This window comes from Polypterus senegalus, chromosome 8, assembly GCF_016835505.1.
Source record: "Polypterus senegalus isolate Bchr_013 chromosome 8, ASM1683550v1, whole genome shotgun sequence".
Lineage (NCBI taxonomy): Eukaryota > Metazoa > Chordata > Cladistia > Polypteriformes > Polypteridae > Polypterus > Polypterus senegalus.
This window is the reverse complement of record NC_053161.1, coordinates 44,694,173-44,755,534: the sequence shown is the minus strand read 5'-3', so window position 1 is coordinate 44,755,534 and position 61,362 is coordinate 44,694,173. Positions and strand designations below refer to the sequence as shown.

The 61,362-nt window shown below is 38.1% G+C and overlaps 1 long non-coding RNA gene across 1 annotated transcript; it reads right to left on the bottom strand.

Annotated features, from left to right (window-relative positions):
- Positions 1 to 13,289: 13,289 nt before the first annotated feature.
- LOC120533597 lies at positions 13,290 to 41,433 on the bottom strand. The gene is made up of 3 exons (XR_005634563.1): positions 41,352 to 41,433; positions 38,899 to 38,984; positions 13,290 to 13,720 (listed from the first exon to the last, which is right to left on the bottom strand). It is a non-coding gene; the product is annotated as an uncharacterized LOC120533597 (long non-coding RNA).
- Positions 41,434 to 61,362: the final 19,929 nt, after the last annotated feature.

Here is a 61,362-nt window from a genome sequence, read left to right as displayed (position 1 = left end):
TGTAGAAAATAATAAGTTAAGCTTTTTCTTTTCAATTGGCAGTTTTACCTTGAAAAAGTAGCACAGTTTACCCCAAAGTAGATAAATTTACTTAGTGGAATTAGACATCTCCTCAGTAATTCCACCTTTTATGTTCTCCTTCAGAGATCAAGTTGCTCTTTGTTGCCATTCACACTCACTGTGCCTAATCCGTAAAACATTTGTTTACCTAATCTGAGTGTTGTCTCATTGTCCCCTCATTTACACACAAATATATATATTGTAGATGGGAGAAAGGATACAGGTGGTGTCCCAAGAATTGTTTGGGTGCCAGCAGGGTCACCCCTTTTAATCTATATTAATAAAAGGCAAAGCCCTCACTGACTCACCCACTCACTCACTGACTCACTCACTCATCACTAATTCTCCAACTTCCTGTGTAGGTAGAAGGGTGAAATTTGTCAGGCTTATTCCTTACAGCTTACTTACAAAATTTAAGCAGGTTTCATTTTGAAATTGTACATGTAACAGTCATAACTGTCGATAACAGTCAACAACGTCCACCATGTTGAACTTTCTTATTCATTCATTCTTCACGAAATTAGGTAGGCGGCTTCCCTGTGCTAACCGAAACCAATGTACGTACTTATTTCGGTGGTATGACGTCACTGTCAGCCGCCATATTGAACTTTCCAACGGCACTAATTCTACAACTTCCCGTGTAGGTAGAAGGCTGAAATTTGTCAGGTTCATTCCTTACAGCTTACTTTTCTAAAGTTAAGCATGTTTCATTTCGAAATTCTACGTGTAACGGTCATAATGGTCAACAACATCCGCCATGTTGAACTTTCTTATTCATGGCCCCATCTTCACGAAATTTGGTAGGCGGCTTCCCTGCGCTAATCGAAACCGATGTACTTACTTATTTCGGTGGTATGACGTCACTGTCAGCCGCCATATTGAACTTTCCAACGTCAATAATTCTCCAACTTCCCGTGTAGGTAGAAGGCTGAAATTTGGTACTTATTTTGGTGGTATAATGCCACTGCCGGCTGCCATATTGAACTTTTCAACGGTCTTTGTTACTTATGGGCCCATCTTCAAGAAATTTGGTACGCGGGTTCCCTACACTAACTGAATCCTACTTACGTAGATATATACGTTCATAGCCTGCAGCACCGTGTGAGGCGGCGTTGGGTCCCCCATCCCAACGCCTCCCATGTTGTTGGCTGCATGCCTATATAAGGCCATCCATCGCTCCAGTCTCTACATTCCCTTCCTTGCTTCGCCACGGGATTCAGGTCTCCCTGCTGATAACTACAGCCTTTTTATTTAATCCACGGCTTCTCCGCTGTTTTATTGTTCATTTATTACGATTATAGTTATTGTGTAGGTATTTTAGACATACTTTACATTGTTCAGGTACCCATTTCCTTTATCATTTAAACCGTACCACCATTAACATGTCTATTGAGGTGATCACCATTGATCAAAGAACTGTCACTTACCGAGTGGTTTCCATGTCCGGAGATGGCACCTACCTTTTCCATTCTCTTTGTTACATATTGCACGGCCATATCAGGCTCACTCTTGATATCCGGAGGAACATTGTGTCTTATGTATTGAATGACTGGGACAGGTTCAAGGTGTGGACTGATGACGGTACAGGAGATAATTATACTACACAGGAGCACTATAAGAGTGCAATGCTTAAAGCCCTTCACCTATGGATCTGCATGTGAGTTGATGGCTGCCGCTGAATTGTTCGGTTGTCGCTTTCAAGTGTACCGAAATGGCCAAATATTTTACACCTTTCGACAACCGCCAATGCCTCTTAAACATGTTAGATTGACAGGTGACGATTTCAGTAGTGGACACTTTGATGTTTATAAATGTTTAAAGTCTCAAAAGCTGGATGTGAAGTTATCGATGAAACCGGTTGTATACTTACAACGCTTGACAGATGCCAAATCTCTCTTCAACACAAATCTTACAAATACTGTCGTAATTGAAACAAACCATGAAACTCAAACCGATTATGACAGCAGCAATCCAAGCTGTGAGATTTGAAACACGATTACTTTTCACATGGCCAACTGTACTTTGCATGCTCAAGAGTAAGCTCAGCGCACAGCTTGGTCATATTATAACCGAAGGGCCGAACAAACAATGTGGTATACAAAGAGCTCCTTAACAAATAATTATTGGTATATTTTCCCTCATTTTAAAAAGGTTTAATTTTCTTCTTAATAAAAATTTTAAGGCAGTACTTCGCCGCTGCGAAGCGCAGGTATCTTGCTAGTTTTAAATAAATGCAAAACAAAAGTAGGTGCACAAGGACACAAAACAGAAATAGGAACAATCTAGCCTTCCCATCTTTCTCTAAGGTTGATAACTCTTAAGAACAGGTCATTAACAGGGACCTCTGTTTTTGTAAGTTCAGGCCCAAATGAGACATCAACATCCAGAGGTGACAGACCTTTACTGCCCTTCAGCTGGAAGGAAAGGGGTCAATTGTCCTAAAGGGACATCTTCTCATTGCTGCAGTGGAGAAAAAGATGAGACTGTTAATGATAGCACTCGCACTTGTCCTTTTCCTCCGACGTGCATGCATGACAATATCTGTTGTAAAGAAATAAATCGACAAAACAAACATAAAGATTTGGGGAAACTTTCCCCATATAATGTTTTGGTGCTTTGAATCAAAATATGAAAGTAATGGTCTTTTTGGAAAGATTACAGTTGACAGTTCCATCAGCAATTGTGGCTTGAAGTGATCTCATCATAGTGAAGACAGAATAACATGTCGCCTGGTTGGGATGGAAGTGGAAAAGAAAGGCTATTCTTCCGTTGTTCTGTAAAAAGAGTGCTTGTTTCCAACACCCTGTCTCTTATACTTTCATTCCCATTTGGACCCTTTGGCAGCCTCCCAAGTGCACATGTGTGACAATGTATATATATATATTTATATATTGTGACATGTGAGTCACTGTCTTGCACCCTATAACAAGAGGCTGTGTCTCAGTACTTTAGCAAAACCAGCTTTATTCAACTTAAAACAGGAACAGCAGGATTATTTATTGCAGCGGGAGCTACCACTCTCCTAAACACCGAAACAGCAAATGGGCACAGTTGGGGCCAGGTCAGTGGCCAAGTTATACTATTCCCTGCATTTATAATGTCCCTTGCATCACCCATTGGCTACAGGTGTGTGTAGCGCGATCTCAATCGATCATAGTTGTTTCTGCGGCGCTCTGCTGCTGCGCTGCAAACCTATGGTTGCCTCAGCAACAGACAAGAAGTCCTCCACGGATGCGACAGGCGCGCTTTGCTGTGCTGTCCCATTGGGGGTGTCCTAAAAGAGCTCAGAAACCTCACAATACATATCATTTAGCTGCATTTTCTTTTAGCACAGCTTCTGGTAGCGTGACATGAATCTAAAGTTGTTAGCACATCTACCTCAAAACCATGTTCCTTTTTACTCTGTGTACTCTGATTTTCCATTTATATCCAAAGGATGTAAATGTTACGTTACTTTCCAATTTCTAAACCCTTATGAGGGAGTGGGAGGTGTGTGTGTGTGTGAGGCCTCTTTAGTGTGGGTTCCCGTCTTGTGCATGAAGATGCCAGAATGGAATCCAGCCCCCACAATAATAAATAATTTTTTTAACCAAAATATTCTTGTTTCTTTATAACCATCCATCCATCCATTCATTATCCAACTCGCTATATCCTAACCACAGGGTCACGGGGGTCTGCTCGAGCCAATCCCAGCTAACATAGGGCGCAAGGCAGGAAACAAACCCTGGGCAGGGCGCCAGCCCACCGCAGGTTTCTCTATAACCATACATTAAAATTGTTCTTCTGTACTTAACTGTTTCAAGCTATTTCATTTCTGAAAGCTGTTTTAGCACTAGACATCTGTCTTTAATAAAGAGTGTTGTTATATGGTGTGGCCACAAGGGGGGCATATCAACTCCCCAAACATGACACAAACAAACATGGACACAAGTTCAGCACATCACATGTTTTTTTACTCATTGGGAAATGTGGTGGGCTCCTTTTATTCCTGCACCTGGAAGTACTTCTGGTGGCCCATTAGCGCAGTCCTGAAGCACTTCTGGGTGAGGCGGAAGCCTGACAAATTAGGGTTCTTCAGTCACTCCAGCGCTCCCTGGTGGCACAGACAGAAACCAACAGGGCTGTGCTTAATTCTGACTATAATGAACCCTGTGGGAATCCAAGGCAGCACTGCACCCATGGGGTTCTGTCATCTAGCATTCCAGGGGAGATAATGCCCTGTATGTGTTCTCTCCCATGGTCCTTCCATTGTATAGGAGTCCCGACTGGAGCCCCCGCCCTCCACCACAATTGGTATAAGCATAAATATATCAGGGTGACATAATTTAACTAATAACAATCAGGATAAATAATTAATACTTACAATTAATTGACTACTCCGGGAGCCAGAGTCAGGATGTGGAGGACAAAGCTTGCCAGGAGGAGTGGAGGCAGAAGAAAAAAAAGGGAGAAAGAAAGAAGAAAAGTGAGTACCATGCTAATGCTTTGGAACTGTGGGGTGTAGGTGGGAAACAGGGGAAGGTGTTAACCATGAGGAAAAAGGAAAAAAAATAGCTTGTGTGTGTTGAACTTGTGTCCTGCATCTGTCTTTGTCAGGCTAGAGTGGCAGGAGCACCCTCTGGAGGCCACAATATGGATTTTTTAACCATAATTTCTTAATGTTTCCTCCTCCATTGTTTTGTTTTCATGAAGAATGTGGACATACAAGCAATCCTCTTTTTTTCCCTCTAATTAGTCTCTGGTATATCTACATTTCCCAAACAGTCAGTATTTTGGTCTGGATTTCGACTTTGAGCATAGAACTACCACAGTAGATATCCTGCCATTTGTGAAGTAGCATTTATTCAGGGAGTCCATTTTAGTTTATATATCATCTCTAATCACCTTATAGAATGCATTATTTTAAACGCAAAGTAAAAAATTTTTCAAGGAACTTCTGATCCACTTTTTTCTCCATAAATTGCGTTCCAGTTCTCTGTTATCAAAAATAGTCTTTTGCTATTCAGAAATCTGCAGGTGGCTCTTTATCTTTACCTCCTTGAGGCTATGAGTGGGCCTTCCTACATTTGCATCTTGTTTTCTCTTCATTTTAGTTGTTTATGTTTAATACATACTTCATTATATCATATTAATATGATGAAGTGTTGAAGTGAAGACAAATTATATTAAACAAAGGTTAATAATGAAATGATTTTTTGAAGAGACAAGCTTTATCAAATCTGCCCCATAAAGCAAAAGAGCTCAAACTCCACATTGCTTTTTTTAAACACCTGCAATATTTATTTATATCACAGAAAACTACTAAAAACAACAGCTTTAACTCTGTCTGAGACATTCAGTACTTTTAGCCAAGTCAGTATGTAGCAGAATTTAACAGACATGGTACTGGGGCCTTCTTCATGACTTTGGCATATGTATTTACTAGTAAATTGAAAGGGACGATGTCCATCGATATAATGATCTACTCGATTCTGAATTCTGAATGTGTAGGCACCATGTGCTTTTAAAAGTAACTTAGTTACATTAATAATAATAATAATTCTTTGCATTTATATAGCAGTTTTCTCACTAAACAGAGCGCTTATCAACTGCAAGCTAAGAGCCTTTCTCAAGGGCCCAACAGGGCAGAGTCCCTTTAGGGATTTACGGGATTCGAACCGGCAGCCTTCCAATTGCCAGTGCAGATCCCTAGCCTCAGAGCCATTACTTACAAAAAAAGTTACCAAATGTGTCATATATTTACTTGTTATAAAATGTTAGGTGTTAACAATTTTTTTCTTCCTTTGTTTGAAAACCTGTACATTTGACTGGTCATCTCTTGATATTAAATCCTAAAGGTCTTAAAGGAACCATCATGAAAAGAAGGAAACAAAATCATATACTGTATATTTAAACTTTAGAGAACCTTAAACAATGAGGCATCCAAAAGATTCATCCATCCATCCATTATCCAACACGCTGTAACTAGAGGGTCACGAGGGTCTGCTGGAGCCAATCCCAGCCAATACAGGGCGTAAGGGAAGAAACAAACCCTGGGCAGGGAGCACACACACACACACTCACACGCACACACACACACCCACACACCAAGGACAATTTAGACATCCAAAAGATGTAAAAGAATATTTTTTCTATACCCACAGCAAATATTACCGTGTGAGGCTATATTTACTTGAACTTACAGTATATTCAATATTTACTGAATAGGAATAAGGTAAAGATGATGTCTCAAATCAAGTACAATATTAGAACATTAATAACGCATTTTATTTATATAGCGCCTTTCCCATGCTCCCAATAAAACTATAGTGTTGAAAACAGGCCATTCAGCCCAACAAGTTGATCCACCCCTTCACCTAGATTGCCCTAATTAACATCAATTTGAAATTTGAAGGTCCCTATAATCCTACATTCTGCCACACTACCTGCTAATTTGTTCCAAGTGTCTAGGGTTCTTCATGTGAAGAAAAACTTTCTAACATAGGTGCGAAATCTGCTCTTAAGTATCCAACCATTTCGCCGTGTTCTTGTTAAAAATTTGCTTGAAGAATGATTCAAGAATGGTTGAATAAGTTGAATGAATGATTGGCTATAACTATTAAATTAAATGAAATTTATTAAAATGCCTAACATCTAGATATTGAGTGTAGAACACAGAGCATATCAATTTTTGTTAAAGCAATCTGTAAACTTTTAATATCTGTTAGTTTCTTTGCTCATCTAATGTTTTTATTGGGAGACTGTTGACAGTAGTTTTTCTTTAAGATGTGTGCATGATGTATATAATTGGAAAACAATTTCAGCAGTTTATGGCCCTTAGAAGAACGATTTGTATCAAGGACCCCAACTCACTCCATCTGCTGGCACCAGCAAACACCTCTTCTAACCATGCTTTGGTCTCCTCGTTCTTTTCCAGTCACACCCCTTTATCTGCTGTTCCATCACCCACAGCTTCACCCCACTACAAATGCTAACTTGTGTGTTTTCCCACAGTTTCTACAATAGTAAGGTTCATACTAAGCACTTTGATTTGTTATTGAAACGATATTGCAGAATTCAAGCAGTAGTAGAGAGAGATATTATGTGTACCAATAAAACCTACATTTTTACACCCAAGAAAAGTATTCTTTATTATTAACTACTTAACTTTATCACTTTTTAAAGCAATTTGGTCTTGATAGTATTCCTTCAAGGAACTGCTTTTAATAGTCAAACTGTGCCATCTGGTGGTTATAGATCTTATTTTCCATAATTGGACTAAAACAACACAACTAAAAGTGAAACAAATCTTCAATACACTAAATCTTCAACAAATAAAGGAGTATTAAATAGTTAAAGAGACTGGAAAAGGTTCAAATTAAATGTATGTCTTTTTAGGATTTATATTTATATACGTTTTGCAAATTTTGAGATGAAACAGTAATAATTATAATATTTCAGGCCTTTGAGCATGTTGCAGAATAGTATGTCATTTGTCCATTGTTTGTAAACGATATATAAAATGAAAGCAATGCATTGTAGTAGGGAGAGTGTTTACTGCCTAATCAGTTGGAAATATAGTATTCAGGAGCCATGCAGAACTTCCATCAAATTACAGTTAACCCGAACATTTTTTAAGATAAGATAGGTACTTAATTTTTGTGGTTTTAATTACTTGATGATCTGGGAAACTAGTTAGAATGAAAAATAAAAAAGAAATAGAAATAAATTAAACCACCAAACTATTGTAACAATAGAAAGATATTAATGACAGGTTCATTGTTTAAAGACCAAATGTAGAAAGCAGCCTGTAGACAATTCACTTTATCTCAGACCTGCAGCTCAGATCCTATCAGATAAAGCTCACACAAGATTTACAATGGGCAATGGTATTTACCTAGTACTCTCAAACTGGCAAACATTAACACAAGTCAAACATAAAGGAATATGTAACAATTGCTTATTTCTACTAAGGTAACAGTTACCAACATGGCAATATATAAAACCAGAAAAACACCCTCTTATAATATTGTGCAAACTGCAATATACAGAATATCTAAGATTAGAGGTTGTTGTTTAAGACCCCTGTGCCTTATGTGTCTTGGAGGATGTCTGCTGTTAGCTGGGTATGGGATTGAGTAAGGAAGTGCTTACTGCTAATTATTAACTATTGAACCTAATTCTTGGTTCCAGAGGCTATAGTACAGGGGTGTCTTTCTCCATGCACACCAATGAGGTGTCTGTTATACTGTCGCCTGTTCATTGGTTTTACTTTCTTGAATTGCTTTTGGTATGTCCTAACTACTGCACACCAGGACCACCACACACGACCTGCCATTTTGGAGATGCTTTGACCCAGTCATGGAGTCATCACAATCTGGCCCTTGTCAATTTGCTCAGATCAATATTTTTGCTAATTTTTCCCGTTTCCAACACATCAACCTCAAGAACTGAAAACCTCAAACTGTTCCACTCCATTCAAACTATTGTGGTGCTGAGGTGTCACCCAGTGCACGGCGGCACTTGGGTCCAGCAGTTCACTTGGCTGCCTAATATATCCCACTCTTTGACAGGTGCCTTTGTAATAAGATAATCAGTGATATTTACTTCACCTGTCACTGGTTTCAATGTTGTGGCTGATCAGTGAAAATCCATAAGGGGGAGTCTAATGAAAACCTTGAAAATGACAAAAATTCTAAACACCGTACCACTGTCATGTAAATTGGCAGTACAGACAAGCTACAGTACATGATGTCAAATTAGTATTATAAAGGTGGCAGTCCCACTGACTAAAAGAGAAGCTGCATTCTGTCATCCACTTTTTGAGTAGTAAAGGGAGGAAACCTATTAAACTTCATTGACAAATGATGGTTCAGTACAGTGATGCATGTTTCTTACTCCAGCAAGTGTACAAAAGGAGTAGGAAGTTAAGAAATGGTATGAGTTCTTTAACAGATTGTCCTCAGCCAGGTCATACTCACAGACTAGTGACAAACAAGAGTCGACCGCAGGAAGCTGAATACATACAGTAGTAATGGAACATTGTCGAGTGGCAGTGAATGAAATAACCGCATTTCTGAACTTCAGCCATGGTTCAGCTCACCACATCCTCCATTAAGTGTTCCACTTCCACAAAATGTCTGCAAGGTGGGTGCCACACCAGCTGATTGCAGAGATGAAACTACATAAGACCTTGCCTACCAGTGATTACCACATCTTTGAACCACTCAAAGGCACGATAGGCAGAAAGTCTTTCAAATCAGATGAAGATGTGCAGTGGGTGGTGCAGGGGTGGCAGCGAACAAGACCAAAAGACTTTTTTTATAAAGGAATCCATGCACTTTCTAAGCATTTGAGGACTTGTCTCAAACAGCATGGAGATTATATAGAAAAAATGATGCAGATGTATGATACCTTTGCTGCAATAAATTATGAAAAAACTATATATACAGTATCTTACATTTTTGTAAATATTTTATTATATCTTTTCATGGGACAGCACTGAAGATATGACACTTTGATACAATGTAAAGTAGTCAGTGTACAGCTTATATAAAAGTGTAAATTTGCTGTTCCCTCAAAATAACACACAGCCATTAATGTCTAAAACCCTGGCAACAAAAATGAGTACACCCCTAAGTGAAAAATGTCCAAATTGTGCCCAAAGTGTCAATATTTTGTGTGGCCACCATTATTTTCCAGCACTGCCTTAACTCTGTTGGGCATGGAGTTCACTAAAGCTTAATGAGTTGCCACTGGAATCCTCTTTCACTCCTCCATGACGACATCACAGAGCTGGTGGAGGTTAGAGACCTTGCACTCCTCCACGGTCCATTTGAGGATGCCCCGCAGATGCTCAATAGGGTTTAGGTCTGGAGACATGCTTGGCCAGTCCAGTTCCTTTGCCCTCAGTTTCTTTAGCAAGGCAGTGGTCGTCTTGGAGGTGTGTTTGGGGTCGTTATCACACTGAAATACTGCCCTGCGGCCCAGTTTCCAAAGGGAGGGGGATCATGCTCTGCTTCAGTATTTCACAGTACATGCTGGCATTCATGGTTTCCTCAATGAACTGTAGCTCCCCAGTGCCGGCAGCACTCATGCAGCCCCAAACCATGACACTCTCACCACCATGCTTGACTGTAGGCAAGACACACTTGTCTTTGTACTCATCACCTGGTTGCCATCACACTCCCTTGACATCATCTGAACCAAATAAGTTTATCTTGGTCTCATCAGACCACAGGACATGGTTCCAGTAAGCCATGTCCTTAGTCTGTTTGTCTTTAGTAAACTGTATGCCTTGTGCATTATCTTTAGAAGCGGCTACTTTCTGAGACGACAACCATGCAGACCAATTTGATGCAGTGTACGGTGTATGGTCTGAGCACTGACAGGCTGACCCCCCACCCCTTTAACCTCTGCAGCAATGCTGGCAGCACTCATACGTCTATTTTCAAAAGACAACCTCTGGATATGACGCTGAGCACGTGCACTCAACTTCTTTGGTCGACCAAGGCGAGTCCTGTTCTGAGTGGAACCTGTCCTCTTAAACCACTTTATGGTCTTGGTCAACATGCTGTAGCTCAGTTTCAGGGTGTTGGCAGTCTTCTTATAGCCTCGGCCATCTTTATGTAGAGCAACAATTCTTTTTTTCAGATCCTCAGAGAGTTGTTTGCCATGAAGTGCCATGTTGAACTTCCAGTGACCAGCATGAGAGAGTGTGAGAGCGATAACACCAAATTTAACACACCTGCTTCCCATTCACACCTGAGACTTTGTAACACTAACGAGTCACATGACACCGGGGAGGGAAAATGGCTAATTGGACACAGTGTGGACATTTTTCAATTAGGGGTGTACTCACTTTTGTTGCCAGTGGTTTAGACATTAATGGCTGTGTGTTGAGTTATTTTGAGGGGACAGCAAATTTACATTGTTATACAAGCTGTACACTGACTACATTACATTGTATCAAAGTGTCATATCTTCAGTGTTGTTCCATGAAAAGATATAATAAAATATTTACAAAAATGTGAGGGGTGTACTCACTTTTGTGAGATACTGTATATGTATAGAGAGACAGAGAGATTTTTTTGTTCTTTATTTCGCCTTATACAATTTCTTTTAGTAGGAATTGTTGCTTTTGCATATCGATTGGGGTCAGAGCGCATGGTCAGCCACTGTATGGCACCCCTGGAGCAATTGCAGGTTAAGGGCCTTGCTCAAGGGCCCAGCAAAGATATCTTTTGGCAGTAACGGGGATTTGAACCAGTAATATTCCAGTTACCATGCATATCCCTAGCCTCAAGGCCACCACTCTGCCCTCAATATATATACATGCATACTGTGATTCGTTGGTGTTGAACCCCGTATAGTGGAAATTAGGATCACCAGCCTACACTCTAGGTGTCTAGTATGTGAGACCGAACGTAACCAGGATGATGGTGTAAGACAGGGAGATACAGACACAAAAAGGGTTGGGTTCTTTGAAAAATAAAGTGAGGTTTTATTTACAGGTGCACTTAAAGAAAACAAAAATAATGTCCTGCGGAATTTACATATCGATACACAGTCCATTACCGCATAGGACACACAAAAACAGTAATCAAATGACTGTATACAGTATTTACAGTGCTGCCTGAAAGTCCCAAATGGAAAAGTAAAATACTAGTGAAAACCATATAGACACAAACCAAAATTAAACTGTCTTCCTCCACAGTGCTCCAAGTCAGGAAGCTGCTCCGTCGAACAGTGTATACAGGATTCACCAAAATAAAAATATTCAAAATACAGAAAAAGGGTATATATGAAAATAAACAGTGCACCAATAACCACAACCCTATATATACAAGAAAACAATATTTACAATAAGCAGAGCACAAGCTGTAGTGCTTGGTAATTCAAAACGGAGTACCTTTCTCTAGCAAGATCTAATCAGAAGACCCCCTCTAGAGGCTGTAACTCCTTTTTGTATTTGGTGCCCCTGCGCCGACCAATTAAACTGTTCAACGTCATCCCTCCGTGGGCACGCAATGACAAGAACGCGACTGCGAACGGTGGCGTCTACTGTCCAACACAATTACTATAAAAGTTCGAGCAGCCGGCGTGCACACGCATAGCTATGTCAGCTTTTGAGACGCTAACTGTGCTACTCCCAAAAGTGAAAGTAAGCATTTTTTAATTTACTAGCCGACCTGTGTCGTAGCATACGCCGCATAAGTATTCATTGATGGGTGAACACTTCCTGAAAGACACAGTTCAGCAATCCCCTATTCAGCATCGCGATAGGGCGGTGGCCATCACTCCAGGTTCATTGTCGGTCTAACAAAGGAAAAAAAGAAGGGGCTCAAAAACAACAGGGAGAACAGAAGCTTGTGGGGACAAACAAAGACAGCAGCAATGAGAGAGACCTGTTAGCAAAGCAAAGCAGCCCGAACTGAAAAACACAATGAAAAGTTAATGTGGCTCAGAAGTACATGTAGACTGTAGCAGAGACCAAAGCGACTGAGGATGTGTTTGGTGAGGTGTTGGGGGCAGGCATATGAGCAGGCAGTGCGCATGCTTCGAGAGCGAGGGTGGGTGCGGGAGGAAAGTTAGAGTTGGTGGGCGGGGCTCTGCTGTGCGTACCCCATGGTCGGGCGACTTGGCTGATTATATATATAGATTTCTCCTTCCCTGAGCGACAGCTCAGACAACTACGAACACGGGATCCCTTTTCTAAACCGCGGTAAAAAAATACTACGATGCTTCACACTTTCTTTTACTCCTTTAGTGTTAAGAGGTCGCGGGAGACACGTGCAGGAGTGGAGGACTGACAATGCCATCCTGGCCGGTCAATGGCAAGGCTGTCTCTTCAGTCTACACGAGACCCACCACGAACTCTCCAAAAGGCGCTAATATGGTCAGTGAAGACGTCTGTCTGCAATATGTAAAAAGGAAAAAGGCAAGTTTCCTTTCTTTATACTTTTTTAACCTTTTTTTCTCAAACAAATGCCTCTCTAAACACCATGCAGAGGACAATTAACTAATTTTTTAAATTACTGGTAATGCCAGTAAGGCACATTACCACAGTTGATCACAGAGTAAAACAGAAGGAGATAAGTCCAGGTTTCCAAAAAAATCAACTTTATTGTTGTCAAGACAGGAACAATCAAAAATATTTTCAAATGGGAGCCGTAGGTTCAGCACTCAAAACGCACAGCAAGCAAGTGGTGACACTGAAATCATCCTGCATTAGCTCCCTTCCTCAGATTTAAAGAACAGATAACCTTCCTCAGAGAGAAGACAGAAAGTGAGCACAAGGTCAGGTCAGCAACTGCTTTTAAATGTTCCCTGCATCAACCTTCAAGCAACAGACACATTACTCAATGAGCCTGTGAACGTGATGTTGCACTGGCTGTGGACAACCAATCCTTGCCTGTGTTAACAGACTTTTTGGGCACAGTGCAGTTGGAGGGTCGTCAGGGTCTCAAAAATCGCACAATACACATACACATTGTAAGAACAAGACAACACAATAAGAAGTGTTAGGGCACCCGTGGGCAAACCAGATGGGATTATAGTTGTTACTGACTCAAAGATGGTGGAGCTTCCGGTTATGTGTACTTCGAGCAGTAAGAAGAGGTTCCAGGTGGATGAATACCAGATGTGACATCAGAGTTGGAAAAGCTGTCAATCTTCTCATCTGCAGAGGGAAGAAAAGGGAAGGCATTATCACACAGCACCAACCCCTGGAGCAGCGGAGAACTACCATCATCAGAGCCCTTAAACTGACCCCTATCCACACACATGACAATACATATGCACCACCCCCATTAATTTCCTGGGATAAGTGGTGAATTTGATTATGTTGGTTTAAATTTGCAAGCACATTATATTATATATTCTATATGACCCAACACAAGAGAGCAGTAAAGCTTATGAAGCCACAAAGCAGAAATTGAAGCCTACAAGAACTGTCCACTTATATTCCAGAATACTACCCTTCAATTTGCTATAATACAGTACTTGCCTGAGAAGGGACACATCCAATATATCAGTTATAAGTCCAAAACATCTCCCTGGTAGGATGATTTTCTCACATTTCCACTTCTCAATAGCATACATATATCCTTCCTTTTCATCATCCCTCTCACTCTTCCCCTTTCACTCACTTTTGACCTGTCATATTCATTGTAGTTAATCTCATTTTCATATTGGCTCGGAGCAGCCTTTAAACCTTGGCATTCATTTCTGAGTCTTGTCCAAAAATAATATGTGGTGTAAGGATAGGTCTATGAAGGCTGTGGGCTGCTACATCCAGGTGCTATTTGGTTGCTTATGAGACCATTGCAACACTGAATCCTGACCAGCCTGTAGGAATTAAACTGTTTTACCACCAGTCCTCCAGTGCTTCTCTCACTTACTCCAGTGCCTTTGAGGACTTATTTCCAGGGCAACTGAGAGTGAGCATACTTTCACCACCTATGCTCACATGCACTAGACTGCAAATGTGTTTGCCTGGGTGCGTTAGACTCTTTCTCTCTCTCTGTTTTGATTTTGATCCCACCTTTTCTCTATGCTGTACATAAAAACGTTGTAAGGTTTGTCCTGGGGAATGACCCAAAAGTAGATTGGAATGTAGGCTTTAGATTTTTTAAGCTTACCATACCCCTAATGAAGGTAATTTAAAGAAATATTAGACAGTGTAAAAGCATAACAAAGCTTGGAAAGAGATTCAAATATCCACCCCTGGCACCTCCTAACTACAGATACAAATTGTACTTTAATTTGGAAGGCAGTGTGTGAAGGAAGGCTCACTGGCAGGATGTAAGGGTGGCCGGAATCTGGGAGTCAGGAGAGGAAGAGAAAAAAAAGTTAGAAGACCTTCAGACAGCAAGCAGGATGCAAGGGTCCTGACACCTGTTAAGTCATGCAAATGCAGAAGAGGCTTTATTGTTTTGTATTGCCGTTGTATTATTTCCATATTTCCATTATCCTTCCTTTCCTGCTGTGCAAATAAAACACCATTAGTTCACATAAACTGTGATGTTCATACAATTGTCATATTTTAGGGGCAGAGCAAAAGTAAACTCACCTATTGTTAAAATTCCTAGTCTGGATTTAGCAATGTTCTGCAAGTATTCTCAAGACTAGGAACAATGCCTCCTTTCCACTTTAAAATGAAAAAAGTTTCCTATGGAAGTTGTGATTAAAAGGTACAAGATCAGACTTGTACCAAACAAATTGGGATGATGATCTCTATCAACAAAACCAATTTCTCACTCAAAAGAAATATATTATTTGTTCTCTTGCCAGAACAGTAACAGACACAGAAAAATACAGTAGACAGATAAAAGTAATTTTTTACATTGTTGAAATACTGTTAGAAAATGTGGCTATGAAATCACATTTACTCAAAAAATGCTTTTTGCTATATCTTTATGCAAAACCTAGAAATATCAAGTAACCAAATATACCTATGTTTTTACAAAACAAAAAATCAAATGATCATTCACTACTGGCCTGACAGTTAAGCACTATATAACATTTAAGCCTAGGTAATCATTTCTGATTTACAACATTGGGGAAGAGAAAAAAGAGAGTTTACATAATGCTATGGGATTCATCATTTAGTTTTGCTGTAATACAGCTTACAAGAAAGGGAACTGTAAAGTGAAATGTGTACTGGGAAAAATAAGATTAGCAATCTCTTAAACATAATCCCTTGTTGATTTCCCGGATGCTTGTTCATTACTCCAGTGATCTGCAGCTGCAATTTGCCAAGTTCAGGCAACTCAGATCAGCAAACGTTTCTACCCTTGAGAGCCATGTTAACAAACAACAGCACTAATTGGAACATTTACTTTTCTGAGCATGTAATATATATTGAACACAATTGCTGCAAAGCCCATACTGTATTATAATTTATTTTATTTGCCCAAGTTTATCACTTGTACTATCTGTTATGTTTGTACATGTGTGGTTAAAAAATATATTTTTTAATTGCAATATCACATCTATTATCTCCTTTTCAGAATGACCATTCAGGCTATTAGTGCAAGAATCTTTTTAATGCATCCACACTTTAGTGTTGAAGCAGGAGTCAGTTTTTCTGCGTATTCTCAGGAAAAGTAAAACCGAAACAGAGACACCACTATGTCAAACTAAAGGTATATTACTCCAAGGTAAGTGGTGATTAGTGATATTTAAAATATAATATATAAAGAGCTTTCATACATTTTAGTTTCTCTTCATATAAAATATATACTGCATAGACACACACATATATATGCATATAAATACATACACATACTGTATACAGTAAATACATACTTGTATACAGTGGAACCTCGGTTCACGAACGTCTCTGAACACATACAAATCGGGTTATGACCATAAAGTTCGCCAAACTTTTGCATCTGTTCACGACCACACACTCGGTTGACGAACAAGCCAGTTTCCCTTCCGTTTCGTTCGTGCCGATGATTTCCGCACGTGTTCAGTCTCTCCCTGTGCATTCACTGTGAACTCTTTGTGCTCTATTTCGTTTCCCTTCTGGTTCGTACTTGCCGATGATTTCTGAATGTGTTCAGTCTCTCCCTGTACTGTACATTGTTCTCGGTTAATCACGCAGAAGGACTCTCCCTCAAAACTGTAACCTCCTCTCAACCCAGCTTCCTCCTGTGGTATAGCGGGTCCACAGCTCCCGTCAAGAGGGGACTGGGCGGTCTCTTGGTCTGGAATCCCTACAGATTTTATTTTTTTCTCCAGCCTTTGGAGTTTTTTTGTTTTTTCTGTCCACCCTGGCCATCGGACCTTACTCTTATTCTATGTTAATTAATGTTGACTTATGTTTATTTTTTATTGTGTCTTCTATTTTTCTATTCATTTTGTAAAGCACTTTGAGCTACATTTTTTTTGTATGAATATGTGCTATATAAATAAATGTTGATTGATTGATTGATTGATGGTCAAAAAGGCCAGTTTTAATAAATAATCACCGCACTCGCGGCTTAGCAAGAGGGTGTGGTGGTGTGTGGCCGAAGAGGTTCCTGAGGAGTTCGTGATGTAGGCGTGCACAGGTGTGAAGCGGTCCACATCCATTATTGTTCCCAGGAGCTGCTGATTGCCACGGCTACCACGCCTCTTCATAAACAGAAGCGTGAGTCGGCTAAAGAGAAAAAGAAGAGAACAGGAAAGAATGGGAGGTTGCAGGAGAAGGCAGGAAGCTGAAGGACAAAGCCGGTGTAGGAGAGAGAGAGCGAGAGCAAGCGCATGAGAGAGAGAGAGAGAGAGAGAGAGAGAGAGAGCGAGTGCAGGCTCACGTGCAGCTGAGCAGGGAGCCTGGGTGTTTGTCTCAGTGTTATTTAATGTTTTTACATTTAGTTTACAATTACACTGTGCATTCTATGGTATAATTAACTATTTTTGTGCTTAAAAATCTTTAAAGAAAGTATATTTACATACAGTTCGCACGGTCTGGAATGGATTAATTGTATTTACATACAGTCATTACCTAATATATCTGCACCCCTTGAATTTTCCCAGAAAATGCACCATTTCTCCCAGAAAAACGTTCCAATTCCAAATGTTTTGGTATACATGTTTATTTCCTTTATGTGCATTGGAACAACACAAAAAACACATTTCACACAGAACTACAAAAATGGGCCACACAAAATTATTGGCACCTTTTCAAAATTGTGGGTAAATCATTTTATTTCAAGCATATGACGCTCATTTGAACTCATCTGTTGCAAGAAACAGGTGCTAGCAATATAGCAATCACACCTGAAGCCAGTTAAAATGGAGAAAAGTTGACTCAACCTTTCTGTTGTGTGTCTGAGTGTGAAACACTAAGCATGGAGAACAGAAAGAAGAGCAGAGAATTGTCTGAGGACTTGAGAACAAAAATTGTGGAAAAATGTCAACAATCTCAAGGCTACAAGTCCATCTCCAGAGATCTTCATATTCCATTGTCCAATGTGCACAACATAATCAAGAAGTTCACAACACATGGCACTGTAGCTAATCTCCCTGGACGTGAAGAGAAAAATTGATAAAAGACTGCAACGAAGGACAGTCTGAATGGTGGATAAACAGCCCCAATCAACCTCAAGACATATTCAAGCTGTTCTGCAGACTCAGGGTGCAACGGTGTCAGCTCAAACTATCCATCGACATCTGAATGAAATGAAACGTTATGGCAGGAGAGCCAGGAGGACCCCACTGCTGACACAGAAACATAAAAAAGCCAGACTGAAGTTTGCCAAAATGTACTTGAGGAAGCCAAAATCTTTCTTGACTGTGTGCAAGGCATCATGAAATCTGAAGACTACCAAAAAATATTGGGGCGCAATGTAGGGACCAGTGTCAGAAAGCTGGGTGTGTGTCAGAGGTCAGGGGTGTTCCAGCAGGACAATGAACCCAAACATACCTTTAAAAGCACCCAGAAATGGTTGAAGACAAAGCGCTGGAGAGTTCTGAAGTGGCCAGCACTGAGTCCGGATCTAAATCTGATTGAACACTTATGGAGAGATCTCGAAATTGCTGTTGGGAGAAGGAGCCCTTCAAATCTAAGAGACCTTGAGCAGTTTGCAAAAGAAGTGTCTTATCGAACACTTTTTTCTCATCTATCTAGTGGAGTGGTTTCCCCATTTACCCAGTACTACAGTAAGTACCACATATCCAGCCTCTTTCTGGGTAGCATATATTCACTGCTTAGACTTTGCTTAGGTCACTTCTAATTCTTGACTCAGTTTGCTCCTCAATGTGGTGGCTTTTAAATCTCATCCCAGAAATCAGTTTAGAGTCAAGGTCTAGAATCACATGTAAGTTCAGCATCACAGAGTCTGTTAAATTAGCATCTTGGCTGCCTGCTTTCTATCTGGGCTGATCAGGATCTGTGGATAATTGGGTTTGTTTTAACAGTTTTTCCTGCTTAATTTGTCATTTTTATTTTTATTTTGTTGACTGCATCATTGCCTTATTAAGAAGTCAAAGGGAGTGCCACAAAGTGTGTGTTGTTATGCCACAGATATAATAACCATGCCTGTGCATGCCAACACCTGATAGTAAAGGTATCATATAAGTTTAGAAACTTGCATTTTTTATGGGAGATTTAAACTTTTTTTGCCTGCTTCTCAAAATGTTTATTTAAAAAGTAAATAAATTAATAAGAATGTGTATGCTGGATCACTAATTGAGAACTAGCTCAGCTCTGAAACAAGCCAAGAATAAGACAAATATAAGATTTTACATAGACAAATAATCTTAAATTAGTAAACCATGAGAAAAAAGAAAGTAAAGGTTGTGTTTTGCTTTTAGCAAAAAAAAAAGAAAATTGGGTATTTGACATTAAGGGAGAGCCCAGGGCAGTTAGAAGGATGAACAGAGGAGGATTAGAAAAGAATACAGAAACAGAAAATGTGTTTGTGAGAGAGGATTTTATGAAAGGATAGTTTGTTAATAATGGAAGGAGCTTTTATGTTTAGTAGGGAGTTAATGTTGTGGGGGAAATGTCCCCTGTAAAAGTCAGAATTAGAAAACAAAATTTGCTGTGCTTTTTGTTTGATATGGAAGAACCATCATACAGTATATACCCATCCATCCATCCATTATCCAACCCGCTATATCATAACTACAGGGTCACGGGGGTCTGCTGGAGCCAATCCCAGCCAACACAGGGCACAAGGCAGGAAACAAACCCCGGGCAGGGCGCCAGCCCACCAGAGGGCACGCACACACACACACCCCCACCACACACTAGGGACAATTTATAATCACCAATGCACCTAACCTGCATGTCTTTAGACTGTGGGAGGAAACCCATGCAGACACGGGGAGAACATGCAAACTCCACACAGGGAGGACCCAGGAAGCAAACCTGGGTCTCCTAACTGCGAGGCAGCAGCGCTACCCACTGCGCCACCGTGCCGCACTATACCCGATATGTCAAATATTAATTTCCTTATTTTGTTTTTCTGTTAATAACAAATGCATACTGAGATTTTTCAAGTGAAGGAGACAGAAGTTTCATAGTAAGGTTGTAATACTCACTAATCATAGTGTTAAAGATGGAAAGCTTATTGCATATTAATTTGCATATTGTAGTAAAAATTCAAAAATACATTGTGCAATAATGACACTATAAAACTATATTTGGGTCCCAAATAGAAAAAAATGGTTATTAGTAAGTTTTAGTTAAATTTAAAGCAAATTCAATAAATATACCAAAAAAGCATTAATATCTGTATGGTGTATTTGCTTGAATGGTAATCATTTGTGTACTATTAACATATTGGGGTACTGTTCTGCTGAGGCAGAATAATTAAAACGGATGGAAAACGGGGAGCAAAGAATCAATTCAATGAAATCACATAGCCAAGACAATAATCCAAATTTGTGGTCAATAAAGCAGAGCAAAAAGGTCTTTAACCAGCAGAACTTCAGAAAGAAATGTGCACATCGACTCTTTTATAAGGTTCAATTTCAGATGACCAGAAGGTTCACTTCTCCAACTTGTATACCATTACAAGGGAGATAACACACACTGCTCATTTCCAGTTGATTTTCCATAACAGCACTGCGTCAGCCACAACATCCATCCATTATCCAACCTGCTATATCCTTACTGCAGGGTCATGAGAGTCTGCTGGAGCCAATCCCAGTCAACACAGGGCACAAGGCAGGAAACAAACCCCGAGCAGGTCGCCAGCCCACCACTGGGCACACACACCAAGCACACACTAGGGACAATTTAGGATTGCCAATGCACCTAACCTGCATGTCTTTGGACTGTGGGAGGAAACCGGAGCACCCGGAAGAAAACCACACAGACACGGGGAGAACATGAAAAACAAAATGGCATCGTGCAAAGATGCAAAATATTTTTACTTATAAGAAACCAAAAATGAAACCAAAAATTTGCCTCAGAAAACCCAAAAATCCTGATATGCAGCATTAAAAGTAGAACAAAAAGATTTGTGGATAGTTTTTATCCTTGGGCCATCAGAATTTTAAATTTTAAAAACTGTTAAATTTTTTTCCCCAGTTTGTACGATGATTACTTTAGTAGATAATAATTTCCACCCTTTTGTTTATTTACTGTATGTATGGTATTTATGTGTTATAGGATGTGTGTTTTTTGTATTATTTGTTTGTTGTACTGATACAATGACAATAAAGGCTTTCTAATTCTAATTCTAAACACCAAGTAAATAGTTTCCAAAAGTGCATAACATTGAGCTTTCGCTTCTAAATTGATTAATTATGTATAATAATGTCCGTAAAGGGTGGCATGGTGGCGCAGTAGGTAGCACTGCTGCCTTGCAGTTAGGAGACCTGGGTTCGCTTCCCGGGTCCTCCCTGCGTGGAGTTTGCATGTTCTCCCCGTGTCTGCGTGGGTTTCCTCCGGGCGCTCCGGTTTCCTCCCACAATCCAAAGACATGCAGGTTAGGTGGATTGGCGATTCTAAATTGGCCCTGGTGTGTGCTTGATGTTTGTGTGTGTCCTGCGGTGGGTTGGCACCCTGCCTGGGATTGGTTCCTGCCCTGTGTTGGCTGGGATTGGCTCCGGCAGACCCCCGTGACCCTGTATTCGGATTCAGCGGGTTAGAAAATGGATGGATGGATGTCCGTAAAGAAATTAATTTAAAATGTCTATCATACACAAACCAATGGAGTGATGATGGTGCCAGGGCGGGGTATTTAAAAACTGAAAATTCCTTTCAAATGATAAGACAAACCAGAAGCCTGGCACATACTGCAGCACTGCATTTCTTATGTATGAATTAAGAGATTTCCTAATGTGAGCCATTTTGAGTTGTCATTTAGCAGACAACCATAAGGTTTTTAAACTTACTTAAAAAGAAAGAAATGAGAACACATTTCTGGAGAAAAGAAAGGTTAAAATGTGGCATCCCAGGCTACCAGTTTAAAAGAATAATTGTGTAAATGTTGTTTTGCCAAGGAAACCTTACAAAGAGTGAAGAAGACCAAAGACAACATTACAAACAAAAAGGTAAATTGTACAGATTTGAAAATGAAGATAAAGTAATTAATTTGTTTTTGATGCTCAACAGGACTTTTTACACAATAGGCAAGATCCTGCTATATTTAAGAAAGGAAAAATCTTCTAAATTGCAAAGTAAGAATTCTGTGGAGGTGAACCCCTGTACAAATGTTACATGTTAAGCTCAAAGTCAGGTTCATAAAGAAATTTTGTTTACTCATCAGGCTGAGCAACATAACAATTTTGGGGACCAAATGTATAATTACAATAAAAATAAAGTCTACAGTATTTTTCATTTACAACAAATCCTGTGAATATATACTCAACAGAATAGAGCAAACCAAGCTTCACCCTCAACAAGCTCAAAGTCATGCAGAATTTGTATCTGTCAAACACGCAGATGTCACTTATAATCGCACAGGCTCATACATACAGAAAACCCAACATGCAGAAGAGAATAGACTGTTCAGTTTGACAGAAGATAATAAAATAAAACCAAAAATAAATAAATAAAAGATAAACTCAAGAATGATGTTTCTGTAGCTTAGCCTAACACAGCACATAGTTAACAAGCCTCCAAAAATAGCCCCATTAGGGCACTGCCGACTTAACATGTATTTACCAAAACACTTCACCATAGATATATTATGGATTATGTGTGATACTGCTTGGTTAAAAACCTGCAAACAAAATACCATACCCATATGTAAAATATCACTTGACAAGTCTGGGAACTGAATCTCAGCAGAAAATTGGCAAATATTGGCAAACAGTATTTATTAATTATGTTTATTTTTATTATGTAAAGTACATGCTTTCAGCTATACACATATATATAATATGTTTTTAAGAGGTCATGTTGACCAGGCTGTCGATTCCAAAAACAAAACTGTATTAGAATCTACAGCTCCAATGTGAAAAAAAAACAGAAAGGGAACAATGAATCCACTTGATTAAGGAAAAGAAAAAAATATTCTCAAACTTGCCATGGAAAACAAGCTTAATCAAACACAAAATAATCTGTGAAACAGGGGTGAAACAAAAAAAACATCTTGTATAGTAAGGCATCAGTAAAACAAAATTGTGTGGTGTAGTCCGATCATCATTGTCCTGAAACCTGATAAACGTTTATATTTCTGTATTATTTCAGAAGACTGACTAAAGTGTGTACATTGGATGTGTAATGCATACCATATGTTGATACGTTTTGGGGAAAATTAGAGAAATCAACAGGTATGCTTCAAATAAAACAAGAGCAGTGCAAGGGTGTGAAGAAGCAGCCTTTTTTATCCTCTGGGAATTATGTTCAAAAGACCACAATTTAGACTTTACAGTGCATCTGCAACATTTGAAAATTTGGTGGGTCAAATTTTAAAACTACACAGTGAATACTCTGGAAAATATCTGTACAACTTTGTCATTTTTATAAACCCACCTTTTGCACCAATTGTGTTGGACAGTCAGTCAGGAGTAGGTCTGACAGCAAACCCCAAAAAATCCATTTTTTTTTAAGTATTAGCCCCATTATCACAGGTACTCAGTATGTATGGGATTAATTAATATTGGATTGATACTTGCTTTTCCTCATCCTGAAACATAATGCAGTAACAAGTGAATATCCTTTTGGGTCTAGCCCAGGGGTCCTCAATCACGGTCCTGGAGAGCCAAAGTGGCTGCAGGTTTTTGCTCCAACCCAGTTGCTTAATAAAAAGCACTTATTGCTAAAGTAACACTTCTGCTTCACTTTAGTGATTTTGAGCCCTTATTGCTTAATTTTGTCTTAAACAGCTATTTTAATTGCTCCTTATTATCAATAACATGCAAATGACAAGAGAGAGCAGCATTTCTCCATTTAGCTTATTTACATTTACACCTGTGTGTATTTATCTGCACTATTGGGTTTAATTAAATACTTGGAAGAAAAATGAAGAGAAAAAAGTGAAGGACTGAGAATTACTCGTCCATTTTAGCCTTCAAATCATTTGCATGATAGAAAGGGAAAGAAAATCTAGGATATGAGAATGACCTGACATAGCAGAGTTAATTTAATTTCATAGCTTGTTAGTGCTTTATTGGCAAGAATTGCTTTCTAATTAAGCAACCAGGTCAGAACAAAAACCTGCAGCCACTGCGGCTCTCCAGGACTGGGATTGAGGACCCCTGGCCTAGCCAATTATTGCAAAATGTGATTATTATCAAAATTTGTTTCATTTCCAGTGTCACCTTCTAATGTAATAATAGAATTTGAAGGATGCTTACTACACATATATCACATCTCAAAAAACGCAGATTCTCTCAAAAAAGATTATTGTGATTAGCTCACAATTTGGTTTAGGTAATGCATTATCACTGGTATTTGCTAATAACAGATATAATCATGCAAATTAATAGAACATTTTTTTCCTACAAAAACTATTTTATTTTGGTAGCAAAAATAACTTTTATAATATTTGCATCAATTGAATTTCATGCTGTAAACTAACCAGACTCTCTTGATATAGTTTTCTTTTTGAGGAAAAAACACATTGGTTTAGACATAAATAGATGGTTCACCAGCCTTTACTGATTTCAATATCTGTCTTAACAAATGTAGTTGTAACAATTCACTTCCCAGGAGTGGCCAGTCAACTTTAAAAGTTTAATAGAACTTATCTACTGATTTTACTTTAATTGTCTGAAGATCAGAGTGGGTCTCTATGAATTATATAAAAGTCCATATTTTTCTGCATGGAAAAGAAGCACTTTAGGAAGAAGTTAATACATTTTAAAGGTTTTCTTTTTGGGGGTTAAAGTCAAAATTTCAGTACTGGAAATGGAGTACCATCAGCTTTACTGTTTTGTTTTGTTTTTTTTAAACAAAACAGCTGGAAGCTGCATGATAAAAATGTTCAACATGAACATGTTAATGACTTTTTTTTGTCTTATCTCTCACTGTCCTTTCCTTAAGGGTGGTCACTTCATTCTCCCTTCTGAGTCACCCAACTGCTATTACTATCCTGGTGGGAAATGAAGGCTTCTTTCCTAAGAATTGACACGCGAGACACCCTGACCAGTGTATGAAACACCACCTGTAAAAGATCAATTGTCGTGTCCCTGACATTATCTTCATTCTCATTTTTATAGATAGATAGATAGATACTTTACTAATCCCAAGGGGAAATTCACATACTCCAGCAGCAGCATACTCATAACAAACAATATTAAATTAAAGAGTGAGAAAAATGCAGGTGTAACAGACAATAACTTTGTATAACGTTAACGTTTATCCCCCCGGGTGGAATTTAAGAGTCGCATAGTGTGGGGGATGAACGATCTCCTCAGTCTGTCAGTAGAGCAAGACAGTGACAGCATTCTGTTGCTGAAACTGCTCCTCTGTCTGGAGATGATACTGTTCAGTAAATGCAGTGGATTCTCCATGATTGACAGGAGACTGCTCAGCGCCCAACGCTCTGCCACAGATGTCAAACTGTCCAGCTTCACGCCTACAATTGAGCCTGCCTTCCTCACCAGTTTTTCCAGGTGTGAGGTGTCCCTCTTCTTTATGCTGCCTCCCTAGTACACCACCTCGTAGAAGAGGGCACTCACCACAACTATCTGATAGAACATCTGCAGCATCTTATTGCACATGTTAAAAGACGCCAGCCTTCTAAGGAAGTATAGTCGGCTCTGTCCTCTCTTGCACAGAGCATCAGTATTGGCAGTCAGTTCAGTTTATCATCCAGCTGCACTCTCAGGTATTTATAGGTCCGTACCCTTTTATAGTGACAGTCATGATGGCAAAATGCTGAGATGGGCTGACCAGGTCACCCTATCCCCAGAAACTTACTTTAGCCTGTCCTTGGAGAATTTCAGGATGCTCATAGAAGAGAGATAGAGATACAATTCCTCCCCTAAATCCTCTGTCTGCATTTCAGTTTTCTAAATAACACAACTACAAATCATGTAAAATGTTAATGTTGACCTTTCATTTATAAACTAAACCATGAATAGTGTCACCTAAAGATATGAAACTTTGAAAACCACTCTTCTCCCAGCCAGTACATTTACTGTATAACTTAAAGCAAGTCTTTTGATACATAAATAAATATAGATATGTATTTGTATATTTCTACGATGTCATACTGCATAACAACCATAGTCTTTGTAACTGGTAATTATGATATTACATCACGTAAACGTTATTGTCATCTCAACAAACACAAGTATACATTGAAGTGAACTGGCATTTCTCAGATTTTGGTGTTAAATACAAAATAGTAACAGTCTATGTCAATGTACTGTATGTAAATATATAAACAACAGGAGAATAAATAGTAAATAAAGTAAGTAATTATCTTGTATATAGTGGGTAATAAATAATGTGGTTAGTGTAGGGCGGTGGGCGATAGGGTGGTTTAAAAGGGGTCAGTTGTTAGGGGTAAACGTTTGAGAACAACAGCATATTGAGAAGCCTGACAGCCTGGTGGAAGAGGCTGTTATAAAGTGTAGAATATGTAACTTATAAAGGGCTGCCACTAAGAAAAAGTTTTAATGTGCCTGTATAAAGCATACCAGACAATGCAAATTGAAGTGCAGAGAGTTTTGCCAGGTATGAAGCAGTAGATAATGACTTACCAGGTGAAGTCCACATCCTTAAAATCCATCCTTCAATGTACAGGAAGTGAGAAAGTGTATGATATGATGTGCTAAAGTTACAGGGACACTTTCTCAGGCTGAGTACAAAGCAGCAGATTCTCACATGGACTAGGGTAAATTATGCTAATTGTCAAAGTATTTAGTCTCCTAAAAGTTTATTGTATTTATTTGTACAATGCATATTAAGTATACGTCTGTATACCCTTAGTATTCTGTAAGAGTTGTGTCTCACAGTTAGGTAAATTGTTTCCTAAAGCACATACAGTACACTCGATAATGTCTTGCTACACTGAAATGTTCATTTCAGGTAAAAAAAATTATATTTAAATCTTAGTTTTGATGTTTAATTAAAGTATAGATTAGTGATGAACAAAGCCTCCTGACCAAAGCTGTGTGTCATAAAAGTCTTAACTCATGAGCCTCATTATTCTGTAACTTGATGTAGCGTGTCAGATAAAAATAATTAATTCTGTATTGCCTTCAAACACCTTTATTAACCGCCATTGTCTACCATACCCCCGATCATCATTACAAAATATGACTTATGATAACATTAGCTGACTAAGCCTTAAGAACAAATGGCTTACTACTTTAATTAATAAATCTTACTTCCTGAGAGAATTATGTTCATCTAGCAGATTATGAGTCACTGAGTAATCAAGTTACAGTTAGGTTTTTTATTTGTGTGTGTAGGGATTAGTTAAGAATAAATTAATTCTTGAAAATTTTATTTTTTATTTGATATATCTTAACATTTTACATAAGAGGGCATTCAGATAAAAATAGTACTCATTTTTATGCAAGCTGTATACACATAGTGTTGAATAGCTAGGCGAGCTCAATACCTTGGAGAATATATTTGTGAAAAGCGCAGGATGCCCATGGGCCTACTGATTAGAAGAAGGTGAATGCTATCTGTGAGTCTGTGTGCAGTTGCAAGGTTATCTTTGAAGTAGGAAAAGATGAGTAGTTAATTTTAGTTATTTTCCCCCTTCAAGTGATTTCTATATTTGAGAAGAATGCCTTGTAACAAAATCAGTTAGTCAAACAGTGCTCACCTTCTGCAGTGCCCTTTATAATGATCGCTCTCAAATGTGCTTCCCAAAAGCAGAATGGAACACTGGAGTTTAACAGGAGTCAAACGTTTTGAAATGCATCAGGAATCTCAGGAGTGTCCACAAGGAGACAGAATATAGTACAAAGTACATTGAACTTCTTACTTGCATGTCTGAACAGTGCCATGATAAACAAGAATTGATTAAGATACAGAATTTCTTTCCATTAAATAGAAACACAAATCAGCTTAACTGATGTAAATCTTGTTCATATAGAATAGTGCTGTCTGCCTTCAGAGGTGAATGGATGTTTTAATTTCTGTAAAACTATAGCTAAAAGCAAAACATGATCACATGACTGTCATCCCTTTGAGTGAAACACCCAACACTAATTTACCCTTCAAATGAACTGATAATCCTTGAGGTTCACATGCTTATTTATAAACAAATATGTAATTCTGGGTCATTTTCCTCAATAAACAAATATGCTTTTGTGTCATTTATTTAATTGGGTCCTCTTTATCTAGTTTCAGGATTTGCTCATGTTTTAGGTCATATTTATACAGAAACAGAGAAAATTCTGAAGGGTTTACATTTTTCTATTACCACTATAGCTGTTACAGAAATATATACCAAAGAGAAAGAAATATTTTCTGGCATGAGCAAGCAGGGCATTTAATGGTCATATTTGCAGTGCCATTAAAAATGTAAAAGGACAAAAATGCCCTGTTTTCTTTCCACATTATCACAAGCTTATGTTCTTGTTCATTTATGCATGCTAGTCATTTCAGAGTGCTGCCTGTGTAAACACCGGAATCAGATATGGGATACATGGAAATTATAAGTATAAAAAAGCAGAAATAATGAGGGAAATCGTAATTGTGTTTTTACTCCTGAAATATAAACCTAGCAAACATGAAAATAAATTAATAAAACACAATTGACGCAAACTGCCTTAGTATAATCAGTTTTTTTTTTATGAAATGCTGAAAGAAATGATCTGCTTTATTTTATATCTTAGTTAAAATACAGTGTAACTCCAGAAGGTAACATAAACTGTCCAAAATAAAGTAATTCCAAGTCAGAGAATAGATAGATAGATAGATAGATAGATAGATAGATAGATAGATAGATAGATAGATAGATAGATAGGAAAGGCACAATATAAAATAGATAGATAGATAGATAGATAGATAGATAGATAGATAGATAGATAGATAGATAGATAGATAGATAGATAGATAGATAGATAGATAGATACATGTTTATTTGGCTTTTTACATAAGCAAAATATGCAAAAATAGTCTACCAAATGTTGGGGAATAGACCACAAAGTAAAACTAAACATCCCCAAACCTACTTAGAGGCCACATTTGACAGGGTGTTGGCATCCATCTATAACAATAGGGGTAGTCTGGACACACCTTCTGCTCTCTTATCTCCTTCTTGCTGCTTTAATATTTTTGGTGACTTACTGAATCAGCCATTGAAGGGTATGATCTTCATATATTTTGTGCTTCACTGTCAGAACATTATTTAAATACTTCTAGGGCAGGGAACTAACCTATAAAATCTAAAGACACGTAAGGCACAAATCTGTGTGCCAAATGCCTTATGACTTTGCACACACGTTTCTGTATTTCTTCTTTAACAGCAAAAGAACTGCTCATGTACCGTTTACCCTTTTCTGAACAAAGCAAGGATTCAGTAATTTGTATCTAGATATCTTTACTGCTACTGTATGTGTAGACATGTCTGCCAGAGCATCTCCAGTGTCTTCTGCAATCTGAATGCCCTTCTATACACTAAGAAACAGAATGGCACATATGATACTACTTAGCAACTTTCACCTGAGACTCATCAAATTTCCAGGTGGACTATCCCTAGGATTTTATAGTATTCATTTGTTCAAATATATCAAATAAGTTATCCCTGTAAGTTGGAGGACCTGCTTGCAGGGCTGGAGGCAGGTTAACGTCATACCCAGAGCAAAGCAATTGCAGGTTAAGGGCCTTGCTCAAGGGCCCAGTAGAACAGAGTCAATTCTTGCGTTTACAGAATTTGAACCAGCAACCGATCCCTAGCTTCAGAGCCACTACTCCACCCTGGGATCAATAAGTGGTCAGTAATTTTGAGAAATGGAAAAAAAGCAACGGTGAGGTGATCTGCCTTAGGAAGAATACAAAGCAGCAAGCATGTGAACAGGTACCATATGTTACAGCAACCTGACTCTTTCAGCAGGCTGCACAAACCAGACATGTCTACTTTGCCCTCTTTGTTGACAGAGAACAGCACCTATGAATTCTGTTTACACACAGTTGCATCTCATTGTGAATAAGCCCCAAACTTTTCTGTTTGGCTTGAATGGAGTGTATATTCTATTGCATTCATCAAAACATGTAACACTAGTAAATAACCAAGCTTCACGGAAACAATCAAACTAATAATTAGTTCAATTGCATAAAGGTCAGAGTGTGTAGATGAGGACACCGTGGTGGTTTACACGCTTCAGTCGTCACTTTTCTATCTTTATTCATTCTTTCTCCAACCTGGCAAATGCCCTGTAATTATAATAGTTGCCTCTCTGAGAAATTCCCAGAAAAATGACTCAACATTCTTCACACTTGTTCTTCAGAAGCAATTACCCCCAATTTCCTGGAATAGCCTGCATGTGTGCAAGGAGCTGTTGACTTTCAATTATTGATGGCCTCGTTTTCCTGTTCTGGTGTATTTTGCCTGTTTTATGGGCTCACCTTCTCTCCGAGTTCCAGGTATGCTCTGTGAATTGAAGCCAATTTATTGCGATATTTATAATTATTTTCCATAGTATGCTTTAAATATAGTGGCTGCGCTGACCCATTGGTAGTGTCTTCATTTTAAATAGAAATTGATTAATTATTGGCTTGAACAAATTTAGCAGTGGGCTTGTGTTGAATAACAAACATTGAAAATTCAATAGCACTTAGTGAAAGGCAATAATCCATACAGTGACATTAAAAACCACGTATTTATAACGTGGATCAGATGATAAAATTTGTTGGAGGGCTGTTTTTATATCATTTCAAATAAATCATAGAAAGTAAGCAGATGCAACTTTTGCTCCTTGAGGACTTGATTTTTTTCCTGCGTAAATAATAATTGCTATATTCATTTCTGACATTCATGAAGTAAAACTTCTACTTCAACAATTTTCATTCTTACTTTCTTCATTCTGTGTATTTCAGTTTAATTATTGTGTGATGTCAATTTTGGGCATCATGGTGGTGCAGAAAAGCTACCTTACAGTTTTAGGGCAATGTAGTCCAATACATCTCTGAGTGGAAATCTCCCCATGTCTCTGTGTGTGTGTGTGTTTTATTTTCATTCTCTTAACTGACTTTATAAAGATATACAGATTGAATTGTTTGTTGTTACAATATTTCCTCAGTATGATTTAGTATGAATGTGGAATTGATATCTTGTTGGCTTGTACCTGATACTTTCTGGATATTATTTTAGACCCTTTGAAAATGGTGGATGATGCCAGTCTTGAGAATTAAATACAATAACATTCTCAAACCTGCTTCATGCAGTTTAAGACCGTGGCAGAATTAAGTGGCAATCCTACCCCACTGCATTATGCACAGCACAGAAACTAGCCCAGGACAGCTGGCAACTGTATTGGAAGGCCTACATATGAACACCCACAGTCGCACTGGGCCAATCTGGAATTACCAGTTAACCTACAATGTACATCCCTAGGTAAATGGAAGGTAAACCAGAGTACATGGAAAAAAACACAGACAAAGTAGAAAACATAGAGTCTCCACACATATAGTTCACAGGCACAATATTCAAACTAAGGACTATCGATGCTTGAGGTAGAAGTGCTAACCACCGCGCTCCCATAACATTCACCTCTAGAATGAGGGAGAGATTGAAATGTTATATTTAATTACTCTTGCGACCAAGAGGGGGCAATAATGAGATGGTCCTGAACCTTAAAAAAACCCAGGGAGGCACAGGAGTAATTAAATATGCTTTACTCAGTCTAATTCACCATTGAATGGTAACTTTCCCAGGTCAAGGACTACGCTTCTCATCTCCCAATCACTGGCCTCTCTGCCTCTCACTCTTCTTCTGACTCCAGGCTCTTTGTTCTGGAGACTAGAAGGAGCTTTTAAACCTGATGCTAGGATCACTTCCATGTTCTAGGTTTGAATAACTTCTGGGGTTAGGATTGCCCATAGAATTCTGGGGCTGTCCATGATGAAGTATGTCTCTCTTTCTGGTAGCTCCAGATGTCTCTCCAGTTGTAAACCCTTATCCAAATTATAAAAGTCAGTTAACCCTGCAGAGGTTTGATCATGTTGTAATGTAGCAGGCTTTAGACTTGAGGGACTTTTACACTTCTACAGTAGGTAGTGTTCCGTACTGTCCTTTTGTTTTAATATGATTCCAGGCAGGGAATCCGGTGCCCCCATGCATCTCCCCTTGGCGCCCCACCCCCCTCCCCCAGGCTTCTAATAAACACTGAACAAAATCAGTGCAATAAAACAAACTATTAGAAATGTAATGTCTAACGGAGACAAAATCAAATTTTACATTTATACAGCACCAAAATACTTTGTTATAGTGTAAAGAATTTTCACTTTAGTACCATCTCCAGGCATCAGTTCACCAGGTCACTAACAACTACATAAACCTTTTCTCTCAGAGCTGCAGTCAGTTTATTATTTCGGGTTAACTTTCCCCGCCTACTGCTCTCCACAACGTGAGTCATTTGCATTAGTAAGTTAGCATGCAAACATATATATCCATACAAAAAAACTCTTATTAACTCAAATCATTTTATCAACATGTTCAAAATCTCATTGATGATTTTTTACCGTGTTAAAGCCTGTAATGTGCACCCCAATTATGGCAAATTATCTAACCTGTGATAAAGAATAAAGAGAGCACACGCATTGAGCTGGCGTCAGCTTCACACAGGAAAATCCCCCGCTGCCCCACCCCTCTCCTCCCTGTGCGGCGAGCAGCAAGAAGCAGACACACCTCGCAAATGGAGGGCACCCTTACTCCCTGCAAATGGGCAATAGAAAACAGATCGGTGCCCATACAATCCCAAAAATGTGCTGGCATGATGTCGGGGCAGCATAGGTGCGTGCAAAAAAAAAAAATTTTTTTTGCTAATGCCCAAGATGTCGCCCCAACCACGATGTTGCCCTGGGCAATGGCCCATGTTGCCCATATCAAACACTGCCACTGATTCCAGGAATAGTAACTACTAGGAATCTTTCCCACTGGCGTCCCTACCATGATGGCATAGGATTGGCAGAATACAGAACAGTACCAAATAGGGTTAATCTTACACACAAGACAAAAACATTTACATTATTTTTGCAAACCTTTTTATTTACTTTTTAAGCTCTAAAATAAATCATGCACTGTGGAAGCATAGAGTAATCATCTAGCAATGAAGGTCATTTTAGCATAACTCTACTCTCCTTTAGAAGATTTTATCAATCCACCTTAGTCAATGCAACTTAATTACTATCTAGAAGGTAAAAAAAATAATTTTAGTTTCCGTTTGCCTTTGGATGTGCAGCATGTGCTCAAGATGTGGAAAAAAAGATAAGTTAAAGTCATATTCAACACATATCCATCTGTTTGATCATTCTTCTTCAAACATTTCCAAATTATGGCCTTTATCAAACTAAAACAGACAAGGTGTGTGCTTTAAATTACCTTTCATTAATTCTGAAAATGAATAGGCGAACAATGAAATACTCAGAAATCAAAAACCTAAGTACATTATGTCAGAATGATGAATAAATTACTTATTAGAAGTTGTACTTTTTGAAATCTTTTAAAACCTACAAGAATCTAATTTTAAAGGAAATTGTTAAAGGAAATTTAATTAAAGGTGAGTTATTTAAGAAATTAAAGTAATAGCAGCATTGATATCCATCCATCCATTTTCCAACCCGCTGAATCCGAATAGGGTCATGGGGGTCTGCTGGAGCCAATCCCAGCCAACACAGGGCACAAGGCAGGAACCAATCCTGGGCAGGGTGCCAACCCACCGCAGAGCATTGATATGTTTTCTTTTAGTTGTTGTCATTAATGCATGGTACATATTTTTCTATGAATTCCAAGTATTAAGCACATTTTAGGGAAAGGAGATGAGTGACCAGAGACTTAATGTCTTATGACTGTCAAACAAAATATTGGCTAGCTGTGGTGGGTAGTTGCTACGGTTTAGCCATGTTTGTCCCTGGTCTTGAGTGAAATTTTCTTTAAAGTAATATTTTTAATATTTTGTTAATTGTTTTGTGTTTTCTTTGTACTAATGTCATATTATGTTTTTATTAATATTTTATTTATTTAATATTTTGCTATTCTGTGCTATGTTAATTATAGATGTTTTAGTTTTAATTATCCACCCTGTCTCCTTAAAGTAGACGCCAAGGAGGTGGGGCCACCTGATGATGCAGTTGGGGGTGTGGCCTCAGCTGTATAAACAGAGTAGCTTCAGTGTATATTCTCAGCTCTCTTTTCTATCCAAAACACTGGAACATGCTATATCTAACCAAGACTCTTCCTTTCTTCTTCAGAAAAGACTGCTTGATTCTATTCAGGCAGACTTTAGGGCAGGCCCATTCTCTCTGAGATAGCTCTACATACCATTGTTAACACATTATGGCTTCCTAGAGTTACCAATATGTCATCTGTCTTCATCCTTCTAGATCTCTCCTTTGCCTTTGACACAGCCATCCACCAGATCCTCCTTGCCACTCCCTTTGACCTTGGCATCATTGGAACTGCCCTCAAGTGGTTTAAGCCCTACCTCTTGGGCAGAGCCTACCATATGTCCTGGCATGGAGAGATGTCACGGGTGCACCTGGGAAGCATGGGGTACCCTAAGGATTGGTGCTGGTCCCTCTTCTTTTCTCTTTAGATGTCTCCTCATTAGGCTTTATAATCCTGTACAATGGATTCTCCTATCAATGCTATACTGATGACATGCAGCTATACCCTCCAGAGTACCACACACTATCAGTCAGAATCTCTGCATGTCTCGTTGATATTGCAACCTTGATGAAGGACCACCATATTTAGCTCATCCTGGCTAAGGAGGCCCTTCTTGTTATCCCACTTCATGTATCCATTCAAATCTGTTCAGCACAGCCCATTATTGCTAATGCCTGCCAAGCTGATATGCAACCTTGGACTGGTGATCGATGACCAAATCTTTAATGACCATGTCACAACATTCTCTCAGTCTTTAAGTTTCACTCTACAAAACATCCGCAAGATCAGACTCTGTCTGACGTAGTCAGACTCCTGGTCCAGGCTTTGGTCTTGCCACATCTGGACTACTGAAACTCTCTTTTATGTGTTACCAAGCTGCTGTAAATGATGTTCAACCAGCAGAGGTGGGCACATGTCACTTTTCTTTTCAGATCACTACATTTGCTCCCTGTAGTGGCACATATTAAGTTCAACTCCATGGTGCTTGCTTACTGAGTAATGTACATATATGGAGACACCTGCGAGGACCTATGCTACTTCTCAACCACTCAAGTCTGCTGATGAATGGCATCTGGTGATGCCACCTCTCTGTGGTATCAAATCTCAATCCAGACTCTTTTCATGTGTGGCTCCTAGCTGGTGGAATGAACTGGCCACCTCCATTCAAAATTCTAACTCCGTCAAGAATTTAAAGACTTCCCTGTTAGGTGAATTTATGTCTAACTGATATTCTTAGTTCTTAGTTTGTATGTACTCTAGATACTGTGACTAGCTCATATCTTGTTCTAAGCTTTTCCCTTGTAGTGATCAATTTTGTAGCCTTGTCCTATAACACTTGCTCTCAAACAGTCCCTCAGATTGATGTTTACATGGTTATGTTGACCTCTTTTGTAAATTGCTTTAGGCTTGAGGATTCCCTTGATTTTAACCCTTGCCATTTTTCAAGGTGCTGTTACTGGATTTGCATTCTTGGTGTTGTTGAACTTTATTTTTTTTTTTATCTCTTTTTCTGCCTAGCCTTGTTCTGTTATTGTGGGCCAGAAGTTTGATGGCATTCCTCTTGCCCCTCTTAATATTATTGTTAAATATTTTTTAACTTTAAAAGCTTGTGCCCTATATTGGTCCTTTCGAGTACGAAGCCTGTTTGTTAAAGTTTGGGTTAGCTTGTCTGTCGTGAGACCTACCTTGTGTAGCTAGACTTAGGTAAAGGGCTGGTCTGGCTTGAGCTTTTGTGAGTCCTTCACCCATTTTTGTGCTTCATTGTGGCTGGAAATCATAACAGTAGCAATGCTGGCCTTCTGTTATATTTATTTATTTGCACCCCTTAAGGCAGAATAAGATGAAACTGTCATTCAGGCTGGAACATTCATTTTCTTCTCAGCAGCACTCTTTTTAGAGTCAGTTAGCTATTATTGGAGACTTTCTGACTTCAGTCCCCCTTTTATTTTGACACAAAAAGAATAATCAACACGAAGACTGGCTCTGTTTTAGAACAAATAGAGTAGCCTCTCAGGAAAAAGCACCCTCTTTTTCTCTACTCTGGTGTCTTCACAGTCAGATCAGGTTACTGATTACTTTCTTTACATCTGCTTCACATTTATAGTGGCTGGACCTGAAAGGGTGGAGTCAGGGTGGGTTTGCGTCCTCCCTATCCAGTTTGTGGATTTCCAGACTTTTGGGAGAAAGGTAAATAGATGAGTAACCTCATTACACAATGTCTTTCCTGAGTGTACTTTTCAAATTATTTTCCTGATAAAGAGTGCTTAACTCACACAATTGACACTAGCAAATGATAATAACTTGTGAACTATGACTTAAGAAACATGACCCTATACTGTATTCTCTCTGACTGATTGCAGGAAGTACTTTCTATTTGATACACAGAAGAGAATCAAACTCATTGTATGAGCATCACCGCTATATCTTTCTGATCATGCAAAGGTGGCTTCGTTTTTTTTTATGAAAATCAGACTTCTAGACTGATTTTTGTGTCAGTAGTCAGTAAGTTATAGCTGGTATGATGATCAATAGTGTTGTTTACCTACCTGCCTTTCCAGAACATATCAATAGTACAATTCAGTTCAATACGATTCATGTTTATTATCCCAAGTGGGAAATTTGGTTTGTCAGTAGGTTTGTGTAGAAAGACGAACACATCTCACAAAAAAAAAAAAACAGCCAACAAGAGCTCATCCATTAAATATAAAATATGCATAAATAAAATATAGCAGTGGACATAATACATATGATATAATATCAGATAATACATATTCCAAACAAAAATTAAAACCAGCATTATAACTTGACTAATGCTTAAAAAGAATGATAACTGTTCAGTTAATGATTTTAGCTTGATGATGATGATAATTAATGTAAAACTTATTTGGAAGATTAATAGCTGTTGGGAAGAAGGAGTATTTGGGCTGGATGCTTTTTATGCTCAGAACCCAGAACCTGTGACCTGATATCGACAACTGAAATTGTGAAAGTAGTTGAGTGCATTTTGTCTGAAATAATACACTCTGCCTTCCTCATTACTTGCTTATTAAACAGGACTGTTAGCTCTGACTGTTGAGACATTACTATTTTACTGCGGCAAGTTACACTGCAAAAATGCATATGCAAAATTTAGACAAAAAAACTTTAAATCTGCCGATGTGGTAAGCAAAATTTACTTGACAGGATTTCATAAAGTAAGGTAAATAATTATAAATACAAATTTTTTGATAAGTCAGTGATTCTTTCAATAAGGAAAAAAGATTTAATGTCATATTATAAATACTTTTCACTTGCTTACGTTTCATTTTTTGCAATGTAGAATCTGATTTATCCTATTTTTGTAGCTAACAATAAGATTTGAAAGCAAAGCTAGCAGAACATAAGTTAAGATAGACTGAATACAAGATTAAAAAAAAAAAATTAGTATAATGTTAGAATACATGCTAAAAAGACTGTGCTTCCTCAGAGAGCAAGCAGACTTCCCCCTTTTTGCAGACTGGTACTGTGTTTTGGTTAAGTCAGTCTTGAGTCTCTTATTACTTTTAACAATCTCTGCTGCCTTGATTTTGATGGTTGTTTCTTGCAAGCAAATGATGTTTCTTCGAAAATCAGTTAGATGTTTGTTATTTGTAGAGGTTAAACTAAGAAAGGACTCGTCATGCTAGTTAACAAAATCATCTACCATTGGAGTAACGCTTGTTCTTCTTAAGTTTCTTTACATTTACCAAGTTGCCAACATAGTTCAAGATTAATCTATTTTCAAATTTAAAGTAAGAACCATTAGTGAATATAGTGTATAAGAGAGGCAAGGGAACCCTGTTGAGTACATCAACACGTACAGACAACCATATACTTTCACTCTTTGAGCCCTGTCAATATCTGTCATGCTGGCTAGCTATCTATACTTACTGAAATTCATATCTATCTAATCTAACAATAATTCGATTTATCTCATTCTTGTTTCTTGTGGCACTGCTGAGTAGCATCATGTTGCATGTGGGTCAGACCTTCTAATAAAAAGTCAAATAGCTGACCAAAGTACGGTCCAAATTAAAGTGTCTGCAAGAAGATGGGGCTGGTTGGTATTTAAAGCTGATCAGAGGTCTATAAACAGGGGTCTTGCATGAGTCTTGATGCTCCTATGTAGTTATACATAACTTAAAGTAAAGTCACAGTAGTATCTACTGTCCCCTTATTTTTCTTTTAGGCAAACCGAAATGGATCTAACAAAGTCTAGTTTTCTCTATTAGTTTCATAACCAATGATGTCAAAGTCACTGGACTGAAGTCATTTAAGGTTTTGACATTTTTGTTTTTGCTACAGGAATAACAGTAGAAAGTTTCCACAGCTTTGAAACTTGCTTCTGTTAAAATGAAAACCCAAAAATTAAAATGGGAATGAGCAAGATTTCAAGATTTTGAATTTTTCATAATGATAGTCTGGCCTATGACGTACTTGCTTTTAATTCTTTTTACAAAATGTTCTCCTCATTCCTTTACACAAAAAAAGTCTCTCCTTAACAATAAACAATTTGCTTCAAGCATTGCCCTTGCTCAGTAAAATTAAACTGCTCAAGTCTGAAGTATAATTTGTGGAAGAATAATTTTAGGGTAATATAGCTTTCATCTTAAAGAAATAGCACAAAGGGTTAATAAATGTCAGAAACCTTTGCTGGTGTATCAGGAAACCAGGACAGGACAACAAAATGTACTGAAGGATGACTAAGAGATGACCAAGAAATCAGCAGATGTCCTGTAAACAAGCAGAATGGACAGTTGTTATATGCACAGAAATTTCAAAGGTGGTGGCCCAACTCAAGGGTATAAAAGGAACCAAAATATAATATAACAGACGTTTATTTTATATAAATCATTTGGGTGTAAACCAACGAACCAACCAGAGTAAATGTATCCATTGATTGACACTGTATGTAAACTGATAACTGATTTGTCCTGTTAGAGGATGTTTTTCTTTAATAACATGTTAAATTTCCACCACAAATTCATTAAAGCCATTAACTAAATCAAAGTTAAAACCAAAAACACTTCTATGGCTGTTATTTTTGACAGATGCTGGCCAACCAATTGTTAATGCCTGACCAGATCATGCAGATAATGTGTTTAATTTTTAATACATTTGTGAAGCACATAACTCACTAGTATTAGCATTATTTTTAAAATTTCTTACTTTTTTGAAATATTTCAAAAGACAAGTCTGAAGAATAACATAAAGATATAAACTAAAATCCAAAATAAATATCAGGAGCATACTGTACGTGATTTATTTTTATCTGATCTGTCACTTTGAGAGGCCTAGGCTAAATGACCACAGACTGATTTATCTCCTGATTTTTATTTTGTAAAAGTAAGTTTTATTTACACATTACACAACAACCAAAACTGTTTTGTTAAGGAACAGTCATTTTTCATTTTCATCAAGACCATCATTCCTCCCAATTATTGGAACAAACATCCATACTACACACATTTAGGATTTATAACTCAATTCCCATTTAAGCCTTATTTCCCATTACCCAATATCATCAAGTCCTACCTTCCCTCCTTAGATGCTGCAAAACCTCACTTTTTGACATCTCTTTTAAATTTTCCTTTCCAGCTCCTTTTCCAGATTTTGTTTTCACCTACTGAACATCTGTGGTCACAAACTTCTTGATCAGGATACACCTGGCATCCCATATGCACTTCTTTGACAGACTAATAATAAGCCATATCAAAAAGGCTTCCCTTGAACTTCTTCCATTTCCAGCTAGATCTTCTCCTTTGAAAATTAAACAGTACGACACGAACAACTGAATCTTTTACCATTTTCATTAACCCTTCCACATGTGTCCACAAGTGTCTAATATAAGATAGATAAATGATCCCCTCCTGAAATTCTTGCACTGTGTATATACTGTAAAATAACATTTCATAGTGAATTCAGGTAATTTTTTGCTACTAAATTAGACAGTATAAAATGTGACCAAACCAAGATATTAAATTTTTTCAGGGTCCAGACAAATAAAGAATAAATCTTCTCCCAAGCAAAATAAAAATACACCTTCATCCCTCAGCTTATGACACTGTTTATTACTATACTAGACTGACCAGCCTTTTAAGGCGACCAAATTTTAAGTTGACCACTTCTTAAGGCAATTCAATATGTAGATCAATTTGATATTTTATACAAACTCATTAATTTGGTTATTTTGCATTTGAGCGGTATTACTTTAATACTCGTAGTTTCTGTTATTTTTGTGATGAAATTTAAACTTTTTTTCTATATTGAGGTCGCCCTTTTGAACCCCCCTGATATTTACTACGCGGTGAGGCATTTGTACTCCATCAACATTAATTATTTCCAGAGACATCATTTTGTCTATTTTTCCAGCGCATCGTGCACAAAAGCAAGGGAACGGTGGGAGCACCAGAACTCTGCTCACATCATGTCGCTTCGTACCGCAAGCTGCAAGTAGTAAGTCTGTGATAAGCGGAATGCCGCTACGCTTTCCACTCACGGGACGGAAGGACAATCCCGACCACTTTTATATAGTAAGAAAGAAGAAGAAGATATCGCACAGTCTGGAGTAGAAAATCATCTTTTACCTGGAAAAACGAAACTACAAATCCCATCGTGCATTGCAAAATGGACGAGGTGTGTGTGAAACTCTGCGCCTGCGTAGCACTCACGGGACGGAAGGACAATCCCGACCGCTTTTATATAGAAGAATGTGTGGCTCTGTCACAAGGCAGAAGCCATCCTTTGAGGGAACAGAAGTGTATTACATAGCAAATACAATTTAGAAATGCAGTTCACTTAAAAATCCCATTTTTGGACTCTGAATTGTCTGGCAGGTAATTCTGTACCAACCCAGCACAAAAAAGAAAATAACCCTGAACAGATGTGATGGTACCTTCTTCACCTCTATTATGCACAGCTGTCTTCATACATTATCAGTGGAAGAAAGCAGAGTAGATCCTGTGGAAATTATAAGAATATTTATCATGTAGGTCTATTTATGAATTTTTTATTGTTGTTTAAAAATAGTGAGAATTGCAATTAGGCTGACGATTAAAAAAAAATAACAGCATTAAGCACCATAGCATAAGAGTTTTATACCTGTATAATCCAATTTCCAGTGAATAAATATTAACTCCTGTTGATCCTTTCAGTTTTCCATCCTTGCTGCCTGTGTAGGGCCAATGAGAAGGAGACGTGTGGAGCTGTTCAGCACTGCCACACCTGAGAACAATTAATGAGTAACCATGGCAGCAATCGTTCACTGCGAGTCAGTGGCATGTGCCCAGGAATAGTGCATGTGTGAAAGGAATTTAAAATAAGGCTTCAAAGACCCATTCTGTATTTTAAAAAAATAATTAATAAGCAAAGAAGTATGCTTCAGAAGCAAATTGGCATATGAGCACTTCAGTGTATTCAATCTCGCACGACGCAAGTGCTCAACAGCATATTCAAGAAATTGTGCATTTTAGAATGATAATCATGCAAAACATGGCACAGTTAATCATCCCTTACAGAAAATGTTTACTCCGATAGCCAATTATGCTGCCAATTGTATTCTAAGCACCTACAGCCAAGCTTCAACAGAAATAGAAGTTTCATTAAATGGATTGCAAAGCTGATTCATATCATTTTTTTTTTAGACGACTGATAAAGTATGTCCTGTATAAACCCTTTACAACGTTGAACACTTATGAATACTGAATTTGTACTTTGATGATTCACTTGGTGAGGCTTTTTCCTCCTTTGATTGAAAAAAAATCTTGCACCTGACTGTCAAGTTTAATATCAGTCAACCACTCTACACATTATACTTCCTAGGGTGTCATCCTTTTGGGGATTCATTATACACATTTAAATGAAGCCCTTTAAGCCAATGTGCTTCAAACTGAGGTGTTAAATTCCTCCTCAGATTATTGCCAGATGCTGCTATGTAGATACCAGTCTGACACCAGTTATAAACCTTTTCTATGCTCTATTTGTGACATTATATGAATTGCCCTGTCATACAGAAATACACTAGTTTTGCCATTATAATATTAACATGATGATGTTAAATATTCTGTATTGCTGGGTGAAACTGATTCCTCACCTTTCATTTAGGCAAATTGTAGCCTGGGATGTTTCTAGTCTGCAGAGGAGAATGCGTGGGGACATAAAAATCCTCAAAGGCATTGATAAAGTAGACCCACCAACATTCTTTCTGATTCAGGGTGATATACTCGAGGTCATCACTGGAAATTAAAGGGAATGGCATTTAAAACTGAAGGCAGAAAGCACTTCTTTACGCAAAGAGCTGTGGGATACTGGAACAAGCTACCAAGACATGTAATTGAAACAGGAACCTTGACAACCTTTCAGAAAAGTCTGGATGAGATATTGGGACAGCTTAGCTATTCACTAAATGGGCTTGATGGACTGAATGGTCTCATCTTTCAATCTTCATATTTTAGTCTCATTCGTACATGCATTTTGTAGACCAGCCTAATCTCTTATAAGATTGTTTATAGTCATGGCCTATTCCAACATTTTTAGGAAAAAGGTAGATAACATACCGCTGTAGGATGCTATTACATTACAGGACGCACTCACTGTGGAACAATTCAGTTTGCCCCATTATTCAAACCTGCGCATCTTTAGCTTGTCAGAGAAAAATACAGTTGGAGAAATTCACTCAGCTAGTATCTGGGCTTGTAACCTAATCATATGTTAGTTTTATGTACACTGGGAATTTTCAATTGTGGTGTTTCACCTTCCTATTTCATTATAAAAATCCATCCATTATCCAACCCGCTATATCCTAACTAGAGGATCACGGGGGTCTGCTGGAGCCAATCCCAGCCAATACAGGGTGTAAGGCAGGAAACAAACCCCAGGCAGGGCGCCAGCCCACCACAGCATTGTAATAATTCTTTTTTAATAATTCTTTGCATTTTCTCACTATTCAAAGCACTCAGCAATTGCAGGTTAAGGGCCTTGCTCAAGGGCCCTACAGAGAAGAGTCCCTTTTGGCATTTACAGGATTCGAACTGGCAACCTTCCGATTGCCAGTGCAGATCCCTAGCCTCAGAGTCTTGTATTCACATTTATATCTAGTCCAAGTTTTAGAAGAAAAAGCAAGGTCAATGTTGATTTTGTACTTGATCTGCACAAAAAAAAATTGATGATAACATTAGGATTAAGCAAGCTTAAAATGGTATGGTATGGAATTTAATTTTTTATGAAAATACAGATCAAACTGAATGTATTGAAACTGTTGCATATACAATTCATACTTACAATTTGTGCTTTTTAACACAGCATTGCTCTATGACTTTGAAAGGCAGCCGCACATATCACTGCAACTTCAACCCATTCATTTATAAAGGTCAATCTAATGTAACTGAACAAGCTGACAAACAGCTTTACAATGTGGGATGAAATCTGTTTAGAAAAATAAAAAACATACAAAATAGTAAAATAGTGACTACAGAGGGTGTTCACAATGTCTCTGCTTAATATAAACACTTTTAAAGAGATAACTTTGTATAGTTTGTTGCATAATAAAAACATGTAACAGAATTTATTTGAACATACTTTAGGAAACGCCTTCATGTTCACCATTTGACGGTATTGAATTCCCATCCATGTTCACTCAAATGATCTTCTCTGTTTATTCAACACACTCCCTGTCTCCATGAAAAGTTTAATGACACTCAAAAATAGTTGAGTGTCATGGTGGATTTTACGTGTCCTTGTAGGAATTAATGTATTTTTGGTTTGTTTTATGGTGTTTTACCTCTAGGAATCTGTTTTTGAGGTCACATGATTATTTTGTAGTGAATTGAAAGAGTTTTATTTTATTCCCATTTCAACTCTTTGTTTACACAATGCATATGGATGATATGTCTCTATTACGTGCCAATTATGTCATAAGAGGTCATACTATAAATATGGCTGCAATTACATTACTCATTATACCTTGATGGATAACATTTCTTAAACTTGAAATCTAGTGTAGTTTGTTTCTTTACCAAGTAGGCCTTTGTGTCAGATCTCCTTCATGGATTTTGATCTCCTTTCTCACTTTGATTTCTAAATTAACATTTGTTTACATATTTTCGATGCCTCATTGTTTGTCTTTTTGGCTCTGACCTGCTTTTCCTGTCTGACTACAATTTTTGTTTCACTTTAACATCTCCTGAGTTGTGTCTCTGGTAAGTAACAAAATTCAGGACTGCACTCACAACAAAAATTAATGAGATTCCAGAGAAAAATCCATTTGACTACTTTATTTCAATATTTTTGATGCAATCAAAGTAACATTGGAAGGATGTTTTACCTTATATGGATATACTCTATACCAGGGGTCTCCAACCTTTTTTGCCCTGAGAGTTACTTTTACAAAATGAAAATGGCCAAGACCTACTTATGTTTTCTAATGTTTATTTTCATATCTTATTTCAACCCAAACAAACTGAATAAGCTTGTTTTGCCTGAAAATTTACAAAATCTTGGTGTCCACAACTCACATTTTGAATTACATCACAAAAAATATTTAGTTCATCTGCAAGTGCATTTTGTATGTCTGTATGCATTTTCTACTGTATTTCACACTATTGAATCAAAACATGAATACTGTCAAAACAAAACAATGCAATTGCAAATACACAGATATTACTTATTCATTTGTCATTTTTTTACATGTCACTGTTTCATTTCACAAGAGTACTCACTTGTCCAGTTGCATGTGTGATGTGTTTTTTAGCTAGTCAGATGACTGGCACTGCATGAAGTCAACAAGAGGTGTGTATAGGTTCACTCTTATGGAGTCATTTTAATGTTCATCTGTCAGTCTTGTTCTGTACTTTGATTTCATGATGTTTATGTCAGAAAAGGCAGACTCATAGAGGTATGTACAGTAATCCCTTACTATATCGCGCTTCGACTTTCGCGGCTCCACATGCGCTTTTTATATGTAAGCATATCTAAATATATAATGCGGTTTTTTCGCTGCTTCGCGGGTTTTACGGACAATCGGTCTTTTTACTTCCGGTACATGCTTCCTCAGTTGGTTTTCCCAGTTGATTTCATACATGGGACGCTATTGGCGGATGGCTGAGAAGCTAACCAATCAGAGCACACAGTTAAGTTCCTGTGTGCTGATTGGCTCAGCGACGGAGCACCGAATTCGATTCCGCAGCGTTAACCAGGAAGTCTTGTCTCGCTCATTCAGCATCAACGTGTTTTGCTGTATAAAGAGTTAACTTTTGTGCTCTTTTGTGTTTATCTTTGTGCATAGTCAAGCCCTTCATTATGGCTCCAAAATGATCTGCTCCTGCTACTGCTTCAGGGGCTGTGCCCAAGCGGCAACGGAAGATGTTAACGATTACCGAAAAGGTAAAAGTTTTGGATATGTTGAAGGAAGGGAAAAGCTACACCGCTGTAAGACGCCAGTACGGCATCAATGAGGCTACGATTCTTTTTATTTAAAAAGTACAAAAAGAATTTAAGATCTACGGCTGCAGTGTCCTTTCAACCAGGGTGCAAAACGAATTGTAAGTGGATGTAATACTGTAATGCGGTAGTCTGGATGGAATCTGCTTTAGGGATTTGGATTGAAGACTGCCGGAAGAAGAACAATGGCGGTGCTACACAGTCGCCTGAAGAGGCTCCTTTAGAAGGGCTGTAATGATCTCCTTTGTTGTGCATTAAACTTTAACTCATCATTATCGGACAAATCGTCGTGTCATTGTTGGTGAGTAACCATAATTAATTTTCTACTTAGTACATGTACGTACATTTATTGTCACTGTACACACATTTACTGTATACAATTTTTCTTGCATTGTAAGTATTTATTGCTGGTGTCCTGTCTATCGTAATGGCTGTAACATATGTGATATCGGAGACACTTGATATCTTTAAAATAATATTTAGGTTTTACTGTATATAAACAGTGTGTTTACATACATAATTTCAATGAATCTTACCTAATATCTAAGAGAATACAAAGGGTTTATGCTATATAACTGTGCGGGGAATATTTATAAACAGTGTGGGACAGTTTATAAGGGCTTAGAATATATAAAAATAACCATACAAACATATGGTTTCTACTTCGTGGACTTTAACTGAACCTTATTTTGTAGGTTTACTTATATATAATATAGAAAATCCAATGTTTGTCTATTTGTATGTCTGTCTGCTTTTCACGAGAGAACTACTTAACAGATTTAGATCGGATTTTTTTCTTATAATTTGCTTGAACATTCCAGTTGATTTTGCAACTTCTCTCATTTCGCTATGTATCATGGTGCGGTACCGATTTATTTGCACGAATCCAAGAAACATGCAGTGGGCTGGGGGTGTTGGGGGGTGCTTGAATTCCTCATTCATTCGTCAGCTTTGGGGCGTGTTCCTTAACTCTACTTAGCTAGGAAACGAGAGAACAATTGAATTCAACTTTGATATTTAAAATAAATAAATAATGACTTTTCAAATTTATGTAGGATTCATTAACCCTTTGGCGAGCTACTTGGAAAGGGGTTGCGAGCTACCGGTAGCTCGTGAGCGACGTGTTGTAGACCCCTGCTCTATACCATTGTGTGGTATACAACCCTTTAACTGCCAAAATAAAAGTACTTTTTCAAAACAGAAAACAACCAAAAAGTCCTATCCTACATCCTGGCTATATTTTACTTTCACAATAATCCTTCAAAAATAGTATGCCATAACAGTCCTAAACCAGGATGCAGCAGCAACACTTACCTGGAAAAGTGGCTGAGAATGTTAGATGAGATGAGATAAGGCCAGCTGACAACAGAAATGAGGAAATCAAAAACTCTAGTTAGCTACAATACAGAAGAAAATAAATCACTAGGGCTTCACACAAAGCATTGCAGCCAATTGTTGCACACACTTATTACACCATTTTTTAAGAGACACATATGGATTTAAGTTCTCTGTACTGAACTTAGTTGTGATTTCCAGTGAAGTTATCTGGAAATTCAGTACTTAATAACTTAGGTTAATCAAAAATTAACATGTAATTTATGCCGCAGTCTAGCTATTTTTGTCTTCGAGGACACGGGTATGTCTGAAAACTTAGGAGCAGGTGTTTGAAACAGTTTAAGTCTATTCATAATTCCAGACACACAGCTAAAAACAGAATTGAATTAATCCTGTCATTTGGAAGCATCTTTAGCGTTGTTTACCACTAGAGAACTGTGTCAAAAAACATTGTGTTTATCAGCAAGAAAAAATATTATTACATGTAACAGAAACATGAAACTATCAAAATGTCAGCATAAATACAGTAGGAAAGGCATACCTAGCATCCACTGCTGTACAGATGGAGATTTATTACATGTCCTTCATGTGATTTGTTCTGAGACAGCCGCCAATGCACAGCCATCAGGACAGTAGAGTGTGTTCCTTTGAACGCTTTTCTATTAATATTTTTTCTGTTGCTTTAACATAAGAGGGTAGAATGTCAGTGCCTGACCCTCATAATTACCTGGGCACTTTGTGTTATTGTAGGCTACCACAGCACAATGCTTAGTGACTTCTGCATTTCCTCTGACACAAACTACAGTTGCTGAAATGTAACCAATGCTTATAGGGCTAATGTCATTCTTGATTCCAATCATCGTATCTTTTTGCCATGCACCTACCTGCACCACAGTGAACCTCCAGACGACTATATTCACCATGGTCATACAATGCCATATGCATTAGCTTTACTTACTGTGTCAATGTCTGATGTTCAGTTAACATTGTCATTACTATCGCGACATTCAATTAATGGGTCAGTTTTAGTTTGTTCTAAAACTGACTTTACTGCTTCTTATTTACATGCCGTTGTGTTTAAATGTAAGGCTCTGCCCTGCTCATTAATATGATGCGTTTTGAAAATGGAAAGAAATATACATCATTTTCTGCAGCACAGCATTATTTTATCCACTACTGTAGATGGCTGTAGAATACTGTCTGGAGCATTAACACAGTGAAGTGACTGAATACACATCACCCAGAGCCTGACTCAGGCTTAGCCATAATTACATAGATTCCAAGCATGAGTACTGTTCAGGGTTCATGCCAAGGAGGTTACTAATGATATTACACTTTCTATGATTTAAGACAAGTATGAAATTCTAGTTCAGATCCAGTTTCATTGTCATGTGCACATAGTACAATAAACATTTTACTCATATCTATCTCTCATGGACTAGTGACAATAATACTATAAAAAAAAAAAACTGACCTAAAAAGGCATAAAAACGCAACATATATAAAGCATATTCAGTATTATTTGTAAGAAAATATTTATTTTATCCACATGACTGTATATTCTAGACATTTTCCACCCTAATTATGGGAGGACCAGGGGAGAGAGTATTTCCAGGACAGTTTCTCCCCCGGACTGACAGAGGGCAGCCCCATTGGTTTCCAGAGAGGTCAAGGGTCATGAGCATATAAGCTCAACCCTGTTGGAGCCAGTGGCCACCACCAGGGGGCACATGGATGTTTTCAGTGCCCTATTAGGCAGTAGTTCTGCCACTCCCAGAAGTGCTGTCAGGAAAAGCTTGTTAGGCATCTGGAGTCCTTTTGGGTGCCATATAAAAAGGGGCCAGTCACTAGGAATCAATGGCCAGATTCAGGAGGAGGAGGGACAAAGCCTGTGTGGAATACTGGCTGAAAGAAGGAACTGTATTGGTGTTTTGTGTACTGTGTTGTGCTGTGGGGAGCCAAGAAAAGTGCTCCCGACTGTAAATAAAAGTGTATGTTGTGTGCTAAACCTGTGTCCTGCCTGTCTGTGTCGGGGTGAGGGAAGCTGTACGTGCCTGGGCATCCCAATACCTTATAGTCAAAGTTGTTTCATTCTGATTATAAGCATAAGAAATATTTTATGAGAACCAGACATTCACAATAACACAATCCCCATTTACCTAACTTGTTTTAGAATAGTTTTAAAAATCCCCAAACTACCGTCATCAAGTACAGTATACCTCATTGCATTTATCTATAGCACTTTAGGTGAAGAAATATTTCCTAATGCTTCTGCAAAATTTACACTTACTCCTGTTCATTATGTGCCCTGTATTCTTGTTGATGAAATCACTTTTAAAGTAAGAGTTGGGATTCAACATATTAATTCCCTTCATAATTTTCATAATGACTTCACTTCATAACACTCAGTCATGTCACTTCTTAATATCCACTGCTAAATCTTAAAAAGTCGACTCCTTTAATCCCTCTTATATCTGTTATTCTACAGATCTGAAATCAGTTTATTAGCTCTTCTTTGGAGTTCCTCTGGTGCTACTATGCTTTTTTGTAATACGGAGAAGAGATCTGAACACAATATTCCAAGTATGGTCTCATAATTTCATATGGCATCAGTATTATTAAAACCGTAAATGTCAAACTGCAAATCAAGCCTACCACTGCATTAGTGAACTTGAATACACAGATACATTTTCAGAATGAATGGAGCAGTCAAACTTGTTTATGAAATCTAGGATGGTCACAAATCTGTACATACCATACATTTCTATTTATAGCTATAGTGGAAATGAAATTTCATTTCATACGAAAACTAGGCATTCAGCTCTTGTTACCATTTATAGAGAAACCTACAGGTTGTTGCTGTCAAAGAAATCTGTAAACTCTGTCAAAAATAATTACTCAAGTATACCATGCTGAATCATTTATAGAAAAGCTAGAAGCCTTCTTATGATGTGAGAAAACCAACAGGTTTGTAATTTTACACTGCAGTATAGCAAACATGCGCAACTACCTTGCTTAAAGGCACAGAAAAATGGAGTAAACAGACAGAAATCATTAATAAGCACCCCTGCAAATCCAGTTAGGTAATAAAATAATCACACTAAAATACAATAAAGAAAACTTACATGAAATTGGAGGGTTACCACTAGGAAAGCCTCACACTTAATTAAGGTATTTAAATAAACAGGGAGTTCAGATTTAGAAATGCATCATTCTGGTTGTAACAGATTGCCATGAAAGTGACTGTGACATTTCTCAACTCCGCACAAATCTAAACACTATTTTAATTGTCGCACAAGTGGTCATGGTGAGAGTCTTACAGGAACTGATTTCATAGAGCACAGTGGGCAGGAATCATTGTTGCACAATTACTAACTTATTTATCGCTTCTGCACTTAGACTTGAAGAAAACACCACTATAGTGGACAGGTGATGTAATTTTTACTTTACCTACAACTCCTTCTCTTCATGCATTACCTTTTAAACAACGGTACAAACAGAAAGTCGGTGTTAGTTGAATGCCAAGAACGTATTGTTTTTGCACTTTTTTCTTGAGAATTATTTTTGCCCAACTGCAAATAAACAAGTTTTTTTTCACCTTAGACCACAATACTTTTTGGGCCTGTTTGTCTTTTCTTCCACCTCAGCATATAGCATGTCAGATAAGGTGCCAAATTAATGAATGTGAGGAAACAGAGCAGCAATGCTATGTTTAAATTCAAAAATGTCCTCCAGGCATTCATGTATCAAGGGCAAGAATTGGAAAAGGCAAGTGGAACTATAGTAAACAGTAAAGTGACAGAGCTAAAATGTGAAATTTTGTACCTGTGATTTCAATGTCAATGTAGTTACAGTTTTCAGGAATCAGAATAATGCTGAAAAAATAATGGAAAAAAATATGCATGAAAAACACGTGAAACGTATTGTGATGAATGCAGTGTGTGTCAGATCAGATAGACTGTATGACCAAATGCCTGAGGTGAAGCAAAAGCACTAAACATAGATAGATAGATAGATAGATAGATAGATAGATAGATAGATAGATAGATAGATAGATAGATAGATAGATAGATAGATAGATAGATAGATAGCACTTTATTTGTTCATAGGGGAGAATTTGGAATTTTACTGAAATGCAATAAACATATAAATATTACTTTTTAACAAACAACAACTCCCACTCTTAAACACACACACACACCAGAATGACTAAATGGAAAGACAACTAAAAAGAAAAAAAATTCTCACTAAAAACAGCAGCCGCAGTCCCAGTGAGGCATTATGCAGGCATATTGTTGTTGGTTTAAAGGTGCCCCAGTAGCATTTCTTGACACACTTCTAACGATTAATTTTTGGCTGAAAGTCCCCAGTGTCATTGTGTCAGAGAGAGAATGTACAGCATTATTCATCATGGCACTCAGTTTTGTCTTCTTTCTCGCCTTCACTACCTCTTGGGGGTTCAGAGTGCGTCGCATGACTAAGCTGACCGTTTTAACTAGCTTGTTGATTCAGTGGGCCTCTGTTGAAGTGATGTTACCAGCTTAGCACACAACAGTATAGAAAATCTCACTGGCCATCACAGAGTTGTAGAAGAACTCAGTTGTTACTGACATTAATGGAGTGTAGACTCCTAAGAAGAAAAGAGTCTGCTGTCTTCTTTCTTATATAGTTTAGAAAACTATTCTACACACATTCTACAATTAGCTGTAGCTGTGAGATCTAATTGCACTACTGCAAGAATTGTGTACATTGTCTACCTACACAAGTGTGAAGGAGTTCTGAAAGTTAACCTTACCGATTAGCTTTAAGAAAAATGCATACTGTAACTGAGAATATTACATTTAAATTTATTTCTCATGTATGGAAAAATGCTTAGTACACTCCTTCCCAATACATTATTATATTGTATTCGTTATCATTATATAATTTATTTATTACATGATGTGTATGTTTATAACTGTGCTAGTGAAAGTAAAGAATACTGGATTATTCACATGCAGAACAGCATAAATTTAGTCTGCCTTGTTTAGTTGAAGGCCTAATGTGGATTAATACTGTAAGCACTTAAGGTTGTATATTTTGCAATCTATTATCACTGGGTCCATTACTTTCAAACATGCATAATATTCTCAAATAATTTAAGATCATCTTCTGTATAATGCACCAGTGAGAGAAATAGGCCTAGACCAGGGGTCCTCAATCACGGTCTTGGAGAGCCGCAGTGGCTGCAGGTTTTTGCTCCAACCCAGTTGCTTAATAAAAAGCACTTATTGCTAAAGTAACACTTCTGCTCCACTTTAGTGATTTTGAGCCCTTATTGCTTAATTTTGTCTTAAACAGCTATTTTAATTGCTCCTTATTATCAATAACATGCAAAGAGAGCAGCATTTCTCCATTTAGCTTATTTACATTTACACCTGTGTGTATTTATCTGCACTATTAGGTTTAATTAAATACTTGGAAGAAAAATGAAGAGAAAAAAGTGAAGGACTGAGAATTACTCGTCCATTTTAGCCTTCAAATCATTTGCATGATAGAAAGGGAAAGAAAATCTAGGATATGAGAATGACCTGACATAGCAGAGTTAATTTAATTTCATAGCTTGTTAGTGCTTTATTGGCAAGAATTGCTTTCTAATTAAGCAACCAGGTCAGAACAAAAACCTGCAGCCACTGCGGCTCTCCAGGACTGGGATTGAGGACCCCTGGCCTAGACTCATCATTGTTGTGTTTAGCAAATATCCTAGTTATTTAACTGGAAAATGATTCTCATCAAATTCAGTAATACAGTGGAACCTCAGTTCACGAACACCTCGGAACACGTACAAATCAGTTTACGACCAAAAAGTTCACCAAACTTTTGCATCTGTTCACGACCACAGACTCGGTATATGAACAAGCCAGTTTCCCTTTCAGTTTGTGCACGGTGATGATTTCCGCACGTGTTCAGTCTCTCCCTGTGCATTCCCTGTGCAGCGAGAGAGAGACACACACACACGTGAGAGAGAGAGAGACACATACACGCGTGTGCGAGAGAGACAAACACACACACATGCGCGCACGAGACAGACAGACATACACGTGCGCGAGAGAGAGACAGACACACACGCGAGAGAGATGGCTGGATGCATAAGGCTTGTTTTTAAAGAGACAGATCCAAGCATTGTTTTAACCTCGTATTTAATGAAGACTTTTTTCTATTGGATTCTAACCTCCACTTTTGTTTACAGCGATTGGTTCATAGCGTGCATTGTTGCAATGTTACTTTTCTTGGTGGTTTATTAAATTAAGGATTTCATATGTTAATTTTTTTTCCCAATGCTTAAAACTCATTAAAAAAAGTGTTTTTATGCTACAGCGCAAACTCTTGCAGTGTTAGTTTTCTCTGTTGTTCAAGGTTTTCTCAGTGTTATTCAATGTTTTTACATTTAGTTTACTATTACACTGTGCATTCTATGGTATAATTATATTTGTGTTTAAAATTTTTTAAATAAAATATATTTACATACAGTTCGTACGGTCTGGAACAGATTAATTGTATTTAAATACAATCCTATGGGGGAAATTACTTCGGTTCATGACCAAATCGGTTTACGACCAGAGTTTTGGAATGAATTATGGTCGTGAACCGAGGTTCAACTGTATACACTTATCATTGCAAGTTTAAGCATGTTAATGAAAAATTCACACCACTTTTTGACATGTTCCTCAGTAGTATAAATTACAGAAGTAGTAAGTCTTATATTCCATCCAGGTTATTATGTTTACAATTTGTGTGTTTCCTCAGGTTTTACATTTGTTTCATTTTTATTGGTTTTTATTTTATTTTGGTTCTTCACTTTCTGTATTTTAAGTTGAATGGTGGCATTAAATTGACCTGGAATGAGTGAAAATGGATGGGAGAGTGTGTGTCAGTGTACTCTGATTGTTCAGTGTGTCACCAAGAGATGGTTAGTGCATTGTGTCTAATACTCCTGGCACAGGTTCTTGCTCCCCCCACAACATTAACATGGGAGTTGGATGAAGAAAATAGATGATTGAAATTCTTTGTTATCTGGGGATTTAAATTCAGTTATTTATTTATTTTATATGAAAAAAAGTGTTCAGGATAGATAAGTCTGTAGGAGACAACACGGTGGTGTCACACATGTGCAAGTAGGAGGCAGCTAAAGGGCTTGAGTAATTGTAATTCTACACTAGACCAGGGGGTGTTGAGGTGCGCTGACACTCTCTCTCTCAGTTCCTTGCATATCATTCTTGGGAAACCCCACCAGGTTCCGCCGCCTCTGAAGATGTCACTTCCGCTTTCAGTGCCTCTGAAGACGTCACTTCCAGTCCTGGCACATATGATGCTGCCACTTCCAGTCTCGAAGACATCATTCCTGGTTCCGGCAATAATGACGTCACATCCTCCACCAGCCTTTAAAGCTGCTATCTTAACTCCTCATATTCAGTTCTGATTTGGACTCAGTATTGTGAACAACTCCTGAAACGTTAACCTTTTGCAGCCAGGGACGCTGGTGGCTGCCCCAAACCTTTACAATGTCTGTTGGTCGTTTTTCTGACAGTGGCTAAGTGAATAATTCACTGATATTATTGTCTCTTTTGTCACCACTTCACTAAACACTATCAAAGGATGCTCATATTCTTTCAACATCGTCAGTTTACTGTGACTCTTTAGTCAGCTTTGAGGAATTCTTAGTCAGAAGTCATTGCATAGGGTCTCATTTCATGTGACTCATTCACAGTGTTGAGTTGTTTTGAGCATATTTCGGCATTCTTTAATGACTGAAACTTTGAGCAAAGATTTACTTTTTCTAATTTGTATTTTGTTTGATTTCTAGAAGTTTGATCCATATTGGCTCAAAGGTTGAAGCTGCAGTCTGTTTACAAATCATCCCCTTTACGAAGAACTATTATATAAGATCACTAATTATCATTACTGTTGTATATATGGCCTTCCACTTTTAACCCAGATCAGTATGTGTTATAATTGTTTACTGGTACATATATTTTTTTTTACATGCACATCATTGTCAGGTTAAGTGACATCCTTTGAGGTCACACATTGAGGCGGTAAGTGAACCACTAAGCTTGTAATTTAAAATTCAATGCTTTAGTCCCTCCATCACACTGCCTGCTTAGTAAACCACTTTCCCATTTTTATATGATCTTATCTGTAAATGGATGATATAATTCATCCATCAACTCACTTTTTCCATTACACGGTTATGGGACAAAATCCCTGCAGCATCAGTCACAATTCAAGAAGCAACCACTTCAGTTTGAAACATATCAGCAGCCTGCTAAATGCCACTGTTAAAATTACTCAGTACCAGATACTGCAGCTCTAAAGTTAAATTACAGCAATAATTCTGTCTTGAATATGTCACTGAGACAATCTGTGGCACCAATCTTCTTCAAAAGGATAAACAGTTATGCCTGTGCCAAAAAATAGAGAAGTGGACCATATGAATGACTAGAGACTCGCCACACTTACTCCTCTTGTAATGACATGATTTTGAAGAATGATGCTGGAACATATTAAACTGAATATTCTGGATGGTTTGGACTTTGTCCAATTTGCTTATTATATTTGTAAACATAATGTTCTAAGATCAGATGATAAGAGGTGGTGCGTTGAGCTACCTGATTAAAAATAACGGTATATGCCTGTAGGATGCTTTGCATAGTGCAGCATATAAAGTGGCAACTTTTTTAATGAGAGAAAGTCAAGTAACATTACACCTTTTATTGGCTAACTGAACAGCGAATATTGTAATCTGTTCAGTTAGCCAATAAAATGTGCCATTTTGCTTGACTTCTTATAGTATCCATAATGGCTAACACAGTAGAACACCCTACTACTTAATGGGAGAAAGAAATTAGAAAGGACAGTAAGTGGATGTATAGGTAGTGGAGTTAATAAAGAAACTCCACAAGCTTTGAATATTTGCCTCAACTGGAGATAGATGAAAGAAGTATAAAAAAGAACCAAGAATCTAGATTTTGGATGGTGCTTAACCATTAAAGATATCTCTAAGAGTATTAATAATGCAATGTCCAACTGGGAATGAAATGGAAAGTCCAACAGTTTGGAAGGTTTCATTATGGAAAAGGGGGGTTATGAGAATGCAAATTGGGGTTGGAACCTATGAACCCTTGCAATCAACTCCATGTCTTTACATGGTAAAAGATTAGATGTCCCAGAGAGGGAAGGAAGGGCTTTATTCTTAAGGGTAATTAAAGGGGGGAGTGGCTAAAGAGCAAAGAGAGACCATATTGAAAACAGTGTGTTTGTGTCCAGCATGTAATGTTAATTACCAGTAACGGCTCACTGCATGATAACGTGCAATGAATACACTTGACTTGAGCATTCCTAGTTTTCATACTCTTTCTCTGTACGTTTAGTATGCATTTGCTCAGAGGCTGATGTGCTTGCTGCTTCCTGAGCAGCTCTTCTTTTCTCCACCCTAGCGGGCCGCTTCTTCTCTTCTTTTGTCAGCATCTATTCGTGTTAAAAATGATTAAGTCATTGTTTGTGTTGCAATTACTTAGTACGTTTTCCTTAATTTTCCACTTAAGCTGGCACTTAAGTTTGCTTCCCGGGTCCTCTCTGCTTGGAGTTTGCATGTTCTCCCTGTGTCTGTGTGGGTTTCCTCCGGGTCTCCAGTTTCCTCCCACAGTCCAAAGACGTGCAGGTTAGGTGAATTGGCGATTCTAAATTGTCCCTAGTGTGTGCGTGGTGTGTGTATGTGTGTGTGTGTGTGTGTGTGCGCACCCTGCGGAGGGCTGGCGCCCTGCCTGGGGTTTATTTCCTGCCTAATGCCTTGTGTTGGCTGGGATTGGCTCCACCAGATCCCTGTGACCCTGTAGTTAGGATATAATGAGTTGGATAATGGATGAATGGATGGCACTTGTGTCTTCAATCTGCCTCAAAAATGATTTAAGATATGAAGAGGTAGGGGAAGTGATGGCGAAGGTGGTAGGTATGAGAACGGCGCCCGTATGCATGCGCCACATGGCCGCCCTGCTGGCCACTGCCGAGAGTTGATTCTACAATAAAATAAAAAAAAAAAATAAAAAGAGGAATAACCTTGGAGGTCAATCATCACCCCGAAAATGAATAGTAGACGTCACGTAGTATATGTGTACCAAATTTCAGGTCAATAGTTCAAATGGTTTGTGAACTACAGGTGATTTAAAATCCTGGACAGAAAAATGGATTGCCACAGTAGCGTATTACAGTATATAAGAAGATGAATGGACCAGGTTCTGTGCTGGTGAATGCACTATAGAAAGGTAGTTCTGCTTACAGTATCTACCACCTTAAAGCCACAAAATAACATCAAAAACAATCCAAATACAGATAAATATTTTTTTAACTTACTGTAGTTTGCATTCAGCATACAATTCACATCAGGTTCTGTTGGAAAAACCCTGTGATAGCTGAAAGAGATGAATGGGGGTTCAGTATAGGGTTCTAGCTCACTGCCTCACTCTCTCACTCTGTATTACCTGACACACTCTCAGTTCTCCAGCCCCTCCTTCTCCAGGTCCTGTTCAACCATACAGAAGTTTGGAGTGTGAACTATTATGGTAATTCTCTCATGTAACACCCCAGTCCACTGGTGAATGCTCTGCCTAAAAATCAGATCAGGCCAGATATGCACTTGAGACACTCAGATAATAAAAGACAAAAAATGGTTTATAGAAATGTGATTGAAGGTTCTCAGCAGTTGATGATTAAGTAATGAACTGAAAGCTAAACAAAAAATGAAAATGCCAAAATACAAATGACAAAGGCACAATTCTTGGCCATTTTCTGCCTGAGAATTTCAACTTTTGAGCTGTGCTGTTTTTTGAAGTTGCCCTGTTAAGGCCAGAACTAAGCTATTTTGTAACTTCTTCTAGCCTGAAAAACTTGAACTAAGAGGTTTATCAGTTTCCTGTGTGGAACTGGAAAAAAAATAGAACTGTTTTATTATTCAGGTATAATGCCTTGAAATATTACTAGATTTAAAATCTTAGTAGCGCTGTTTAAATAAAGGTAAGTGTAAACTTTGAGATACACATAATCAAAACTAAAAAAATATTAAACATGCAAAGACATGAAAACTCTAATGATATTGTAACAGAAGCCCAGAAGGAAAGTGACTGTTGGGTCGAATGAGGAAGGCGGAGAACGGCACAGAAAACTGACAGATATGATTGACAGCAAAGGGAAGAAAAGCGTTGGCACCCTGAACAAAGGGGCGGAGAATGGAGACAAGGATTTCTGGATGGTTCAAGGAACAGCAAAGAAGGTGTAGAGATAGGAGAGAGGGGGAGTTGACCTGGGTATGTGAGGTGGGTTACGGAAGTAGAACCGGAGTTTTTTTTTTTGTCTGTTGATGGCATCTCTCAAAGCCTTAACAATGAGAGATTCATAGATAATTGTAAATAGTTAAAATTTAAAGTCATTCATTTTGCTTTTACATTTGTGTATTTTTTTTGTTCGAGTGTACTGTTCTGCATCCCTTCTTTGTCCTGCTGTGTTTTTTTTTCCTTTTCAAACCTGTCATGGTGTTTTTGTGAAATTGTTTATTTCAAGTATTACACCATCTGGGAATGGAAAGTCCGGGATGGAACAGAACATGAAGTAACCTGTTATAGTCTCTACACCAGGTGCTAGGACCAGAGATCTGGAACTACAGGCCAAACCTTATGGGTCCCAAGTGCATCTCTCACCCCTTAGCCTGGGAAAACAGAGAAAGATAACCTGGAAAGGCCTGGAACTAGGTATTGCATAAAATAAACTTAGGACTTGAATGAAGGGCTTAAACTGTAAAATGCTCATGTTCTTGGTATTTATTTTGTCACATTGGTCACGAGCTCAGGTTATTCCTGGAACACTTCGCAATGAGTATCTTGCTAGTCTGGAAGATCAATAACACAGCGCATTGTCACACCTACCACATGACAAACCAACTCAGGATCCTAGATTAAGACCCGAGTGCAGCCATGCAACAGGTGACACCTCAGCACCATTTACTAGTTCAGAAGAAATGGAACCAGTGTGGGTTTTTTTATGGTGGCTGGAGTGCAAATTCTTCCACCAACCCCCAGGTTTTTCCTTCCAGATTGAAGGGCCTACATGCAGGGCTGGATGCAGATTAACGTCATACTAGTGATTTAATTGGTCAGGTCTCTAGGAGTGAATTAGTGTTTGGCAAATCAAATTAATATTTAGGAATTTCATGAAGCTATATGGGCGGCACGGTGGCGCAGTGGTAGCGCTGCTGCCTCGCAGTTAGGAGACCCGGGTTTGCTTCCCGGGTCCTCCCTGCGTGGAGTTTGCATGTTCTCCCCGTGTCTGCGTGGGTTTCCTCCCACAATCCAAAGACATGCAGGTTAGGTGGACTGGCGATTCTAAACTGGCCCTAGTGTTTGTATGTGTCCTGCGGTGGGTTGGCACCCTGCCCAGGATTGGTTCCTGCCTTGTGCCCTGGGATTGGCTCCAGCAGACCCCCGTGACCCTGTGTTCGGATTCAGCGGGTTAGAAAATGGATGGATGGATGAAGCTATATGCCATACGAAGGATGTCTTAAAATGTATTTTAGCTACAAAATATAAATTGTCAAATTAATTTTTTAATCAATAATGAAGTTTAACACATTTGTATATGTTAAGTTGGCCTGCCATAATTGTGAATGTTGCTCATTCTATGAGAGTTATTGAAAAAAGGAAGTTTTAATAAATTGTCAGATTATTGATGCACTTTCAAATGACTTAACAAAAATTTACATGTGTGCTCCAATATGCTTAACATAGTCAGACTGCCAAAATGTTCAACACATTACAAAAGGAAGAAACTCAAAACACGCACTCCTAGGGGACACCTTCAGGGCTCCAACAAGGTAAGCACTGTGTCTCTGAGATGTGAGCAGGTGCTCTTTTTTCATCTGTAGACCCGAAGACCACCGCCCTGAAGGCAACTGACAATTTTCTCTGCAGCTCCAAAAGCTCTGCCCCTTCTTCTTCATGTTTCATGTAAACAAGCAACCGTAAGTTGCTGTTCATTAGCGAACCTGCAATTGAGAGTGATGGAGCTCTTCTGCAGAGGTGTTGAAATCCTATTTTGTGTTACACTACCATTCAGTCAACAGCAGGCATTTGTTTTCTTTTTCTTTGCTTGACACCCTCATTAAATAGGGTTATACCATGGAGGTACCCCAATATTCTGTCCTCTCAGAATGGATATGTTGCTCCCCGATTTGTACAAGACATTGATTGTGTGCACATTCACCTTGGTGCAGCCTGAAAAGGGAAAGGCGAGAGGGTTAATAATTGATAACTTTTATTTTACATGAGGCACAATTTCCCCAAATAATAGTTGTTGCTTTTTGGGGTTTTTTTTTTCTCTCACCATAAAATGCTAGCCTCAAGATATCCATATACAAAACACTTCAATATTAGAAAAAAATATAGCACTTTTCCCAGACTTCTTATGCGTATTTCATTTTGAACATACAGGCAGTCAGAGAGACCTTTGGAATAAAAGTCTGTGGTTTAACAGGAACATAGGTATGCTGGGTTTTTAGCTCTTCAGTAGGATCCAATCGGCCAGCCTTGGAACATTTTGGCTTCTGGCTTCCAACAAGACAACAATTGCGAGAAACAGATAATATGTTTAACGGCTGTGCTAGCTGCTCCCTTTCTTCCTATTGTTACAATAGTATTTACCAAGATAGTCCAAAAATAATATAGTTCCATATACATCACTACTATTGTAATCATAATGTTCCAACAGATTCTATATTATACAAAAAGATTCTGTGCTTTCCCATTAACTTTATCTTAATCTTATGTCCCAGCTGAATTTTTACATCTCAAACCAACCATGTACAGAGTTCTGCAAGCTAAATACTCTTATTTGTGTGTTATACTATAAATGCAAACTAACATGGAAATATAGCACAAAATGACATAGGTCTTAAAGTATAAATCACAATTACATATAATTTTTGGATAGTATTTGCTGCTCTATATACAATGATAGGTTACATTGGAAATGGTTATGGGCAACATAATCATTTTCAAGAATAGACAGAGTGAATGCCATAATAAATGAAAACCACAGCTTGGACAAATAGGGAAGTATGTTTATGTATATTAACAGCTATTAGTACAACTGATTTTGTTAATGTCTTTAATGTTTTCATTAGAACTATTACAGTTTGCATTCCAAATAATAATGCCCTTATTACTGGGAAAATATGACACCTTCAGAGATAAAAAAAAGACATTTCTAACAACTTATTTGGTATGTAAGCCTGTTAGGATGTAGTCATGTGACAACA